This window comes from Salvelinus sp. IW2-2015, linkage group LG26 (genome assembly GCF_002910315.2).
Source record: "Salvelinus sp. IW2-2015 linkage group LG26, ASM291031v2, whole genome shotgun sequence".
Classification (NCBI taxonomy): domain Eukaryota; kingdom Metazoa; phylum Chordata; class Actinopteri; order Salmoniformes; family Salmonidae; genus Salvelinus; species Salvelinus sp. IW2-2015.
This window is the reverse complement of record NC_036866.1, coordinates 41,333,280-41,405,368: the sequence shown is the minus strand read 5'-3', so window position 1 is coordinate 41,405,368 and position 72,089 is coordinate 41,333,280. Positions and strand designations below refer to the sequence as shown.

Genomic DNA, 72,089 nt, shown 5'->3' with positions numbered 1-72,089 from the left:
GGCGATGCTAAACGTTTTTATGTTAATTTACGGTCAATTTAACATGAGACCGGCATTCTTTTGCATTACAATAATCGTCTGACAAAATGTCATGACCACCACAGCCCTAGACATAGTACGCAGTTTTCAGGGACCACTTTTGGCTCGTGAGTGCTACTTTCAGAACTACTGGCTAAAAAGTATACAAAAGTACTGGAGAATCTCTTTAAGGTGGGTAAAAGAAAAACAGTAAATATATGTGTGGTGGGAGCTATAGCATACAGAAGGCATGTACTGTAGATACTGTATGCTCAAAGGAGACCACCTTTCACTTCTACAATTTCCTGAAAGTTCAAAGCCCCTATAATGTGTACTTTGACCTTTAGATTGGAGGTAAAGGGCGATTAACTAGGGGGTCGAGTGAGCAGGGTGAGATCAAGGCACAGTATATGAATTCAGAGGGAATCCAACTCTGTCGTTGGTTGGCTAGCTTGTTTTGTTACTTGTCCAAGACAACCCATAAGCTACTGATGTAAACACTGATGTAAGTCCACTGACAAACAGGGAGACGATCTAAACAGACACAGAATACCCTCTCCTTTCACTGATACACGCTGACATATCAGAGAGTACAAGTTTCAGTTCATTCTGATTGTGGACACGAACCCTCCATGTATGATAACAGTTCTTTCACCAACCCAATGTAACTTCACCCCTCTCCTACTCCTGTCTGTTGGAGGCCTATGGTGGGCAGACTGGTATTGACTTCCTTCTGTATGCCTGTTCGTATGAGTCCTCCAGTCCACACATCCCGTCTCCAAACACATGTGAGGAGGGGATATCGCTATAAGGCGTGACAGCTCTCCTTTACCATATTCAGGACCACTATAGTATGGACTCATTTCAAATGTGTATTAGAATACTACAATATGACTTACCCCCTTCAGAGTAGAACACGTCGACAGTCAAATCGCCAGGCATGGAGAAGGGCAGAGGAATACGGGGAGAATTAGAAAACATCAAGAGACAGAGGCACAACCTCTTTCACACTACCAACACAGGTCATGTGACTTAGTAAATTGTTTGTCAATGCTCAATTCATATTTTGGTATTTTTGGTATTTTATTAAGATCCCCATTAGCTGTTGCAAAAGCAGCAACTAATCTTCCTGGGGTCCACATGAAACATGACATAATACAGAACATTAATAGACAAGAACAGCTCAAGGACAGAACTAAATAGATTTTCTTTTAAAGTTCTGGATTTGGGAACTGTGAAAAGACCACTGGTGGCATGTCTGGTGGGGTAAGTGTGTGTGTCAGAGCTGTGTGTAAGTTGACTACGCAAACAATTTGGGATTTTCAACACATTAATGGTTCATGTTCATGTTGAAGTCGGAAGATTACATACACCTTGGCCAAATACATTTAAACTCAGTTTTGACAATTCCTGTCATTTAATCCTCGTAAAAATTCCCTCTTAGGTCAGTTAGCATCACCACTTTATTTTAAGAATGTGAAATGTCAGAATAATAGTAGAGAATGATTTATTTAAGCTTTTATTTCACTCAATTAGTATTTGGTAGCATTGCCTTCAAATAGTTTAACTTGGGTCAAATATTTCGGGTAGCCTTCCACAAGCTTCCCACAATAAGTTGGGTGAATTTTGGCCCATTCCTTATGATAGAGCTGGTGTAACCGAGTCAGGTTTCTAGGCCTCCTTGCTCACACGCTTTTTCAGTTCTGCCCATACATTTTCTATAGGATTGAGGTCAGGGCTTTGTGATGGCCACTCCAATACCTTGACTTTGTTGTCCTTAAGCCATTTTGCCACACCTTTGAAAGTATGCCATCAACTGTGTGAAGTGCACCAGTCCCTCCTGCAGCAAAGCACCCCCACAACATGATGCTGCCACCCCCGTGCTTCACGGTTGGGATGGTGTTCTTCGGCTTACAAGCCTCCCCCCTTTTCCTCCAAACAAAATGATGGTCATTATGGCCAAACAGTTCTACTGATGTTTCATCAGACCAGAGGACTTTTCTCCAAAAAGTACGATCTTTGTCCTCATGTGCAGTTGCAAACCGTAGTCTGGCTTTTTTTCTGGCGGTTTTGGAGCAGTGGCTTCTTCCTTGCTGAGCGGCCTTTCAGGTTATGTCGATATAGGACTCGTTTTACTGTGGATATAGATACTTTTGTACTTGTTTCCTCCAGCATCTTCACAAGGTCCTTTGCTGTTGTTCTGGGATTGAATCGCAGATGTCCTAACCGACTTGCCAAAACTATATCTGGTTAACAAGAAATTCGTGGAGTGGTTGAAAAACGGGTTTTAATGACTCCAACCTAAGTGTATGTAAACTTCCGACTTCAACTGTAGCAGCCCTAGGGCTATTCATATTTCTAGCATTTGCATATACGTTTTGCGGTACTGGCCACAGTGAGGTAAGGGACTACTTACATGCTTTGTAGAGATGGTGAGGATTGTGTGTCATAGGAAGGGGCAGAAGGTAAGAGGAGAGCAAATTTGTTTTTAATCTTGTACACAATGTCATTTTTCAAATAAATACATGTACAGTACCAGTCAAAGGTTTGGACACACCTACTCATTCGAGAGTTTTTTTTACCATTTTCTACATTGCAGAATAATAGGGAAGACATCAAAACTATGAAATAACACATATGGAATCATTTAGTAACCAAAATAGTCACCTGGAATGCTTTTCCAGCAGTCTTGAAGAAGTTCCCACATATGCTGAGCACTTGTTGGCTGCTTTTACTTCACTCTGCGGTCCAACTCATCCCAAACCATCTCAATTGGGTTGAGGTAGGGTGATTGTGGAGGCCAGGTCATCTGATGCAGCACTCCATCACTCTCCTTGGTCAAATAGCCCATACACATCCTGGAGGTGTGTTTTGGGTCATTGTCCTGTTGAAAAACAAATGATAGTCCTACTAAGCGCAAACCAGATGGGATGGCGTATCACTGCAGAATTCTGTGGTAGCCATGCTGGTTAAGTATGCCTTGAATTCTAAAGAAATCACAGACAGTGTCACCAGCAAAGCACCCCCACACCACCTCCTCCATGCTTCACAGTGGGAACCACACTTGCGGAGATCATCAGTTCACCTACTCTGTGTCTCACAAAGACCCGGAAGTTGGAACTAAAAATCTCAAATTTGGACTCATCAGACCAAAGGACAGATTTCCACCAGTCTATTGTCCATTGCTTGTGTTTCTTGGCCCAAGCAAGTCCCTTCTTATTATTAGTGTCCTTCAGTAGTGGTTTATTTGCAGCTATTCAACCACGAAGGCCTGATTCACGCAGTCTCCTGTGAACAGTTGATGTTGAGATGTGTCTGTTACTTGAACTCTGTGAAGAATTTATTTGGGCTGCAATCTGAGGTGCAGTTAACTATAATGAATTCGTCCTCTGCAGCAGAGGTACAGTAACTCTAGGTCTTCCTTTCCTGTGGCGGTCCGCATGATAGCCAGTTTCATCATAGCACTTGATGGTTTTTGCGACTGCACTTGAAGAAACGTTCAAAATTCTTGAAATGTTTCGGATTGACTGACCTTAATGTCTTAAAGTAATGATGGACTGTTGTTTCTATTTGCTTATTTGAGCTGTTCTTGCCATAATATGGACTTGGTATTTTACCAAATAGGGCTATCTTCTGTATACCACCCCTACCTTGTCACAACACAACTGATTGGCTCAAACGCATTAAGAAGGAAAGAAATTCCACAAATTAACACACCTATTAATTGAAATGCATTCCAGATTAGGGTTAGGTCATGAAGCTGGTTGAGAGAATGCCAAGAGTGTGCAAAGCTGTCATTAAGGCCAAGGGTGGCTACTTTGAAGAATTTCACATTTGATTTGTTAAACACTTTTTTGGTTACTACATGATTCCATATGTGTTATTTCATAGTTTCGATGTCTTCACTATTATTCTACAATGTTTAAAAATAGTAAAAATAAAGAAAAACCCTTGAATAAGTGGGTGTGTGCAAACATTTGACTTGTACTGTATATATATTTATATAATGGACTAAGGTGAACTGGGCAATACCATATCTATGTGATGCATTGCATGTCAACATTGTGTGTCCTCCCTTTCAAGTTCAGCTGACAGTGATGGCTCTTTAATGTCAGATGAAAGCTGACTTGGGGGACGACACACACATAGATACACCCACGTGAAATTCAACGGCAGCCAAATAAAAAGCTACAAAACCCTCTAAACTGCCTCCAGTGAATGGCGTATGTTAAGTGAATCCAACGGTTTCACAGCTCTTAATGCCATTCTATGGATTATAGATTTTTTATTTGCTTTCTGCTTCGGCTGAAAAGCCGTTTTATCAGTGCCATTACCCCTGTAACGATTAGAGACAAAAAGTTAATTATGTAATTATAGAGCCAATAACTGACTTGTCTGGTTTACTTTGCTCTGGTAAGGATTAAACATTATCTCTCCTGTGTGTGTACACATCACATCATAACCAGGCAGCGGGCTGCGAGGACAGGAGATTAACACTTAGAGAAGCAGACTCTAAATTGAATTCTACAGGCCGATGGCTGTCTGAGAAGCCATTAAGTAATCACAACATTGCCCCTTCGAATAAATCCACCACCCACCTGCCTCTGCTGCCTCTCTACATACAAGGCAGCAGGGTTTGTGTGTGTTTGTGTGTGGTATGGTTTTCCATTTTATTGACTGTGAAGGCAAACTTAGCCCCGGGCTGAGAAAATAACAAAACTCTCAAATGTCTATATCAGCCCCAAAATGAATGACAAAAAGAGTATGATGTGATAGATAAAAGAGAAATTAGCATTTTTTAAATAACGAAATGACAGAAAACAAACAAAGAATATTTTCACACTACTTAAGGAGGGATTGAGTGAAAATCCTCATGAGGTAATGCTTAACTGATATTTATTCAGTGCTGCACATCAGACAATGTCAATTGTCTTGGGGACATTGTCTTGGGGTGGAATGGGTTTAAGTGTAGCTAGAGACTGTACACCAGATAATATAACCAAAGCTTTTTGGTGTAAAGCCCCATACAAACCGCTGCCATAGAATTTTCAACTAACCTGTATTTGGCGATACCTTTTTAGTTGTCGATTCGGGCAAATAAGTATATTATAAATGATTGTGTCCAGTTGCAGGTGGTTCATTTGAATTTAGAAAATGCTCTGTTAGTAACCCTTTCCACTCACAGACCCTGTCATCCCGTATACGGATTTTGTCATTGATAAGCGCCTAAATTGGAATGCAGATGCTGTACAGTTACATGCGGTACATGACGTCAGAGCTCCTGTTCTCCGTTTCACAGCGCTGTATTGGTTTTGACTGACAGCCGTTATAAAGTTGAGCACCGTGCGCGACAAGAAGATGCCCGCATCTCTACCGCTAATTGGGCTACTTGTGCACATTTGTTGTTGTCTGAGTGAACCAAGAATCTTTAGTTATATCAAATTATCTGGTGTACAATCTGTAGCTAGTTTATGTGGTGCACTCCTTTATCAAACCAGCAGCCCAGAGTTGAGGAGAAGTTCCTTTGGAAGCCTTTGGACTAAAACACCACAGGGAAACGGAAGTATAACCTCAGCAGGAATCTTAAAGGGTAGTCACACCTGTACATCTCCATGTGTGTGTGTGTGTGTGTGTGTGTGTGTGTGTGTGTGTGTGTGTGTGTGTGTGTGTGTGTGTGTGTGTGTGTGTGCGTCTGCATCTGTGGTGGACAATTGACGGACATAGAAAATGATAACTGCGTGGGGAGCTGCGGTAGCTGTGGTCTGTATGAGGTGCGAGTAAGGAGTCTGACTCTTCACAGCCCGACATCACCTGTCACCGCGGCGTTCGCTCACCGATCTGATGTTGACGTCCACGCCGGTCCGAGCCATCATGTCCACAGCCTCCACGCAGCCTTGCTTGGCTGCCCAGTGAAGCGCCGTCTGAGAACACACACAGACAGAGGGGAGGGGCCAGTCATTCAACACTGAGACTGCTCCTACCATACGCACCCACTGACTGAGTGACTGACTGGGTGGAATCCTGACTAGGAACTAGGCTATGTAACATGTAAATAAAGCACTGATGTCAATGGGAGATTTGTGCAGAGGTTTGAGTTGAAGTTCTTTTGTACATATCTAATAAGAAATTGTATGGTCACAGATACTATTCAAAATCTTTAATGAAAGCATATTTCTTGAGTCAAATTTCAGTTAGGACTTACTACGTTTCAGTGTTACAATAGAAGGTGTAACCGCTCTTCACTCAGGCCAACTGTCAATTAATATAAGAAGAATTGTACATCTACACAGCCTCCACAACAGCAGTGACACAAAAAGAAAAAACATGAATGGCTCATTTAAATAAAATGTCCCTTTGAATTTAATTCATGCCTAATTTGCCTAAACAGATTTGGGTGTGAAGAATGGCCAGGCACTGTGTCTGCTCTGTAATAAGCTGGCTAATTTGGCCCAATGGTGAGTTTATTGATGCCTCACTAAAGAGCTAGATCCAAGGACAGTTATCCCTATTATTTCTATTGTGTAGGAACTGACCGGGTCCTAATCACGTTATTTCATGTATTATAATGAATCGACTGGTAACTAGCTACACAATTAGGGAACACAACAGTCTTATGGGAGAGAGAGAGGAACACGTAGTACACACACCCACACAAACACAAACAGAGTCATTGAAGCCCATCTATAATATTGATGTTTAATTCTATATACTTACAAACTTGATGTCCAATTTACGGGGACGGAAGAAAAACAAGACGAAAGGAAGGAAGGAGTGAAAGTTTAATGTGTGATCACTGTTCTAACCATTATAATCAATCACAGTGTGATACACGGTGGGTATCATAACCTGTGTATCTTTTTGTATTATGTCCAGATTCCATCCCTGTTCTGCCTTTCTCCAGAACAGACATTCTTATTGTCCGCATGGATGTAGAGATGTAGAGCCGGGACGTTAGCCATTCCGCTCCATCCACATTCCCAGTCGAAGCACATCAAAGTAGAGAGAGGTGAGAGGAGAGGCATGCTTTGATGGGTTCACTCTCTGACATGTCCATTCATTGACACCTTTGGTCCTATTCTGTTCAGATTTGGCATGGGTTCAAACTAAACCCTTCAATCAACAAGAGTTCCCCGTAATCTTCCTTTTAAGATTAAGATAGTCCCCATAGAGAATGCAGGGAACTATAGTAACAGTAATCTTCTTGTCCTTCTGAACTGATTCTTTGTATCTTTTAACACAGAGACTGTTAAAACTCTGCACGTTTGTGCTTCCACCCCATCCCTTTCATAAGGACACACAGTGTCAACCCTGGCCTTTCCTACCCCGGCCCGCTCCCTACCAACCTCACACTGTCACTACCATGTTGCGGTACAGTAAATTAGATGAAACAAATAGAACAGTGTTTCCCACTGCTTTCCAAGCGTTTAATTATCTCTCGCCAATGTATTTCATTCAGCCAACAACCGAGAGCGCGGAAATCTAGCAGAAACCAATGGCTGGGAGGAGGGAAAAAAAATGTCTGTCTGCGGGATAGCTAATGGGAGTTATTTTGGGTTCCTGCAGCAGCCCCCTTTAAGTGTGTGTGTGGGGAGCGCATGCATGCGTGCGTGTGTTAATGTAGACTGACCACTGCGCCCGTCGAGGCGGGATGCTGCCAAGCTGCTTTAACCGGCCTGGTTTCATTACAAGGTGCTAACCGAGCTCTGTGATGCCTGTTGGGGTTCTTCCGTCACTCAGCAGACTGTTTGGCCTCCCCAACGCTCCAGACACAAACTGATTAAAAACGCTTCTCCATCCAGGTCTGGAGCTATTGTCACTCGCCATGTTATGATGAGCAACTGTGACCAGTATCTGACTGTCCACTTTACATCAACTATTTAAAAAATTGAAATATGTTTTGCTGTTAAACTTATAGGATTAGTAATGATGCACATAGTTGCTGAATACAATACAATCGAACAGTATCATATTGTGCTTAAACCAGTACCTACTGTTTACAAAATGTCCCATGTTAGTTAGCATTATAGCACACTATAATTGCATTAGATTTACTGTGGCCATAAGGTACAACCTTTCTTTCAACAGGGTGTTTTAAATCCGGCCCATGAATAGAGAGAGAAGCCTTCTGGGAGGTATCTGCCATGCATCATGGGACAGTTTGACAACAGTGACCCTGTTCAAACTGGTAACGGCCATCCGACCGTCTGCTACCATCAGATTGGCATCTGTGGCCCTTTAGTGGGTGGTATTCTGGTACAGGGATGAACAACAAAACCAGTTCCCAATGCCCATCTGAAAGCAGCAGGAAAAAGGACATCAAAAAGGAGTACATTCCACTTCTTCCATTTTGATCAAGTGAAGCATAAAAAGAAATGTAATAATCTCAAGTGGCAAGGGTTTACACCATTGATGTTGTTACTTCTGCATGGTGGGGCCCATGGAGCTGATATCGGGGGCTATACAAACTGACTGAAGGAGGGAGAGTTTTAGGAGAGGCCATATGGACGAGGTCTTTTGCTTTGGAGCCTTTCAATAGACAGCTTAGAGCTTGTTTATGCAGTCTCACTCAACGCTGTGTGAAATTCCTGCTCTGGCTTCAGCAGTTGCCTTTCAAAGCCGGACTGTGGCAATAGGCTACCATATGCGCTGCTGGTTGAAACATTCTCAACAGACATACCTCAACAAAGTTTTCATAGCAAGTGAAATAATGCCTTTGTGTTGTAGCATACTGGTGTAGAGCCAGTTATAGATAAAGTATTGGTTGGGGTTCAACTAAACCAAAGTAATGCTGAATTTCTGTACAATGACAGTGGCAGTGAAATTCTGTGTTTAAACGCACAAAATGTTCAAACAAAAAACCTACATAACCCCCCCCCCCCCCCCCCCCAAAATTTCATGGAATTGTTTCATTCTAAGAAAAAACGATCAGTAGCTCTCATCTGGTGAGGACGGTATAGTGGTATAAATCTGCCTTCAGGCAGTGAAAGCTGTGTGTTTTTTCAACTATTAATTACCATTCAATTACAATATCATTACAGACCATGATCATCTGGGCTCCGGCGTCATGTCTGCATCCCAAATGGCACCCAAGTCTCTAAATAGCTCTATGGGCCCTGATGAAAAGTAGTGCATTATATAGGGAATAAGGTGTCATTTGGGACCTAGCCCATGACTACAGAGTGAGATAAAATCAGTGGATACAGTAATTTGGATTCTCTGGCCCATCACACTGACTGACCGCTAATACTAAACAAAAACTCAGATGCCTGAAGAAAGGCTTAATAGAAAATAACCAGCCCTGTCTTGGCTGACAAAAGACATTGTGTATGTAGGACAGTACAGTATGTTTTTATTCAGCTGTGTGTGTGTGTGTGTGTGTGTGTGTGTGTGTGTGTGTGTGTGTGTGTGTGTGTGTGTGTGTGTGTGTGTGTGTGTGTGTGTGTGTGTGTNGTGTGTGTGTGTGTGTGTGTGTGTGTGTGTGTGTGTGTGTGTGTGTGTGTGTGTGTGTGTGTGTGTGTGTGTGTGTGTGTGTGTGTTTGACTGTAGGGTGATAGGGAGAACCAAGGCATGTCAGAATGTATGGAGGGTGTGTTTGTGTGCCTTGCAAAACAAGTCCAGCTTTTGTTTGTTTTGTAGATAAACATATGCTGTCACGCTCTGATTTGTTTCACCTGTCTTTGTGCTTGTCTCCACCCCCCTCCAGGTGTGGCTCATCTTCCCCATTATCCCCCGTGTATTTATACCTGTGTTCTCTGTTTGTCTGTTGCCAGTTCGTTTGTTTGTAGAACCTACCAGCGTTTTCTTTCCCTGCTCCCGCCTGTTCCTTGCCCCTGTTTTCTAGTTTCCCGGTTCTGACCGTTCTGCCTGCCTTGACCCCTGCCTGCCTTGACCTGTCGTTTGCCTGCCCCTGTTTAAAGAATAAATGTTTGTTTCTTCAACACTGTCTGCATTTGGGTCATACCTTAAAACGTGATAGTACAAACTGGCCATGACTGACTCAGCAGACTTGGACCAGCTCCGCAACGCAATCTCCTCCCATCATTGGTAGGCACGAGGAGTTGCTTCGCGGTCTGATGGAAGGGTTCCAGGCCGTGGCCGAACGTCACGACCTAGCATAGGACACATTGCGGGAGCAATTTTGTGGGCTGTCTACTAGGCAGCCTACCATGACGGCTACCTCCCAGTCCTTCAGTAACCCGGCTGGTAGCAGTGCCATCACCCCGGTTTCCCGGGAACCACGCTTACCTCCTCCAGAGCACTACGATGGAGAGTCGGGCACCTGTCGGGCGTTTCTCGCTAAGTGTTCCCTTGTCATGGAGCTGCAGCCTTCCTCCTTCCCCTCACACCGCTCTAAGATAGCATACCTCATCACGCTGATGGGCTACGGCCATTTGGGAACAACTATGCTTCAGTCTGGAGGGATTCGTGGCAGAGGTGAAGTTACCCCAGCTTCGGCAGGACTCCCTCAGTGTAGCAGATTATGCGGTGGATTTCCGCATACTAGCAGCGGAGGGTGCCTGGAACCCGGAAGCGCTGTTCGACACGTTCCTGCACAGATTATCGGAGGAAGTAAAGGATGAGCTTGCAGCCCGGAAAGTACCGACGGACCTCTACGCACTCATCGGTTTAACATCCAGATCGATGGTCGGCTACGGGAACGTAGGAGGGAGAAGATGTCTGATTGCGGTCCCAATCGCTCACTCAAGGATCCCACCTTGCATCTGATGAACTCCGGAAGTCCCTGGCGTCTACGTCCCCAAGAGGATCCGAGCTTACCACCGAGATCTCTGAAGACTGCTGATTCCCCTCTTCCCGAGCCGATGCAGCTCGGCAGGGCTAGGCTATCACCAGCCGAACGTGTACGCAGAATTGACACCCAGAGTTGTCTGTATTGCAGTACTGCCGGTCATTATGTGTCTTCCTATCCCTTCAAGAGACCCAGCTCATTCGTTGGAGTGAGTTCTCTGGTGGGTCTTAAAGATCATTTTTTTCTCTCCCCCTTACACGCCCCCTTCTCCATGCCATCCTGCTCAGGGGCGACCAGTCCAAGTCTCTCCAGGTGTTCATCAACTCGGGGTCCGATGTGAGTCTTATGGACGTTACCCTGGCGTCCGAGCTAGGCATCCCCGCTCAACCCCTCTCCATTCCCTTGGATGTTAGAGCGCTGGATGGGTGCTCTATAGGCCGGGTCACCCACAATACTACTCCTATCAACCTATGAGTGTCAGGGAACCACAGCGAGACGATCCAATTCCTGCTAGTTGAGTCTCTGCAGGTTCCAGTGGTATTGGGATTCTCTTGGCTCCAGCGACACAATCCCTCTATTGATTGGGCTACTGGTGCCATCGTGGGCTGGAGCCCGTCCTGCCACACTTATTGCCTGAAGTCAGCGCTGCCTGCCCCGAGACATCTTCCTGGGGGCTTGGAAATTGCCCCGGACCTCTCTGCCAGCCCCATAGAGTACCAGGACCTCCAGGAGCGGTTCAGTAAGGCCACTGCCACTTTGCTTCTGCAGCATCGACCGGTATCCAAGAAGGTCAAGCCAGATGCGCTGGCACGCTGCTATAGCCACGCGGCTACACCCCCGGAAGCAGAGATCCCCCCCCTCTCCAAGATCATTAGCCCCTCTGCTGTTCGTCCTTTGTTGCCCCGTACCCTCCGTATACTTCCTACCTTTCCTGTGTATAGAATTAAAACCATGTCTCACAGCCCTTTGTCTCCTGTTTCCAGGCTCAACCCCTCTCCCCCGTCTCATCGACGGCCAACCGGCGTACATGGTGAGACGTCTCCTGAAGGTTCGACCTCGGGCAGGGGATTCTGGTTGACTGGGAGGATTATGGCCCGGGGGAGAGGTGATGGGTCCCCGCTAGGGACATCCTGGACCCAGGCCTCATCTCTAGAGGTACTGTCACGCCCTGATCTGTTTCACCTGTCCTTGTGCTTGTCTCCACCCCCCTCCAGGTGTCGCCCATCTTCCACATTATCCCCTGTGTATTTATACCTGTGTTCTCTGTTTGTCTGTTGCCAGTTCGTTTTGTTCATAGAACCTACCAGCGTTTTCTTTCCCTGCTCCCGCCTGTTCCTTGCTCCTGTTTTCTAGTTTCCCGATTCGGACCTTTCTGCCTGCCTTGACCCCTGCCTGCCTTGACCTGTTGTTTGCCTGCCCCTGTTTAAAGAATAAACTTTAGTTTCTTCAACACTGTCTGCACCTGGGTCATACCTTAAAACTTGATACATGTCAGAAATTGGATGTTGGTGTGAATCCCATTTAGTAGACTTCTGAATAAATGTTCTTCCTGTTTTAAAGAACAGCGAGACACCCAACCTTTGACCAATCTTTGACACTGCCGGAGCACTATGAAAGAGCACTATGAATTATCAATGCTTAGCTAATTGAAATAAAAGTATTGGGGATGTTTTGTTTTAGCTGTAAGCCAACAGCAACATTTTTGATCAGTACAGAAAGGAGGCACATGGACAATGTAAAAATACCACTACTCACCCCCTTGGTTTCCAGCAGCAGGTTAACACAAAACAGTTGTAGAACGGCCATCGGGCAGTACAATTCATAGGAGAAAGAGAATATTGAATATTATGTTATGTTATAGTATAAGATGTCATTCCTATAGGAGTAAGTTACATCCTGGACACTCCCTGAGGTTGTGGTCAGAAATATTAATATTAATAAAATATTAATATTGTTCAGTTTTGTCTGCAGAATTTGTCAATAATGTATTATTTGATCATTTTAATCATTTACAAAATTCATCCTATCATGGTTCAGCTGGTTATTGAGATTTTTTAACACCTTCCACCTTTAATCTTGGATAGAATCAAAAGTTTTGGAAGGGGGATAACCTGTCCTTTTTGTCACATGTTCTTCTCTAATCTGGCTCTCCTGTCCATTTAAGTCATTTAGCAGACGCTCTTATCCAGAGCGACTTACAAATTGGTGCATTCACCTTATGATATCCAGTGGAACAACCACTTTACAAMAGTGSATCTYASMSMMMMAYGGGGGGGGGGGGGGTTAGAAGGATTACTTTATCCTATCCTAGGTATTCCTTAAAGAGGTGGGGTTTCAGGTGTCTCCGGAAGGTGGTGATTGACTCCGCTGACCTGGCGTCGTGAGGGAGTTTGTTCCACCATTGGGGTGCCAGAGCAGCGAACAGTTTTGACTGGGCTGAGCGGGAACTGTACTTCCTCAGAGGTAGGGAGGCGAGCAGGCCAGAGGTGGATGAACGCCTGTCTCTTATACACATCTAGATGTGTATAAGAGACCTGGGCTGAGCGGGAACTGTACTTCCTCAGAGGTAGGGAGGCGAGCAGGCCAGAGGTGGATGAACGCAGTGCCCTTGTTTGGGTGTAGGGCCTGATCAGAGCCTGAAGGTACGGAGGTGCCGTTCCCCTCACAGCTCCGTAGGCAAGCACCATGGTCTTGTAGCAGATGCGAGCTTCAACTGGAAGCCAGTGGAGAGAGCGGAGGAGCGGGGTGACGTGAGAGAACTTGGGAAAGTTGAACACCAGACGGGCTGCGGCGTTCTGGATGAGTTGTAGGGGTTTAATGGCACAGGCAGGGAGCCCAGCCAACAGCGAGTTGCAGTAATCCAGACGGGAGATGACAAGTGCCTGGATTAGGACCTGCGCCGCTTCCTGCGTGAGGCAGGGTCGTACTCTGCGAATGTTGTAGAGCATGAACCTACAGGAACGGGTCACCGCCTTGTCCCTCTGATAAAGGTGGGGAGTCTCTCTCCCTTCATCCCTCTCTCTCCCTCCATCTCTCTCTCCCTACATCTCTCCATCCTTTGTCATTTCGTTATGCTAAGAAGTTTACTAACTGCTTGTTTGTTGTCGCCGGAGCGTCTGATTTCCTTAAGACCGTTGTTTTGTAAGTGCTCAACTCTAACGCCAGAGTTTCAGTGGAAAGGAAGGGATTGGTTTAACCAGCCAGTGGGCCAGTCAGATAGAAATGAATACAGACGTGTTAGCCAATAGGTGGAGGAGAGGGGCTGTCGATGCACACTAGAGAGAGTGCAGTATATTTAGTGGGGGTCTGAAGAATTTAAACCTGTGTCATTTGAGTTCACCGCCTGTTTCCCCATTACTCACTGGGTAAATCAAGGAGGCCATTTGAAGAGTAGAGGATATACACTTACTATGTTGACGTCACACTAAGTTTCCTCTTCATCTGTACAATTTGACATAGTACTGACTATTCAAGAAGGTACTATGTATTTGTTTTGGTAAAACATCAAACTGCAGAAATAAAACAACAAAAACAAAGCTACTGTATCTGGACTACATTTCTGTGTGAATTACCAACATAACAGATAGGTTAGGGCCAGTAAAAGAGGAAGGGAGGATGGTAGGAGAAATACTGGAGGCTACTTACAGTGATGAAGTCCTGGTGAGAGCGTCAAACACATGGGAATAGAGTGCAAATGTTAGGCATCTGAAAAAAAATGGGTCTAATCCATTACCATAATATTTATGGTATTTATCATAACTTTTTCATGTGCTCCGCATCAACTGTATTGTAAGAAAATCCTCCACTATAAGTACCAGGTGGCTTTCAGAGGATCCTTATCTGAAGATCTCATCTTTAAACAAGGTCAATGACATCAACATTGCGATCTGACAGCTTTTGTGGAGGTGAAATGGTCCATGAAAACCTGATGTCTCAAGAGAGGGCGACAAGACAGCTACTATGTGCTGGTTCAATTCTGTGTGACAAAGCTTGATGGGATTGACTGATAAGGGATCAAGCTACCTTCCTGATGTTTGTTTTTTGTCTTTCAATCTCAGTAGCCTCAGTAGCTAGATGCCCATCAAACACATCAACAGAGGCTCTCTTATCTGATCCTAGATGAAGAGAGGCAGCTCCCGGGTGCCATCATGCTGAATCCTATAGGAGGCCAGAGTGTGTGTGTTTACTGTCAATCCTATGGGAGATGGGCTTGAAAATGTGCCAATCAAATGCATGGCTTTGGATAGACCAGATCAAACAGGTTTACCCTAGTCCAGAGACTTATATTTGGTATCTTCTTGGAGGCCGGAACGGGGCTGATGGTGAGATAGAGGGTGAGGGTTAGGGGGAGGTAGTACCTTCTTTGAGGCCAGGCTGGGGTCCTGTGTGAGGAGCTGTCGGAGAGCAGCTGTGTTTCCCAGGGCACAGGATCGTAGCCAGTCCTTCTCCAGAGGATCCAACTGAATCCTGGGGAACACAGACTGAGTAGAGAGAGACAGAGAGAGATAGAGAGAAAGATTATCAGTAGAAATGGAACAATGAAAATATTTTACGCTTGTCTACAGTTGCTGGTAGAGTCTGACTAAAAGTACACCATGCTAATATTCCCGAAAAGCTACACAAACATGATGTTTGTTGGTAATTTCACACCAAGAAGAGAATTTCTGAACAACTCTTGTCATTCTTCTTGAGAAACAAAACAATCTCTTTCACTCAGCCTACAACTATTTCACATCATTTTCACTACAATCCTCAGCTTTCTTCCAAAGCACACATTTTTTCATCCAGTCTGAAGACTCTCCCGGGCAGTGTCCCAAAGTACCCTATTGCCTACATAGTGCACCACTTCGCTGATCAAAAGTAGTGCACTATATAGGGAATAGGGTGCCATTTCTGAATCTTTCATGAGCCTCTTCTTGCAAGGTGATGAGTAGGGAGGACAATCCATTTATCTTCACAGAGTGGAAAGGCTATTATCAGTGGGAAGTGAGGGAATTATTCCCGATAGTAAACAAACAAAGCCAACTAATAAAGTAGATAAGGATCTATATGCAGGCAGGGAATCTGTGGTAGAAACGGCAGGAACTCGCTCCAAGGCTAAAGAGAGGCAACCAACCCAAATCTAGCTTAAGCTGGCAAATCAAGGTCAATGATTAACTTGAGGGGATTTTCAGCATTCGAGGCTGAGGCAAAGATGAATTGTCAACACTGCTACTCTGAATAGTGGAGCATCAATCTAACAAACAGAGCGACATGAGTACCTTTGAGTGCACTCGCTTGTGCAAACCCATCTAAAAATATTGATGTGTTTTTTTAGGTTGTAGAATCATATTGAACTTTTCTGAAATTAGTTTCAGTCCAACTACAGTACACTCAGGCCACAGACTCCCAGCACCACCACCTCCCTGTTATGTTTGACCTTTATCCGTGCCCGTGGGCTGGGTGGGTGGTCTGATACCATTAGTGGTGTTTATTGACCAGCGGGACAGCGTGAATGAGAGAGAAGCAGAGAGCCAGGCTTTAATCAGTGGCCTGCCAGGGAGGGCCTCTTCTTCACAGTTCACCTGTTTATACTGGCCATGCAGGTGTCAGCTCCACGTTAATTATAAAATCCTGCCTCTCTACCTTTCACCCTGGGAAGCTGTCCCTCAGCCTGACAACAGCACCACAGTGGGGGGAATGGTGGGAGCAGAGAGGGTGGGAGCAGAGAGGCAGAGTTAGCTAGAGGATAGAGGGCGGGAGGGACACTGAAAGAAAGTGAGAGGACATACAGTATAACAAGTGAGCATAATGCGGTATTGCAACGCCAGGGTCGTGGGTTCGATTTCAGCGGCGGTTACCCATACAGAGGGGGAATGAGGGAAGAAAAATGTATTCAAATTTAAAATGATGGTTTCAATACTATTTGTGTAACTGGAGAAGTCTCCACGTTTCTCCAAAGCCAATATACAGTAAGAGACTGTAGTAAAGTAGGTCTAATTATGGACACGAACCCCTAGTGTTATGATGAGCATCACTGTAGGGACCCATCTCACTCTCCTACCTTCTTATGGGTAGTGTTCTCTAATTACCCCACTTCCTCTCTCCCGCACCCTCTTTCTCCCTCCCTCCATACTTCCCCTCTCGTTCAGTTATAGGAGATACCCTGCTATTTCCACCGATGGCTCCTCTCAGGCCCCTGCTGCTTCCAGTCAGTGAGAGGTAGGAGGCTGTCACAGCCAATGAGCAAATGAGTCTGTGGCCCACCACGGAGGAAGACAGGAGTGATTATGGGATATCACCATGGGAACGGCGTGGGGGAAAAGAGGCTCCATTTCATCCTGATGGCAGCTCAGAATACTGACGGCCCCCCAATGCCCCACGAACACACTCTGCCTGTTAGAATGCTGACTTATCAACACACACAAACCCATGCACATACAAAATCTCTCTCTCTCTCTCTCTACATGGCACCAGAATGCTGAGCATACCATGACAGAGGACGCAGCCACACTTCTGGTATCTTCTTCCTGGACATATCCCTCGCTCTAAAACAGAAGAAGAATCAGGAGTTAGCATGAGCATCAGAGATTTAGAGATTTTTTTTTGCCACATTTGTGGCAAATAACAGTACCATTTCCATATTGTCAATTATAAAATATTTTGACAAAAACGCCTCTGTGCTTACATTTTTGGGTAAGAACCTCCCTTAGGGAAAAGAGGGAATATATAATGAATCTATTAAAATCCTAAAATGATTCTCTAAATTCTCAAAGGCTTCCCAAAACACAGAGACGAAACTGCTTTCATCTTCAAACTGACATCTTTATTTCCAGTCTACAGTCAGATGAGCAAAGACTAAGGTCAGGTCTCTAGTGATTAATGAGGAAGCTTGATTTTTGGTGTAATTCTTTCATTTTCTAAAATCTTTCATTTTAGTTTCTACTGATCATCGCTCCCTCTCTCTCTCTCATTACTATGCCGTGTGTTTACCTTCAGAAACATAAACAAACTAAAGCACACCTTGCATTGTTGGGGTAAGCTGTCAATGAGGAGTTGAATCATTGCATTTCAAGACGGAGGACTTTAGTAATATACTTCTTGTAGCTTAAGTGAGCACACAGGGAAGGAAGAAAAAAACCTAAGGAGGACGTTGTGGTTTTCTCTGTTGGGTTGTTATTAAAGGGAGACTACACTCAAAAACTATCTTTCATAGGATGCAAAACGCATCATCAAGGCACGTTTTGCTCCGTAATGAAAGTGCTTCTTTGTGAAAGCTGCTGCCATGCATCATTTTTGGGGATTGTATTAATAGTGGACTAATGAACAAACATTTTTGAGTGTATCATTCCTTGAAACATGCCCACTCCTGCTATACCCTACTGGGTGTTACCTTATCCCCCATCCTGTCGATTCTAACCCCTCTTTTCCTAACAATACCTCTATTTTCAGATGTGAAATGTACCAGCTCGATTTGGCATTGATGATTTCGCTTTTTGTGATGACAGTTTTGGTAAACAGTATCTATACATGTAAAAAAATATTTAAAAAAAAAAAACATGGAAGAAAAGACCCAAGAGGGGTGGGGAAGATCAAGAGTTCTTGAGAAGCCCACCAATAACAATCCCTCCCTTATCCATCCCCCAATTCTCTCCACAGCATGACAGCATCATCGCAGAAACCCCTAGTGTTGTGATGGACACTTGCTTGCTGTTTTGAAATGGACGCGATGGTAACGCTTTGTCAGAGAGGGAGGGGGAAATATCCCTGGAGAGAGAGGGAAGGAGGGTGCCTCAACTTTCCTCATTAGCAAACTAAGGACAGATGTTCATTGTGAAAATTACATTTCTTTATGGTGATGGGTTACCAGGACATCATTAGACAGTAAACCACAAATGAAAGGGTAAAATATTCACCAAACCAAGGAATGAGGAAATAGAAAAACTTGAAATTACCTCTACTCCTTTTCTCCATACAACATCACCATCCAGCCTTCCTTCCTTTCACATCCACCGCCTTTAAATATGGGCCAATGAGATAAAAAAATAAAAAACTTTCTCGGTGTTGATAAATGAATGGGGCTCCTCTCCTCTACCTCAGCTGAATAAAGTGGCCAGCTCTTAGCATAACAAAGCCATTTCCCAGCCTGCCCTGCACTTCCACTCCTCTATCTGCTCACACTGTCTACACACAGGCGTTTCACTTTCTCTTCATTTTCTCTTCTTTCTCCTCCCTCGCTTCGAACACAATGAGAGCCCCCTTTGGATTTGGATGCACTGACAGCTCAAGAGGCAGAGGGGGGCATCCGACCTCTCTTCCATTCAGGAGTCGAGGAGTAGCTAGTCTCCCTAATTAGCTGTGTGTTTACGGGGCCACTCGATTCCGTCAAGGAAACTCTACATTCTGCTTGAGCAATTAGAGTTGCATATGAAAAAGGAGGGACTTTGTAGAATACAAAAAAGAAAGAAGAATAGTTAAAGGAAGCAGAGAAAAAGAGAGCGAGATGGCAAGAAAAAGAGAAAGAGTCAGGGTGGTATTATGAACATATTATACAACCGCAATCTGAACAGGAAAAAAGCCTGGTCCCTTCATGTATAAAAGAGGTGTGTTATACTGAGTGTACTAAACATTAGGAATATCTGCTCTTTCCATGACAGACTGACCAAGTGAATCCAGGTGAAAGCTATGATCCCTTATTGATGTCACTTGTTAAACCCACTTCAATCAGCGTAGATGAAGAGGAGGAGACAGGTTAAAGAGACAATTGAGACATGGATTGTGTATGTGTGCCATTCAGAGGGTGAATGGGCAAGACAATTGAGGCTGTTCTGGGGGCAAAAAGGGGGGGGGGGGTGCAACTCAATAATAGGAAGGTGTGCTTAATGTTTTCTACACTCAGTGTATATCAGTGTTGTGTGTCCCCTCACCAATCTATACAGAATAAAACAATATGGACCCAAAGGAGCCTGAGAGATCCACCTCCCTTTTCCATCACCAAAGCCAGTTAACGACTGATGCGACTGTTTTCAGCTTTTCTCATCGTCAAAAACAAGAGAGAAAACATCCAACAATGAATACATTATTTTGCAGTAACAAGAGAGATAAAGGATAGCTATGTAATTTCAGCAACCTGAAGTGCAGGTTTTATCAAGAGCCTCAAAAGACAAGCCTATGATCATCCAATTAAATGAAATGAACTGTCTTGTCCATCATAGTGTTTTCATCTTATTTGATTAAGGTTATTAGGCAGCAACATTAATGCAAAATAATTCAGAAATAAAATAAAATAAGAGTGTTGTAGTCGAGAGAGTTTTGCCTTATAATCTATAAGATTTTATAGCCAATTTCCATTTCTAAGGAATTTACATTGGGAACACCTGAGGCGCTCAGTGATTTACTTTGCCTATGTCCCAAACCATATTCCCAACATAGAGCTCATAGGGCCCTGGTCAAAAGTAACTATTGGACTATGTAAGGAGTACGGTGCTAGTTGGGATGCAGTCAATAACAACAGAAACCCACTACTCTCTGGTTTTTGCACTACTTCCCTTTTAATTACTCTTACCCCTTTTTCTCCCCAATTTCGGAGTTACACTATTGTTCCATCACTGCAACTCCCCTACGGACTCGGGACAGGCGAAGGTCAAAAGCCATGCGTCCTCCGAAATACGACCCTGCCAGACTCTGCTTCTTGACACACTGCTTTCTTAATCCGGAAGCCAGATGCACCAATGTGTCAGAGGAAACACCATCCAGCTGGCGACCGAAGTCAGCTTGCAGGCGCCCGGCCTGCCACAACGAGTCACTAAGCCAAACCCTCCTCTAACCCGGACGATACTGGGCCAAATGTGCGCCGCCTCATGGGTCACGGCCGGCTGTGACACAGCCTGGGATCAAACCCGGGTCTGTAATGACGCCTCAAGCACCGCGTTAGACCGCTGCGCCACTCGGGAGGCCCCTATTATTAAAATCTAAAGTTAGCCCTGCAGTCATGATTTAATAATTCGGTTTGAAAATTAAACGGCCTAAATAGTCTAGTGAGATGGAAAATAACAAGTGGGGGCTTACAGCCTACTCTCTAATCATGCAGTAGTTAGGGAAGTCAATTTTTGCTGATGCATGTCTAAGCTACGTCTATGCTACTAACGAGGATATCAACATTAATTTTCACACATTTCCTCTGGCATGATGTCCAAGGTGGTGGCACTGGCTCATTTGCCACATAATAGTTAAGAAAGTCAATGGAGCACCATTTATAAATAATGAATTTACAGTGTTAGTAAAGGGAAGGAGGTCTACTTAGAAACATTTGAGTTATATCTGAATACTGAGTCCGATTTAACTACGATAATACATCAAGGTAACAAGTCATGAGTTGAAGATGTGTCAACACAAGGACTGTTGCGAATCAAGCATATCAACGGTAGTTATTCCTTCCTGGTTGAGGATTTCAATGTATGATTTGTAATTGAAAAACCCCTCCAGCACCAACAGGCAATATAAACAAAGCAATGCCCCCCTAAAAAAAACATTCCTGAAAAAAATGACGCCAATAACTCTTCTGGTAACTAATGAAAAATCTCAGACACATTAACATATTAATTGAGATTTTGACAACAGGGCTGCAGCAGTGATGAGCATATTCAAATTGGGCTTTCAGGAACGCTCAAGGAGCTAAATTAAATGAGAGGGAAAAAGAAGATAACAGTACCGTCAGCACGTACACTAGGGTCAGACCACACGCGTCTGGAGTTTAGAAAAAAGCACTTATCTCAAACCAGAGAACCCACAGCTTATGTCATCTGCCCTTCCATTCAGAGGATCTAGCGTATGATTGTTTGAGGAATGAAAAAGCCATTTTGGCGTCGGCGGGCGTGAAAGAGAGTGCCTGTTCTGTAGCATGGCCCCGCGTTGTCAAAGCCTCCGAGGGTCACCAAGGTCAGGGGAATTATGATTTGACGAGCGCTCTGCCCGATGTCTGAAACAACGATACAGCCTCGCTGCTCATTGGAGAGGTGCCATGGTTCCATATTCCCGGCTGACCTCTGGATAAAGCGGTCCTTTTTTCTGCGATAATGAAACTGGATAGCTCTGAGGTGAGACATGAATGTTTTGTTAACAAAGGAATATCTGTGTCGTTTGGTTAGAGAGGTACATCTTGGGAAGATGAGGGTCTTGGTGTATGAGAGCCTCACCTAGGCCAATCTCTTACAGCTTGTCGTGGCTTTATCAGACTGGGCCCAGGTGCCATAAATGCAATAGGCTATCAACAAAATGGATGCTGTCAGGAAGAAGGGAATCGATGGCAGAGAAAGCATCTGAATGCTATTCTGATATGTGCTTGGAGCTTGCTTTACATAACACTGTAATGGCAATGACATATCACCTGTCAAGACAAAGTCACCATAGAGTAGCTGGAGGGGTGCTCTCATTTGATCCATCAGGGCTCTAACTCCTCTAGCTCCATAATGAGACAGGGTGCAGGCCAGGCAGCAGCTCTTAGCCAGCCTGCCAGCTTTAAGTCGGCCCCTAGCACAGTCAGTGTAGTCAGCTCAGTTTTTCCCATTGAGACTATGTCTGAGCCTCGATCTAGGTCGGACAAAACTAAACATGGCGGTGTTCGCCTTAGCAATCTCCCTGGAATAAAGACTTCCATTCCTGTCATTATCCCCCTACAGTTGATTGACGCACTGGTGCGTCAATCTAAGTTACATAACCAAAAAATCCACATCAAAATCAGTTTAAGCTAGAGATATGTTTTTTTGTATTGGATGTGTCTTAATCCACCACATCCGCCAGTGTCGCCCTTCCGCATCTGTGGTGAAAGGTGGCAGAGCTAGAGCGGTTTGACCAACAAACTATTATGACCACTCTATGGAAGGAGGAGACTTTCACTATGGTGTCCGGAGTCTCGCCTGAAGTCGATACCATCGATGTCAAATCAAATGTTACTTGTCACATACACATATATAGCAGATGTTATTGCGGGTGTAGTGAAATGCTATTGTTCCCAGCTCTACCAGTGCAGTAATATCTAACAATTCACAACAATACACTAATCTCAGAGTAAAAGAATGGAATTAAGAAATATATTAATATTTGGATGAGCAATTGGCATTGACATTGACAAGAATACAGTAGAAGACAATATATACAGTTGGAGTCGGATGTTTACATACACCTTAGCCAAATACATTTCAACTCAGTTTTTCACAATTCCTGACATTTAATCCTAGTAAAAATTCCCTGTCTTAGGTCAGTTAGGATCACCACTTCATTTTAAGAATGTGAAATGTCAGAATAATAGTAGAGAGAATGATTTATTTTAGCCTTTATTTCTTTCATCACATTCCCAGTGGGTCAGAAGTTTACATGCACTTAATTAGTATTTGGTACCATTGCCTTTAAATTGTTTAACTTGGGTCAAGCGTTTTGGGTAGCCTTCCACAAGCTTCCCACAATAAGTTGGGTGAATTTTGGCCCATTCCTCCTGATAGAGCTCGTGCACCTGAGTCAGGTTTGTAGGCCTCCTTGCTCGCACACACTTTTTCAGTTCTGCCCACAAATGTTCTACAGGATTGAGGTCAGGGCTTTGTGATGGCCACTCCAATACCTTGACTTTGTTGTCCTTAAGCCATTTTGCCACAACTTTGGAAGTATGCTTGGGGTCATTGTCCATTTGAAAGACCAATTTGCGACCAAGCTTTAACTTCCTGACTGATGTCTTGATATGTTGCTTCAATATATCCACATAATTTTCCTACCTCATCATGCCATCTATTTTGTGAAGTGCACCAGTCCCTCCTGCAGCAAAGCAGGGATGGTGTTCTTCGGGATGGTGTTCTTCGGATTGCAAGCCTCCCCCTTTTTCCTCCAAACATAACGAGGGACATCATGGCCAAACAGTTCTATTTTTGTGTCATCAGACCAGAGGACATTTCTCCAAAAAGTACGATATTTGTCCCCATGTGCAGTTGTAAACCGTAGTCTGGCTTTTTTATGGTGGTTTTGGAGCAGTGGCTTCTTCCTAGCTGAGCGGCCTTTCAGGTTATGTCGATATAGAACTCGTTTTACTGTGGATATAGATACTTTCGTACCTGTTTCTTACAGCATCTTCACAAGGTCCTTTGCTGTTGTTCTGGGAATGATTTGCACTTTTCACACCAAAGAACGTTCATCTCTAGGAGACAGAACGCGTCTCCTTCCTGAGTGGTATGACGGCTGCATGGTCCCATGGTGTTTATACTTGCGTACTATTGTTTGTACAGATGAACGTGGTACCTTCAGGCGTTTGGAAATTGCTCCCTTCGGATGAACCAGGCTTGTGGAGGTCTACAATTATTTATCTGAGGTCTTGGCTGATTTCTTTTGATTTTCCCATGGTGTCAAGCAAAGTGGCACTGAGTTTTAAGGTAGGCCTTGAAGTACATCCACAGGTACACCTACAATTGACTCAAATTATGTCAATTAGCCTATCAGAAGTGTCTAAAGCCATGACATAATTTTCTGGAATTTTCCAAGCTGTTTAACTTCTTATGGCTAGGGGGCAGCATTTTCACGTTTGGATGAAAAGCATGCCCAGAGTAAACTGCCTGCTACTCAGTCCCAGTTGCTAATATATGCATATTATTAGTAGATTTGGATAGAAAACACTCTGAAGATTCTAAAACTGTTTTCGAATGATGTCTGTGAGTATAACAGAACTCATATGGCAGGCGAAAACCTTTGTAGTTTTTCAACTCTTGGCCTATCGAATACACAGTGTCTATGGGGTAATTTTGCACTTCCTACGGCTTCCACTAGATGTCAACAGTCTTTAGAACCTTGTTTGATGCTTCTACTGTGAAGTGGGGGCGAATGAGAGGGGATTGAGTAAGGTCTCTCCCAGAGAGCCACGAGCTGACCATGCGCGCTCACGTGAGAGCTTTCCATTGCATTTCTGAAGACAAAGGAATTCTCCGGTTGGATCATTATTGATGATTTATGTTAAAAACATCCTAAAGATTGATTCTATACTTCGTTTGACATGTTTCTACGAACTGTAATATGACTTTTAGTCTGAACTTTTGCCTGGACCTGCCAGCGCGTCGTGAGTTTAGATTGTGTACCGAACGCGCGAATCAAAAGGAGTTATTTGGACATAAATTATGGACTTTATGGAACAAATCAAACATTTATTGTGGAACTGGGATTCCTGGGAGTGCATTCTGATGAAGATCATCAAAGGTAAGTGAATATTTATAATGCTATTTCTGACTTCTGTTGACTCCAACATGGCGGATATTTTTGTGGGTTGTGTTGGTCTCTGAGCGCCGTACTCAGATTATTGCATGGTTTGCTTTTTCCGTAAAGTTTTTTTGAAATCTGACACAGCGGTTGCATTAAGGAGAAGTATATCTTTAAATCTGTGAATAACACGTGTATCTTTTATCAATGTTTATTATTAGTATTTCTGTAAATTGTTGTGGCTCTGTGCAAATTCATGGGATGTTTTGGAGGCAAAGCCAAATGTAAACTGAGTTTTTTTAATATAAATATGAACTTGATCGAACAAAACATACATGTATTGTGTAACACGTTGTCCCGGGAGTGTCATCTGATGAAGAATATCAAAAGTGACTCCTCTCTTTGGTTGGAAAATCGCTGTATGCTTTCTGTGACTAGTTGCTGACCTAACATAATGATATGTTCTGCTTTCGCCGAAAAGCTTTTTGAAATCAGACACTGTTGTTGGATAAACGAGAATTCTATCTTTAAAATGGTGTCTAATACTTGTATGTTTGAGAAATTTGAATTATGAGATTTCTGTTGATTGAATTTGGCGCCCTGCAATTTCATTGGCTGTTGGCGAGCGGAACCCCGTTCCTAGACAGATTACAGGCACAGTCAACTTAGTGTATGTAAACTTCTGACCCACTGGAATTGTGATACATTGAATTATAAGTGAAATAGTCTGTCTGTAAACAACTGTTTGAAAAATGACTTCTGTCATGCACAAAGTAGATGTCCTAACCGACTTGCCAAAACTTTAGTTTGTTAACAAGAAATTTGTGGAGTAGTTGAAAAACGAGTTTTAATGACTCCAACCTAACAGCCTGACCACACCGCTCGCGTCGCGTGCGCATCGCGTTGCAAAATAAATTTAGAAATCGATATTATTCAATTATTGCACCCACAGTGCTCGCGCTCGCGCTCGCCAACGAGCGTCTGCGTTGCCAACGGCGAAAATAGAAGTTCTATTTGTGACGCAGATCACGCTGAAAGTCCTGCCTCTCCCATCTCCTCATTGGTTTATAGAAGCAGGTACCCACGTACCATCTCCTCATTGGTTACACCCATGTGGGTGACTGAAAGACGAACGAGGTCAGTGGCGGTAATGCACCTAATTTATGAAAGTTACCAATCATTATCAAGAGAAGAAAAAGCCTAGAAGGAGGAGAGATGACTAGAAACGATTCGGTTGACTGTTTTATGTGTGGATTAATTGTCGGAGTAGAGGACCTTGAGGACCAAGCTAAATATGACAAATTAGTTAGCAAGTGCAAGCTGAACCATCCCCAAATTAATGTAATTGGTTCAGAGTTTGTTTAGATATTTTAACCTACGTGTCGTGATCGCGTTTGGTGTGGGTGGACAAAATACATTTATGCACGATGGCAGATGCGCGCAGCCGGTCTAGGTTCCATGTATGTAAACTTCCGACTTCAACTGTACATATGAAATGAGTAAAACAGTATGCAAACATTATTAAAGTGACCAGCTTTCCATTATTAAAGTGACCAGTGATTCCATTTCTATGTACATAGGGCAGCAGCCTCTAATGTGCAGGGTTGAGTAACCGGGTGGTAGCCGGCTAGTGACAGTGACTAAGTTCAGGGCATGGTACTGGCTATTGATTGCTATTTAACAATCTGATGGACTTGAGATAGAAGCTGTTTTTCAGTCTCTCGGTCCCAGCTTTGATGCACCTGTACTGACCTCTCCTTCTGGATGAGTGGGGTGAACAGGCCGTGGCTCGGGTGGTTGATGTCCTTGATGATCTTTTTGGCCTTCCTGTGACCACGGGTGCTGTAGGTGTACTGGAGGGCAGGAAGTGTGCCCCTGGATTATGCGTTGGGCAAACCGCACCACCCTCTGGAGAACCCTGCGGTTGCAGTCGGTGCAGTTGCCGTACCAGGCAGTGATAAAGCCCGACAGGAGTCTCTCAATGGTGCATCTCTAAGTTTGTGAGGGTCTTAGGGGCCAAGCCAAATTTGTTCAGCCTCCTGGGGTTGAAGAGGCACTACAGTGCCTTCTTCACCACACTGTCTGTGTGGGTGGACTATTTCAGATTGTCAGTGATGTTTACGCCGAGGAACTTGAAGCTTTTCACCATCTCCACTGCGGTCCCGCTGATGTGGATGGCGGCGTGCTACCCCTTATGTTTCCTGAAGTCCACAATCAGCTCCTTCGTTTTGTTGATGTTGAGGGAGAGGTTATTTTCCTGGCACCACTCCGCCAAGGCCCTGACCCCCTCCCTGTAGGCTGTCTCGTCATTGTTGGTAATCAGGCCTACTACTGTTGTGTCATCTGCAAACTTGATGATTGAGATGGAGGCGTGCGTGGCCACGCAGTCATGGGTGAACAGGGAGTACAGGAGGGGGTTGAGCACGCACCCTTGTGTGGCCCCTGTGTTGAGGATCAGCGTAGTGGAGGTGTTGTTGCCTACCTTCACCACCTAGGGGTAGCCCATCAGGGAGCCAAGACGCAGTTGCACAAGGCGGGGTTCAGACCCAGGGCCTCAAGCTTAATGATGAGCTTGATGATCAGCATTCTTACATAGGTATTCCTCTTGTCCAGATGGGTTAGGGCAGCGTGCAGTGCGATGGCGATTGCATCGTCTCTGGATCTATTGCGGCGGTATAGAAATTGAAGTGGGTCTAGAGTGTCAGGTAAGGTGGAGGTGATAAGATCCTTAACTAGCCTCTCAAAGCACTTCAGTTGCGCCAGCTGATAGTGGTGTTGGCGAAGTAGGTCTTCCTGTTCGACCGACCATCTGGGAGATGTCTCGGTTGGCTGCTGATTCCATTCTGTGAGGCAATATTCTGTAACGTAGACGCAAGGAGTCAGGAAGCAATGTTTAATGACGAAGAACACGGAGCGATACAAAACTAGAGAAGCGTCTAACACGGAAACATAAACAATATTGCCTGGTGGATGATAACAACGGAGTGCTAGATAAAGGGGAAGTAATCAGGGAGGTGATGAAGTCCAGGTGTGCATAATGAAGGTTGCCAGGTGTGCGTAAATATGGGTTGCCAGGACCGGTGGTTAGTAGACCGGCGACGTCGAGAGCTGGAGAGGGGAAGTGGGAGTAGACGTGACAGTTACTGAGATAACCGCCCAAAAGTAACTCCCTTTTCCCGTGATAAATTACTGAGAGAAAGTGGTCAATTATTTCTATGAACAACATCGCGTGAAACGGAACTGTTAAATTATATGGCTTCTCTACGGCCTCTGCGTAATGAATCATCAACGCTCATGGTGGGAACAGAAAGCCCATCTCAATATGGAACGCAGTTCAGAATGCATGTAGACCAACGTATCATCTCATCATGGTAACTTTTTTTCTTGTGACAAGGAGGCCTACATTTGCTGCAACATCGTCAATGCTACAGACTGAATGCGCGTCTAATTTACCCATCTAAATCTGGCTTTCGGGGGTCCCTTTTTTTTTATTGTAAAAATTTTTACATTTTTTATTGCAGCTGCAGAGTTTTAAAACAGCCTATCACTCGAATATTGTTTCTTTAAATCAGTTCACATGATTAAATCGTTTTTTCCCCTCATCAATCTACAAACAAAACCCATAAAGCAAAAACTGTTTTAAATACATTTTTCCAAATGTATCACAAATACATAACTGAAATATAACAGTTACAAAAGTATTCAGCCCCTTTACCTTTGACAGCGATTACAGCCTCTTGGGTATGACGCTATAAGCTTGGCACACCTGTATTTGGGGAGTTCCTCCCATTCTTCTCTGCATATCCTCTCAAGCTCTGTCAGGTTGGATGTGGAGCATCACATCTTGTTTCTCATGGTCTGAGAGTCCTTTTGGTGCCTTTTGGCAAACTCAAAGTGGGCTGTCACGTGTCTTTTACTGACGATTGCCTTCAGTCTGGCCTCTCTACCATAAAGGCCTGATTGGTGGAGTGCTGCAGAGATGGTTGTCCTTCTGGAAGGTTCTCCCATCTCCACAGAGGAACTCTGGAGCTCTGACAGAGTGACCATCGAGTTCTCGGTCACCTCCCTGACCAAGGCCCTTCTCCCCCGATTGCTCAGTTTGGCTGGGCGGCCAGCTCTAGGAAGAGTCTTGGTGGTTCCAAACTTCCTCCATTTAAGAATGATGGAGGCCACTGTGTTCTTGGGGACCTTCAATGCTGCACACATGTTTTGTTACCCTTCCCCAGATCTGTGCCTCAGCACAATCCTGTCTTGGAGTTCTACGGACAATTCCTTCATCCTCATGGCTTGGTCTTTGCTCTGACATGCACTGTCAACTGTGGGACCTTATATAGTCAGGTGTGTGCCTTTCCAAATCATGTCCAATCAATTGAATTTACCACAGGCGGACTCCAGTCAAGTTGTATCAACATCTCAAGGATGATCAATGGAAACAGGTTGCACCGGAGCTCAATTTCGAGTCTCATAGCAAAGGGTCTGAATACTTATGTATTTCTGTGTTTTATTTTTTTAAATAAATGAGATAAAATGTGTAAAAACATGTTGTTTTCACTTTGTCATTATGGGGTAATTAATCAATTTTAGAATAAGGCTGTAACTTAACAAAATGTCGAAAAAGTGAAGGGGTCTGAATACTTCTCCGAATGCACTGCATGCTACCTCTGTGATGTAATTCAGACACACAATGTCAAACTTTCAATGCTATTGCAGACGACACAGCTGTACATTGCAAATAAACGTGGTGAAGCCCCAAAACGGCCTGGCACGGCGGCAAATGTTTTACTTTTAGACTCGGAATAAACAGAGATGCTAGTTCTAGTTTTCTTGAAACAACGACATCTGCTGTTGGATCTGACAATGAATCTTCATGGATTGTACATTTATCTCAAATAAAACTGTGAAGGTCCTCGGCCTTACTCTGGTTGGGTTCGACATTTTGAACATTGAGATATTAAATAAATGATAGAGAAAGAGGCATAGAATCAAAGGAGAAAGTTAGGGGTTCTCTGTAGAAAGACAGATAGCTGTGGAATGTGTTGGGGGACGGGAGCAGCGCACCGTGTTGATATAGGGAAGACAGATGGATATCTATGGATTAGGTGAAGGAGGGGTTGAGGTCAGGAGGTGAGGGGTGAGGTCAGTTCCCCTTAAGGGAGTAATCAGGGTTAGTATCTGGTTACCTTCTTTCTATTGGGCATAAACTAAGGACTGGAGAGAGGGAGTGTCTTAAGTAGGATGTATATAACCAATGGAGAGAAATGTTTTGCTGTCTGATTACAGCTGTACAGAACCTTTGGGAAGAATTAAACTTGGTTAAAGCTTCTCTAGTGTCCGTGGGTTATTTACTCTGAAAAATAAGAACCTAACACTCTGTATCCTGATCTCTCTTTTGACGAACATATCAAAAATATTTCAAGAGCAGCTTTTTTCCATCTTCGTAGCATTAGAAGAATCAGAAACCTTTTGTCCAAAAACGATGCAGAAAAGCTCATCCACGCTTTTGTCACGTCAAGATTATACTTCTGTAATGCTCTACTGCCGGCTACCCAGATAAAGCACTAAATAAACTTCAGCTAGTGCCAAAAACGGCTGCTAGAACCTTGACTAGAACCAAAATATTTGATCATATTACTCCTGTGCTAGCCTGGCTTCCTGTTGAGGCTAGGGCTGATTTCAAGGTTTTACTGTTAACCTACAAAGCATTTCTACTACTTGTCTCTCCGATTTGGTCCTGCCATACATACTTACACGTACGATATGGTCACAAGACGCATGCCTCCTTATTGTTCCTCGAATTTCAAAGCAAACAAGATGGAGGCAGGGCTTTCTCCAATAGAGCAACATTTTTATTGAATGGTCTTCCGTTCCATGTGAGAGACGAACACTCGGTCACAACCTTTAAGTCTTTACTGAAGACTCATCTCTTTAGTAGATCCTATAATTGATTGTAGTCTGGCCCAGGGGTGTGAAGGTGAACGACAAGGCACTGGAGTGACGAACCACCCTTGCTGTAACTGCCTAGCCGGCTCCCCTCTCTCCACTGTGATTGTCTGCCTCTGACCCTATTACGGGCCTGAGTTACTGGCCTGCTCTCGCTCTCCCATGTCGTCCCTAAGAGGGTGCATCATGTCATGACAGGCTTTTTTTGCTATCCTCGACTTGAATGGGTTGAGTCACTGACGTGATCTTCCTGTCCGGTTTTGTGCCCCATCGGGCTTGTGCAGTGGGGGAGATCTTCGTGGGCTATACTCTGCCTTGTCTCTGGGTAGTAAGTTAGTGGTCTGTTGATATTCCTCTTGTGCTTTGGCAAAGTGGGTGAAGTTATATCCTACCTGGTTGGCCCTGTCCAGGGGTAGATTTGGACGGGGCCACAGTGTCCCCCGACCCCCCCTGTCTCAGTACCCAGGGCTAGAGGGCAGTCTGTCCTATCTGGTGTAATTCTCCTATCTTGTCTGGTGTCGTGTGTGATCTTAGGTATGCTCTGTCTAATTTAATTATCCTCTTTCTCTCTCTCTTTGCCTAACCTCCTGGAGGACCTGAGCCCTAGGACCATGCCTCAGGACTACCTGGCCTGACAACTCCTGGCTGTCTATCTAATGTTCTCTCTCTATTTCTCTTTCTCACCTTCTGTTTCAACCTCTGAATACTCAGCTATGAAAAGCCAACTGACATTTACTCCTGAGGTGCTGACCTGTTGCACCCGCTACAACCACAGTGACTATTATTTGACCCTGCTGGTCACATATAAACGTTTGAACATCTTGAAAAATGATCTGGCCTAAATGACCATGTACTCTTATAATCTCGACCCAGCCACCCCTCGGAGACTGGTTTCTCTCTCTAGGGTTCTTCCTAGGGAGTTTCTCCTAGCCACTGTGCTTCTAGATCTGCATCGTTTGCTCCTTGGGGTTTTAGGCTGGGTATCTGTCTAAGCAATTTGATGTAAAAAGTGCTTTCTAAAATATATTTGATTGATTTATTGATGAGCTTAACATTCAGGATATGTGTTGCCCTCTTATTGAACTGAACCAGGGGAAACGTTTACATTTTTACATACCTAGAGCGACTTACAGTTAGTTCGTGCATTCATTTTAAGATAGCTATGTGAGACAACCACACATCACAGTCATCGTAAGTAAATGTTTTCCTCAATAAAGAAGAAGTTATCAGCAAAGTCAGTGCTAGTAGGAAAAGTGCACGTTTAAAAAAAAAAACGAGTATCTAGACTTGGACCCGCGCCGCTTCTTCTGTGAGAAAATGTTGTACTCTACGGATGTTGCAGAGCATGAACCTGCAGGAGCGATTCACTGTTTTGATGTTTGCAGAGAACGACAGGGTGTTGTCCAGGGTCACGCCAAGGATCTTTGCACTTTGGGAGGGGGACACAGTGGAGTTGTCAACCGTGATGAAGAGGTCTTGGAGTGGGCAGGCTTTCCCCAGGAGGAAGAGCAGCTCCGTCTTGTCGAGGTTGAGCCTGAGGTAGTGGGCCGACATCCAAGCTGAGATATCTGCCAGGCACACAGAGATGCATGTCGCCACCTGGGTGTCTGAAGTGGGAATGAGAAAAGTAGTTGAGTATCATCTGCATAGCAATAATTGGAGAGACCATGTGAGGATATGATGGAGTCGAGTGACTTGGTGTATAGAGAAAAGAGGAGAGGTGCTTAGAACCGAGCCCTGGGGGACACCAGTAGTGAGAGCACGATGTGCAGACACAGATCCTCTCCATGCCAGCTGGTAGGAGCGACCTGTCAGGTAGGATGCAATCCAGAAGTGTGCAGAACCTGAGATGCCAAGCCCTGAGAGGGTGGAGAGGAGGATTTGATGGTTCATGGAGTTGAAGGCAACAGATAGATTTAGGAGGATGAGAAAAGAGGAGAGTCAGCTTTGGCAGAGCAGAGAGCCTCCGTGACACAGAGGAGAGCAGTCTCCGTTGAGTGACTCATCTTGAAGCCTGACTGGTTAAGGTTAAGAAGATTGTTCTGAGTGAGATAACGAGAGAGCTGGTCAGAGATAGCCCGCTCAGGTTTTTTGGAAAGAAAAGAAAGAAGAGATACTGGTCTGTAGTGATTTGATCAGAGGGGTCGAGTGTGGGTTTCTTGAGGAGGGGAGCGACTCTGACCATCATGACATCAGAGGAGATGCAGCCATTGGCGAGGGATGAGTTGATGAGGGAAGTGAGGAATGGGAGAAGGACTCCAGAGATGGAGTCTGGAGAAGGGGATGGGGTTGAGTGGGCAGGTTGTCAGGTGGCTGGACATCACTAGTTGCAGGATTTAACCTGGAGAGAGAGGGACGAAAGAGGTCAAGGAGTAGGGTAGTTCTGTGTGAGTGGGACCAGTGGACTCAGTAGGCTGAGTGAATGAGGAGCGGATTTGGTCAACCTTTTTTTCAAAGTGGTTGACAAAGTCGTTCACAGAGAGGGAGGAGGGATGGGGAGAAGGTGAAGGATTAAGGAGGGAGGAGAAGGTGGAAAATTGTTTCCCAGGGTTGGAGAAGAAGAGCATGTAGAGAGGAGGGAGTGGAAGGATGATAGGTCCTTTGGAAGTTTAGTTTTTCCTCCATTTTCGCTCAGCTGCCCACAGCCCTGTTCTGTGAACACTCAGTGCAGGAAGAAGGGTCGAGCCAGCCGGGAGGAAAGGGGAGAGTGGGAGTTAAATGAGGTGGAAAGGAGAGTAGTGTCGAAGAGGCAGTCAGGAGACAGGAGGGAGAAGGATTTAGCAGAAGGGAGGGATGATAGAAGAGGAGAGAGTACTGGGAAAAAGACAGTGAAGATTGTGACGGCGCATGACCATCTGGGTAGGGGCTGAGTGGGTAGGGTTGGAGGAGAGTGGGAAGGAGAAAAAATAAACAAAATATTAATCAGAGACCTGGAGGGGATTGGAGTGAGATTGGTAGGCTAGCAGCCTCTAGTAAAGATGAGGTCAAGCTTATTGCCTGCCTTGTGAGTGGGAGGGGACTGGGAAAGGGTGAGGTCAAAAGAGGCAAGGAGAGGAAAGAAAGAGTTTGAAAGAAACTAATTGAAGTCAGGCTTCGGGAAGTTGAAGTCGCCCAGTATGATGAGCGGTGAACCATCGTCGGGAAATGAGCTTATCAAGGTGTCAAGCTCATTGAGGAACTCTCCAAGGGCAGCTGGTGGACGATAGATGACAACAATGTTAAGCTTGAGTGGCAGTGACAGTGTGACCATGACAGCATGGAATTCAAATGAGGAGATGGGCAGGTGAGAGGGGGAAAATTGAAAATCTCAGTTTAGGAGAAATGAGTAGTAGTGTTCTCATGGGTAATCTATGTCTCAGCCTTGTTGACCACCGATTGGCAGTTCCAAACACTGCCGGAGACTAGGAATTGCACATGGGTTGTGCGGGTAGGATACACTAGATTAGAAGGGTTGCAGCCAAGGAGTGGGGATTTTCTGTAAAACCTACAGGCAGAGGAGTGAACAAGAAATCACACATACTTGACAAAACTATACAATAGAAAAATCTGATAATCTGAAATATCTTGTTTCGGCGACAGTCTTCATTTTGGGCGACAACGCGGTGAAAAACTAAGGGAGATTGAAGTACTTACACTAATTGCTGATTGCCTAGCAGAGGTGAAGAAAAATACCCCCTTCGACAGACATACCCACCAATTATCAGAAAGCTCTCACAAATTCCCTTGAAGCCAGTTGAAGTCAATGGTCCAACACTTCAAAGTCACAAGTACTGAGCATTCAGCAGCTCAAAATGCAATGATTAGGCTACTAGCTAGAAAGAGGCAGCATTTAACTAGAAAGGTCCTAGCCAGACTATACCAACAACAACACTTATTGAAAGACAAAAATAAACTTTGGCTACTCTTGCAGAGATGAGTTGTCTTCCCAGGCTATAGATGAGCACTGATCGGGTGACAGCCCTGTAATGAGCATACATGTATGGGAGAAGCTACTCACCCGCCCTGTAATGTGTGTGTTCGGGAGAAGGCACTCACCCTCCCTGTAATGTGTGTGTTCGGGAGAAGTCACTCACCCTCCCTGTAATGTGTGTGTTCGGGAGAAGTCACTCACCCTCCCTGTAATGTGTGTGTATGGGAGAAATCACTTACCCTGGCCAGGGACACAGTGTCACTCTTCAGGGACAGCAGATCACAGCAGGCCAGTAGGTCTCCCCCTTCGATGAGGCTGGGACTGAGGTCTGCACTGAGAGGGCTGGGGCTGAGGTCTAAATTGGTCACTGGAATCATGGCTGCGATTGCTAGTTTTTGTGGTCTCTCTGGTCCTGTTGGTATATCTGGCCTCTCTGCTGGTGTCTGTGGCCACAGGGGTCCAGCCTCCACTCTCTCAGTTACCTCTGGCGCTGTCTCTCCACCTTGATTCACCACTGGCCCCCGGCTCTGATAACACACAGGAGAAAATACATTAGTCAATGGGGAAACACACATGCACACACACACTTGGATGCAATATTCCAAACGTGTTGTTTTTAAGTACCGCCCTATCTATGGAGTAGTGGCAGTCAGTGCCATTTAAGATGACGGAGGATGATAAAAAAAATGTTTGAGCATAGACTGCGACGAATACAACCGGTGGAGACCTTACAGTGAAATACTTACTTGAAATACCTGTTGTATTTTGTGCATGTGACAAATAAAGGCCATGCTCAAAAAAAATGTAAAGAATCATCCTCCGTCATCTCATCTTAAACGGCACTGACAACCACTGCTCCAAAGATGGGACAGTACTTAGAAACTAAAAGTTTAGAATATTGCATCCAAGTGTGATTCTATGTTTTTCTATTACAGCTTATTGGATGACAGTCAGTCATATTCCATTCACCCAGCTCAATGTAACATTGATAGGTTTAGACTACTACATGATACTAACATTTTCCATATACCCATGATGAGGTTACTACAACCTAGAATGAAAGTTTACAACGTAGGGGCACATGTCGAGAGAATTTTGAGTAATCAAGGTGACAGACAGTGACACATTCAATACCGCCTTGCACACTCTTCCCTGCATCTAGCTGATATAGGGTGTAATCATTAGTCCAACAGTTGCAAATTTGAGTTTCTATTGTACAAATTCAGTTATGTTTATCCCTGTTTCGTTCTGTTTGCTTCCGTTTCAGAAATGTTTTTCATCACAATCGGTGGAATGAATACACTCTGATCATACGCAAACACAGTTCACTTTCATAGCAGCCACATAAAAACAGCATGATCACTTTGCTCGTTGTATATACAGTGCATTCAGAAAGTTTTCAAACCCCTTGACTTTTGCCACATTTTGTTACGTTACAGCCTTATTCTAAAATGTATTAAATTAATTGTTTTCCTCATCAAATCTACACACAACACCCCATAATGACAAAGTGAAAACAGGTTTTTAGAAATTTCTGCAAATGTATTAAAAAAACTAAAACAGAATTACCTTATATTCACCTAAGTATTCAGACCCGAAATTGAGACTCGAAATTGAGCTCAGGTGCATCCTGTTTCCATTGATCAACTTGATTGGAGTCCACCTGTGGTGAATTCAATTGATTGGACATGATTTGGAAAGGCACACACCTGTCTATATAAGGTCCTACAGTTGACAATGCATGTCAGAGCAAAAACCAAGCCATGAGGTTGAAGGAATTCTCCGTAGAGCTCTGAGATAGGATTGTGTCGAGGCACAGATCTGGGGAAGGGTACCAAAACATGTCTGCAGCATTGAAGGTCCCCAAGAACATAGCGGCCTCCATCATTCTTAAATGGAAGAAGTTTGGATTCTTCCTAAAGCTGACCAGGCCAAACTGAGCAATCGGGGGAGAAGGGCCTTGGTCAGGGAGTTGACCAAGAACACGATGGTCACCCTGACATAGCTCCAGAGCCTCTGTGGAGATGGGGAAACCTTCCAGAAGGACAACCATCTCTGCAGCACTCCACCAATCAGGCCTTTATGGTAGAGTGGCCATCGGATGCCACTCCTCAGTAAAAGGCACATGACAGCCCACTTGGAGTTTGCCAAAAGGCACCTAAAGGACTCCAAGATTAGATTCCAAGACTCCAACTGTTTGGCCTGAATGCCAAGTGTCAAGCCTGGAGGAAACCTGGCACCATCCCTACGGTGAAGCATGGTGGTGGCAGCATCATGCTGTGGGGATGTTTTCAGTGGCAGGGACTGGGAGACTAGTCAGGATTGAGGGAAAGATGAACGGAGCAAAGTACAGAGAGATCCTTGATGAACACCTGCTCCAGGGCGCTCAGGACCTCAGACTGGGGCGAAGGTTCACCTTCCAACAGGACAATGACCCTAAGCACACAGCCAAGACAATGCAGGAGTGGCTTCGGAACAAGCTTCTGAATGTCCTTGAGTGGCCCAGCCAGAGCCTGGTCTTGAACCCGATCGAACATCTCTAGAGAGACCTGGAAATAGCTGTGCAGCGACGCTCCCCATCCAACCTGATAGAGCTTGAGCCGATCTGCAGAGAAGAATGGGAGAAACTCCCCAAATACAGGTGTGCCAAGCTTGTAGCATCATACCCAAGAAGACTTGAGGCTGTAATCGCTGCCAAAGGTGCTTCAACAAAGTACTGAGTAAAAGGTCTGAATACTTATGTAAATATGATATATCCGGGGGGATTTTGTTGATAAATTAGCAAAAAAGTCTAAACCTGTTTTTGCTGTCATTATGGGGTATTGTGTGTAAATTGATGAGGGGAAAAAACGATTTATTCCATTTTAGAATAAGGTTGTAACGTAAAAAAAATGTGGATAAAGTTAAAGGGTACTGAATAGTTTCCGAATGCACTGTATGATTTCTTCTCGCAACTAGACACTCTTCTCCTCTCACCTTTTTCCTTCACTTTTGGAATACAGTGCACAACACATCAGCTGTCTGTGACCAGGTGAAAAAAACTTTCCAAGCCAAACCTTCATATCATGACTGCTAACCGCTACACAGAGCCTACATCGTTGTCATGTCATAGTCATCATAGCTACTAGAACTAACATGTTAGTAAACCCGCTACAGTCATGCAGTACAGTCAGAAAGCAGTTTAGCAGTTTCACCGGCAGGCCCGGTGGCAATAAATGAATCAAACCAAAAACTTACCTTGACTTGGAAGAGTTCCAGTGTTGGATAGCCATAGCCAGCTAACTAAAATAGCATCCCTCTCTGTTTGAGCCAGGTGTTTGAGTAGGCTAAACTAGTTAGCTGCATTTGCTAGCTAAGTAAGTGAATGTGAAAGTTTAACAAAAATATTACAAAATATAACAAAATCTCTCTCACTCTTGCTTCTCCTTAATTTGAGGAAATTAATTTGTTCAAAACTGTTAAACTATTGCCTTTCTCTGTCTTTGAGTCAACTACTCACCACATTTTATGCACTGTAGTCCTAGCTAGCTGTAGCTTATGCTTTCAGTACTAGATTAATTCTCTGATCCTTTGATTGGGTGAACAAGTCACAGTTCATGCAGCAAGAGCTCTGATAGGTTGGAGGACGTCTTCCGGAAGTTGTCATAATTACTGTGTAAGTCTATGGAAGGGGGTGAGAACCATGAGCCTTCTGGGTTTTGAAGCTATCTGTCCTCCGGCTACACCATGGTGCTACCCTACAGAGTGAGGCTACTGAGGCTTCTGTAGACCTCCATTGTGACGTGAATACATTTAGTATAGTTTTATCCTAAAAGGATAACATTTCTAATGTTTCACTCTTCTTATTTTCATTAAATTCACTGAGGAGGATGGTCCTCCCCTTCCTCCTATGAGGAGCCTCCACTGCTATGGAGAGCTATTGTTATTTTGTGAACTTCAAGGGCTGTTTTGCAGACATAATATGTAGGCCAATATCTTCTATTCTAATCCTGCTCAAATATCTTGAAGTCATTGTAATATTAACTTAAATTCCAGATGCTAGGCTATGCAAATCTGAATTAATAATCTCTTGCTCCACACAATTGTGTTTGTCCTGAATGAATGCAAAACTAATTCACCAAAAACAAACAATGCAGAGAGAGAAACCCACTGTCGGCACTCTACACGATACGATCTACCCCCATCAATTCCAATAAGAGACCTGTCTTTCAAATGTGCTTTCGTGTGCCACTGAATTATCATATGAGAGAGTGTTTACAACTCAACAAAATATCAGTCCGTCTGCTTGTGTGAAAGTCACTCATTCCTATGAAGCTACAAAGTGAAGCACCTGCCTGGCCTGTAGAAAACAATTAGGTCGCAGTAAAAGACAAAGGCAGCAGGCAGCAGTTTAACATCCCATAGTGCTATGATTGTCCTTTAACTGTTCCGACTGTCATCCCTCGAGAGCTAATTATCCAGACGAGTCTGTAGCATACACACACACATTGACACTTTACACAGATTCATTGTTCAATCACAGCGTAAAATGCACTAAAATTGGCATTATAGAGGATACTGCTCCAATCAGTTTGATTTCAGTTAATTACAGTATGTCTAAGTGCTCGAGTGTTACTGCGTTCCATAATTATGACACCATTTGAAAAGAGACACCATTTAAAAGATTGGCGTCTGTCTGCATTGTAATTCAGATCTAATAGTCAAATTAAAAGTCAGGAAAAACAAGTATTTGCCAGGCGGCTGGTAGGGAGCATACACCAAAGTCGAGTTTAAAAGCTTGGCCCTTCTGAGTTTCAACTAGGGATATATAGGGATATACTGTAGCTAGTACAATACAGTTATACAGTGATATAAAATCCACATTTGGTGAAAGAGCGAGAGAGTTATAGTACTCACCATTTGCTCATTTAGTTTTCATGGTAGGTAATGACCAGGCACACAAGCACAATGTTATCCTCCTACTGTTAAAGAGTAACGTGGGTGAACTTTTGTGAAGATATGGTGAAGATATGAGTTGTAGTCATGTACATCAATTCTTTTTAATTCACAACTGAGAGCATGTAAATGATCAAGTGGGTTTGAATTGGGAAGACAAACGCCAACAGAAAACAAGATGGGAGACATTTCTACATATATGACACGGGGGGAGGACTCTAATTGGTACAGTGACTGACAAACAATATACATCAATGTTTCTCTATTACACAAATAGCGCAACATAGACCATGAACAAGGACACGCAAATGAAGTGTGAAGGCAGTAAGAAACCATAGATGTGAAGGGCAGTATGGAGATGAAGAGGCAAAAGGAGGGGAAGGAGATGACATACACGATGTTGCCCAATCAAAGGCAATAGAAGGAGAGCAGTGATTTGCTATGCCTTGACAGCCAGCAGCACAAAAAGGGAAGAGAACTCCGACAACAAAATGTCAATTGCAGGGCTATTGCTAATCCCCTCTGTTGTTGAAATTTATGTTGACACTGTTTTGTATGGCTTCCACTTTTAGTTATATTGTGGGACCATAATTGAATTACATTTATTGTGATATCAGATGCTAGATGCTCTGGGTATAAAGATCAGGGGTACTGGGAGATCTCTTCAGATTAGGGTTTGGTGCCATAGCTGTTGCTAGCTCTCTGTTCATATGATTTCTCCTTCTATTTTATTTGTCCCCAGAAGTTGAGTAATTAAACGTTGAGTCATATCTGAAGTCATAGTGTCCAGGGATAATCATTCTTTACTCCGGCCGTACACTATTTATTTACTCAATTGCTCAGATGTGGTTGCTCTGTTTATCTCCTTCATGAGTCTTAAAAAGTTAAATGGAGACTTTTTCCCAATGGTTGCCGTAAAAACAAATCACACACTTCATCAAGCATATGTCTAACGTTATGGCATTCCAAACACAATTTTTCACTTTAACCAAACCTTAAATAAGGAAGTCGATGAGCTGAAAATGGAGATGATTATTTTTAAAGAGCCACCGAACACGCCGATTGGCAAGTGTGTATTTAATACGAGAATTCAGTCTTGGAAGTGTGTTTCCTGACCGATTCTGCGTTTGGTTAATGATGTTTGTCCCCCACGAGACACTGTAGATGTGGAAACCGATTTCACTTCCTCAAAATTCCCAGGAAGAATCTAAGATAACTTTGATGTTCATTTTGATGTTTTTGCTGAGGATGTTTTAGTTGCGCAGTTTTACATCTAACTAACGGTGTTTGGTGTAGTATTTCTGAAGCAAAAAAAATGTGCGACGTATTGTCTTATGTAAACAAAGTCGGAGCTGCTGGGCAGGTCTGTCTCACAGTCTATGCTACTGCATGCTAGTGGGCAAATGGACAACGTCAAATCAAAACCCAATCTTAATTTACCCACTGTGACGCACGGATGTTCCAAACTCTATTTTAGACAAAACTGACTTCATGACCAAAATTATCCTATTTACACTAAATGTTGACACTGCCACAGAGGCCATTTTCAAAAGGATTCGTTTTAGTTTCTTTTTGAAGGAAGTCGCTCTTTAACATTGAAAGCAGGAGGAGGCAGCTGTAAGACAAAATTACTTAATTCGGACAACAACAACAAAATTCACTAAAGACAGAATGGCTAAATAGCATGGGAAATGGTAGAATACCTACGGTAAAAAAGGACATCCGAAAGAAATGACAACTGTAGATACACAACATGACCAAAAGTATGTGGACACCTGCTCGTTGAACATCTCATTCCAAAATCATGGGCATTAATATGGAGTTGGGCCCTCCTTTGCTGCTATAACATCCTCCACTCTTCTGGGAAGGCTTTCCATTAGATGTTTGAACATTTCTGCGGGGACTTACTTCCATTCAGCCATTAGAGTATTAGTGAGGTCGGGCACTGATGTTGGGCGATTAGGCCTGGCTCACAGTCGGCGTTCCATTTCATCCCAAAGGATTCGATGAAGTTGAGGTCAGGGCTCTGGGCAGGCCAGTCATGTTCTTCCACACTGATCTCAACAAACCATTTATGTATGAACCTCGCTTTGTGCACAGGGCATTGTCATGCTGAAACAGGAAAGGGCCTTCCCAAACAGTTGCTACAAAGTTGGAAGCACAGAATCGTCTAGAATGGAATTGTATGTTGTAGCGTTAAGATTTCCCTTCACTAGAACTAATGGAGATTGTCTATGGAGAATGCATGGCTGTGTGCTTGATTTTATAGACCTGTCAGCAACGTCAGCTGAAATAGCCGAATCCACTCATTTGAAGGGGTGTCCACATACTTTTGTATAGCTAGTGTATTTCATGCTTAGATTATATTTCATGCTATATAGTTCATCATGCTAAAATGTAACAGGGTGGTCTGATCTAGTTCTAATGATTCCAGAAGCTCAAGGGGTTAATAGAGATAAGGATAGTTAAAGAAAGGGGATGCTGGAACAGACCCTCTCTCTCCAGATTGCCATCTTCCCCATTTCCTCCTGTGTGTGGGGGGGGGGGGGGGGGGGGGGGGGGGGGAGTGGTGTGTGTGTGCCAGGAGAGTGTGTATTCCCCAGTGAACACTGAGGCCTGTAAATTGTTTATCAGACACTAATGCAGGAGGCTAACCCTATTTGCATTCATATTAGTTCCCCCGTACCGCCATCTGAGGGAATTACTTATTCCAATTCTTCAGAGGAGTAAATAACTTTATGCATGATATCGGTATCTTCATAATTCAGATCGGTATAGTCAATTTGGTTTAAGTGCTCCTCGGCTCCGCCTGCCGTGTGTGAGGGAGAGGCTGTGAGGGAAACTTATTTGGAGGCGGTTTGGATCACTGAACATGAGAGCGGGAAATGGATTCTGTCGTAGGAGCGCTGGCTGTAAGAGAGTTCAATTCTCACATGTTTACCCCCTCGGAATCCTTCAGGCTCTGATTAAAGCATCTTACAGTCTACAGTCTAGAACTACAGTGTGTGCGGGCTTGGTTTAAACATTCTGCTCCACCGTGCTGAATAGATACTTAAGAAAAGTACCTGGACTCATTTGTAGGCCAACGTTAATATTGTTTTATTTTTGAAAGTGGAGTTATCACCGGAAGGGCAGGTGAGAGTAGTATAAAGACAATAGTGCAAACTAAATCAAGATGGAAAAACGGAGGGTCGGATAGAAAATGGACGACAGAGAGATGCCCTTACCTAAACACACACAACCTATTCACCGAGGAGGGCTTTGTGATTTAAGAAAGCATTTGCTTGAATAAGAAAATCAGCTGCAGTAGGGGGGAAACAATCGATATTATTAAGGAAGTTCAGACCATCTCTAATCAACATTGTGATGTGTGGAACCAGGACATGAATGCTTTATTACCACCCTAAACCTATAAAAAAACATGTACAATATGAACATAGAGAAACAGATTTGAGTGGAAGAAATAAAATATGGTTTGATGAAACAGGATAAAGAGAGGCGGGGTGAGAGAGAAAAAGCTGTCAGAAAAGATGGGCTTTGAACATGATCAGAGACATCGTTTAAAACAAAGAACAAAGAACAAATACGGAGAAGAAAGGCCTACCTGCGAGTTGTGAAAACAAAGGGGTTGAGGAAGAGAAGACATTTGGCAGTGTGAGCCGTGTGGCAGAGCTCTAGTCTAGAGTGGTGTGGAACAGTACAGTTGAAACCCATGAATATCAATGAGTGCATATTATTATTTTCCATCAGGTATTGTATCTGTACTCACCCCTTCTGTCTGGGTGATCACCACCGCTGGGATACAGCCGCCTTCTTCCCCTGCCACATCTTCCCCACAAGCCTCATCTGTGGTGTGGTCCTGGTTTGGTTTAAGTCGTCTATCTGGGTCCACTAGGGCCTGCTCCTGGTCTGATCCAAGCAGTTTCTGTTGGTCATGTTTTGGGGTTGGATTTGGATCTGTGCAGTGTGGTAGATCCATTACACCAGCTAGATCATGGTTTAAGTCCTGTGTTTGGTTCTGGTTCCCAGCTGATACCAGAATGGGGATGTCATGAGGGCTGCTGTGGTCTTGTGCGGGACCAAGATATACTGGATCCTGGTTCACACCACTCAGCCTGTTTTCACACTGGTCTGCGCTATGAGCTGTGCATTGCTCCAGGTCTAAATTACATTGATAGTCCTGGTTCCCTGGTGGATCCTCATCCTGGACTGAGACCTTTATGGAAGAATCCTGTTCTTCCGTTGTGCATTTATTGGAGCCTAGTGAACGATCCTGATCCTGGACTTGATGGAAGTAATTCCGACTCGCCTGGTCTTGTGCTGGTCCCTGGTTAAAAACATGCAGTGTTTCCTCATCCTGCACTAAACCCGGGTCAAGACCCGGCAGTGTTCCCTTGTCTTGTGCTGGACCCTGGTCAAGACCCGGCAGTGTTCCCTTGTCTTGTGCTAGACCCTGGTCAAGACCTGGCAGTGTTCCCTTGTCTTGTGCTGGACCCTGGTCAAGACCTGGCAGTGTTCCCTTGTCTTGTGCTGAACCCTGGTCAAGACCTGGCAGGTTCAGTCTATCCTGGTCTGGTGCTGAACTCTTGCCTAGACTACTCCGCCAGTCTTGGAACTGGCTCGGTGTCATGGGCTGTTGGTGATGTTCTGAATGCCTTGACTCCCCGTCCATGTCCTGCTGGGACTCCTGGAACGGAGGTAACACTGAATAACCCTCTGTCATAGGGCACAGAGTCACCTGCCAGTGGAGAACAACATGATTCAACAGTTAAAACATACACGTATACAAACGTGTGCAGCTGGGCGCACTGACACAAACACACACACACACATTTGAATTCTAGGCTAAAAGCCTTGTTCTTAAATACTGTGGTTAATGGGATATCTAGTCTATACCAACAGAGGCGTCATGCCCATAATGGGCATGTGCCCCCTCAGATGTGTCCTGTTTTAAAAAAATACAATAATAATAATAATAAGATTGTGGTTACAATTTTGTTGTTGTTTCTCTGTAATATTACTAGCCACCTGGTCATTTTATGAAATTGGCTTTAGCTAGCCCAGATGGGTTCCCAATCTCCCAACCTCATAGCTACATACCAAGAAGCAATTTCAGGCTTTAAATCAAGTTAGAATAGCTAGCTTGTCTAACTATCTTAGCTGGCAAGATTGGTAGACTTTAGAAAAGCAAACAATTACTCCATTCACTGAATAAGTCTCAAATTACTTTCAATCTTTTACCCAGATTTTAGCAGAGCATATTTGCATATAAGCATATTTAGTTTCTTAAAAAATATAACCACCAGTCAGGAGGACTTACAGAGATGTATCCTCCTGACTAGGCTACCTAGGGCTACCTACACCTGGGGCGGCAGGTAGCCTGGTGGTTGGAGCCTGGCAGAATCCTTTTTTACCTTTAACTTCTTTGGGACTGGGGGCAGTATTGCGTAGCTTGGATAGTAAGGTGCCCAGAGTAAACTGCCTGCTACTCAGGCCCAAAAGCTAGAATATGCATATAATAGATTTGGATAGAAAACACTCTGAAGTTTCTAAAACTGTTTGAATGATGTCTGTGAGTATAACAGAACTCATATGGCAGGCAAAAACCCGAGAAGAAATCCAACCAGGAAGTGGGAAATCTGAGGTTTGTAATTTTTCAAGTCATTGTCTATCGAATATACCGTGGCTATGGGGTCATATTGCACTTCCTAAGGCTTCCACTAGATGTCAACAGTCTTTAGAACCTTGTTTGAGGCTTCTACTGTGAAGGAGGAGAGAATGAGAGCTGTTTCAACCAGAGGTCTGGCCATGAGCTGATCACGCATGCGCCCGTGAGAGGTAGCTGCGTTCCATTGCATTTCTAAAGACAAAGGAATTCTCCGGTTGAAACATTATTGAAGATTTATGWTAAAAACATCCTAAAGATTGATTCTATACATCGTTTGACATGTTTCTACGAACTGTAATATAACTTTTCATCTTAACTTTCACCTGGACTTGCCCGCGCCTCGTGAGTTTGGATTTGTGAACTAAACGCGCGAACAAAAAGGAGGTATTTGGACATAAATGATGGACTTTATCGAACAAAACAAACATTTATTGTGGAACTGGGATTCCTGGGAGTGCATTCTGATGAAGATCATCAAAGGTAAGTGAATATTTATAATGCTATTTCTGACTTTTCTGATACCTCTCCTTCTTTGGAAAATGGCTGTAGGTTTTTCTGTGACTAGCGCTGACCTAACATAATTGCAAGGTGTGGTTTCGCAGTAAAGCCTTTTTCAAATCTGACACAGCGGTTGCATTAAGGAGAAGTTTATCTATATTTCCATGCATAACACTTGTATCTTTTATTATGAGGATTTCTGTAATTTGATGTGGCTCTCTGAACTTTCACCGGATGTTTGTTTGAGACAATGCATTTCTGAACATAAAACACCAATTTCAAATGAGTTTTTTGGACATAAAGATTAACTTTATCGAACAAAACACACATTTATTGTGTAACATGGAGTCCTGGGAGTGCCATCTGATGAAGATCATCAAAGGTTAGTGATTAATTGAATCGCTATTTCTGACTTTTGTGAGGGCTCTCCTTGGCTGGAAAATGGCTTTATGGTTTTCTGTGACTAGGAGCCTATTTGAAATCGGACACTGTGGCTGGATTTACAAGAAGTTTATCTTTAAAATGGTGTAAAATACTTGTATGTTTGAGGAATTTTAATTATGGGATTTCTGTTGTTTTGAATTTGGCGCCCTGCAATTTCACTGGCTGTTGGCGAGGTGGGACGGTATCCCAGAGAGGATAACGAGTCTGACGAGCCCGACGCGAATGATATACTGCTTTCTTGGGAGCAGGCCCAGATCCCCGTGATTTGCATGAAGAGGAGGAGGAGAAAAAGGGGCCAGAGGGCAGGCTGCCTTCTGAGAATTCCTAGGCGATCGAATAAACCCCCACTTCCTTCCATTCTGCTAGCAAACGTGCAATCTTTGGAGAATAAAATCAATGACCTACGCGCAAGATTAAACTACCAACGCGATATTCAAAACTGTAATATCTTATGCTTTACGGAGTCGTGGCTGAACGATGACACTATCAACATACAGCTGGCTGGTTATACGCTGTGCCGGCAGGATAGAACAGTGGCGTCTGGTAAGACAAGGGGCGGCGGACTATGTATTTTTGTAAATAACAGCTGGTGCACGATATCTAAGGAAGTCTCAAGCTATTGCTCACCAGAGGTAGAGTATATCATGATAAGCTGTAGACCACACTATCTACCTAGAGATGTTTCATCTGTATTTTTCGTAGCTGTTTACATACCACCACAGTCAAGAGAATGGCACTAAGACAGCATTGAATGAGCTGTATTCCTCCATAAGCGAACAAGAAAACGCTCACCCAGTGGCGGTGCTCCTAGTAGCCGGGACTTTAACGCAGGCAAACTTAAATCCGTTTTACCAAATTTCTTTCAGCATGTTAAATGTGCAACCAGAGGAAAAGAACTCCGGACGACCTTTTCTCCACACACAGAAACGCATACAAAACTCTCCTTTGCCCTCCATTTGGGAAATCTGACCATAATTCTATCCTGATTCCTGTTTACAAGCAAAAATTTAACAGGAAGCACCAGTGACAAGATCAATAAAAAAGTGGTCAGATGAAGCAGATGCTAAGCTACAGGACTATTTTGCTAGCACAGACTGGAATGTGTTCCGGGATTCCTCAGATGGCATTGAGGAGTACATCACGTCAATATGTGCATCAATGACGTCGTCCCCACAGTGACCGTACGTACATATCCCAACCAGAAGCCATGTATTACAGGCAACATCTGCACTGAGCTAAAAGCTAGAGCTTCCGCTTTCAAGGAGCAGGACTCTAACCCGGAAGCTTATAAGAAATCCTGCTATGCCCTCAACAGTTAACAGGCACACCTGTTAATTGAAATGTATTCCAGGTGACTACATCATGAAGCTGGTTGAGAGAATGCCAAGAGTGTGCAAAGCTGTCATCAATGCAAAGGGTGGCTATTTGAAGAATCTTACATATATTTAGATTTGTTTAACAATGTTTTTCGTTACTAATTACATGATTCCATATGTGTTACTTCATAGTTTTGATGTCTTCACTATTATTCTACAATGTAGAAAATAGTTTTTTTTTTTTTATAATAATTGAATGAGTAGGTGATCTAAAACTTTTGACCCGGTAGTGTATATACAGTGCATTCAGGAAAATATTCAGACCCCTTGACTTATTTCACATTGTGTTGTATTACAGACTCATTCTAAAATGGATAAAATGTTATGCTGGTGAATGAGGACCCAAAAGCGACGTAATAGAAACAGAGTCTTTATTCCAGTCTAAAACAAACAATAATTCTCCTGGATATTATTAAAGGTAAATCCAAAACAGGAAACTGAAATCCTCTCGTCAGTAGAGAGGAACGACTGGAGACGCGACCACAGACTGCAGGTCGCTTCAGGAAGGCACAGGCCGTAGCTGACAMAGGACCACTCTGCTCACACGCAGCATCTGAAGAAGGCAAAAACACGACAGGGCGGAACAAGGACACAGAACAGCAAACATCAAACAAGAATCCGACAAGGACAGAAGCGGAAAACAGAGGGAGAAATAGGGACTCTAATCAGAGGCAAAATAGGGGACAGGTGTGAAAGAGTAAATGAGGTCGTTAGGAGAATGAGAAACAGCTGGGAGCAGGAACGAACGATAGAGAGAGAGAGCGGGAGAGGGAGAGAGGGAGGAGGAGAGAGAGGGATAGAAAGAGGAAAGAACCTAATAAGACCAGCAGAGGGAAGCACAGGGACAAGACATGATGATCAAAGACAAAACATGACAGTACCCCCCACTCACCGAGCGCCTCCTGGCGCACTCGGAGGAACCCTGGCGGCAACGAAGGAAATCATCAATCAACGAACGGTCCAGCACGTCCCGAGATGGAACCCAACTCCTCTCCTCAGGACCGTAACCCTCCCAATCCACTAAGTACTGGTGACCACGTCCCCGAGAACGCATGTCCATGATCTTCCGTACCTTGTAAATAGGTGCGCCCTCGACAAGGACGGGGGGGGGGGAAGACGAACGGGGCGCCGAAGAAAAGGCTTGACACAAGAGACATGGAAGACAGGGTGGACGCGACGAAGATGTCGCGGAAGAAGCAGTCGCACAGCGACAGGATTGACGACCTGAGAGACACGGAACGGACCATGAACCGCGGAGTCAACTTGCGAGAAGCTGTCGTAAGGGGAAGGTTACGAGTGGAAAGCCACACTCTCTGACCGCGACAATACCTAGGACTCTTAATCCTACGTTTATTGGCGGCTCTCACAGTCTGCCGCCTGTAACGGCAAAGTGCAGACCTGACCCTCCTCCAGGTGCGCTCACAACGTTGGACAAAAGCCTGAGCGGAGGGAACGCTGGACTCGGCGAGCTGGGACGAGAACAGAGGGAGCTGGTACCCAAGACTACTCTGAAATGGAGATAGCCCGTAGCAGACGAAGGAAGCGATTTGTGAGCGTACTCAGCCCAGGGGAGCTGTTCTGCCCAAGACGCAGGGTTTCGAAACGAAAGGCTGCGTAATATGCGACCAATCGACTGATTGGCCCTTTCTGCTTGACCGTTAGACTGGGGATGAAACCCGGAAGAGAGACTGACGGAAGCACCAATCAAACGACAGAACTCCCTCCAAAACTGTGACGTGAATTGCGGGCCTCTGTCTGAAACGGCGTCTAACGGGAGACCATGAATTCTGAACACATTCTCAATGATGATTTGTGCCGTCTCCTTAGCGGAAGGAAGCTTAGCGAGGGGAATGAAATGTGCCGCCTTAGAGAACCTATCGATAACCGTAAGAATCACAGTCTTCCCCGCAGACGAAGGCAGACGCGTAATAAAGTCTAAGGCGATGTGAGACCAAGGTCGAGAAGGAATGGGAAGCGGTCTGAGACGACCGGCAGGAGGAGAGTTACCTGATTAGTCTGCGCGCAGTCCGAACAAGCAGCCACGAAACGGGCGCGTGTCCCGCTCCTGAGTAGGCCACCAAAACCGCTGGCGAATAGAAGCAAGCGTACCCCGAACGCCGGGGTGGCCAGCTAACTTGGCAGAATGAGCCCACTGAAGAACAGCCAGACGAGTAGAGACAGGAACGAACAGAAGGTTACTAGGACAAGCGCGCGGCGACGCAGTGTGAGTGAGTGCTTGCTTTACCTGTCTCTCAATTCCCCAGACAGTCAACCCGACAACACGCCCTTCAGGGAGAATCCCCTCGGGGTCGGTAGAAGCCACAGAAGAATAAAGAGACGGGATAAGGCATCAGGCTTGGTGTTCTTATTTCCCGGGCGATAGGAAATCACGAACTCGAAACGAGCGAAAAAACAACGCCCAACGAGCTTGACGTGCATTAAGTCGTTTGGCAGAACGGATGTACTCAAGGTTCTTATGGTCAGTCCAAACGACAAAAGGGACGGTCGCCCCCTCCAACCACTGTCGCCATTCGCCTATGGCTAAGCGGATGGCGAGCAGTTCGCGGTTACCCACATCATAGTTGCGTTCCGATGGCGACAGGCGATGAGAAAAGTAAGCGCAAGGATGACCTTATCGTCAGACTGGAAGCGCTGGGACAGAATGGCTCCCACGCCCACCTCTGAAGAGTCAACCTCGACAATGAATTGTTTAGTGACGTCAGGAGTAACAAGGATAGGGGCGGATGTAAACGCTTCTTGAGGAGATCAAAAGCTCCCTGGCGGAACCGGACCACTTAAAGCAAGTCTTGACAGAAGTCAGAGCTGTGAGAGGGGCAGCCACTTGACCGAAATTACGAATGAAACGCCGATAGAAATTAGCGAAACCGAGAAAGCGCTGCAACTCGACACGTGACTTAGGAACGGCAATCGCTGACAGCCTGGACCTTAGCGGGATCCATCTGAATGCCTTCAGCGGAAATAACAGAACCGAGAAATGTGACAGAGGAGACATGAAAGGCGCACTTCTCAGCCTTCACGTAGAGACAATTCTCTAAAAGGCGCTGGAGTACACGTCGAACGTGCTGAACATGAATCTCGAGTGACGGTGAAAAAAAATCAGGATATCGTCAAGGTAAACGAAAACAAAGATGTTCAGCATGTCTCTCAGTACATCATTAACTAATGCCTGAAAGACAGCTGGAGCATTAGCGAGACCGAACGGCAGAACCCGGTATTCAAAATGCCCTAACGGAGTGTTAAACGCCGTTTTCCACTCGTCCCCCTCTCTGATGCGTACGAGATGGTAAGCGTTACGAAGGTCCAACTTAGTAAAAAAAACTGTCTCCCTGCAGAATCTCGAAGGCTGACGACATAAGGGGAAGCGGATAACGATTCTTAACCGTTATGTCATTCAGCCCTCGATAATCCACGCAGGGGCGCAGAGTACCGTCCTTCTTCTTAACAAAGAAAAACCCCGCTCCGGCGGGAGAGGAAGAAGGCACCACGGTACCGGCGTCGAGAGAAACAGACAGATAATCCTCGAGAGCCTTACGTTCGGGAGCCGACAGAGAGTATAGTCTACCCCGAGGGGGAGTGGTCCCCGGAAGGAGATCAATACAACAATCATACACCGGTGAGGAGGAAGAGAGTTGGCTCTGGACCGACTGAAGACCGTGCGTAGATCATGATATTCCTCCGGCACTCCTGTCAAATCACCAGGTTCCTCCTGAGTAGAGGGACAGAAGAAACAGGAGGGATAGCAGACATTAAACACTTCACATGACAAGAAACGTTCCAGGATAGGATAGAATTACTAGACCAATTAATAGAAGGATTATGACATACTAGCCAGGGATGACCCAAAACAACAGGTGTAAAAGGTGAACGAAAAATCAAAAAGGAAATGGTCTCACTGTGGTTACCAGATACTGTGAGGGTTAAAGGTAGTGTCTCACATCTGATACTGGGGAGAGGACTACCATCTAAGGCGAACATGGGCATGGGCTTCCCTAACTGTCTGAGAGGAATGTCATGTTTCCGAGCCCATGCTTCGTCCATAAAACAACCCTCAGCCCCAGAGTCTATCAAGGCACTGCAGGAAGCAGCCGAACCGGTCCAGCGTAGATGGACCGACAGGTAGTACAGGATCTTGATGGAGAGACCTGAGTAGTAGCGCTCACCAGTAGCCCTCCGCTTACTGATGAGCTCTGGCTTTTACTGGACATGACATGACAAAATGTCCAGCAGAACCGCAATAGAGGCAAAGGCGGTTGGTGATTCTCCGTTCCCTCTCCTTAGTCGAGATGCGAATACCTCCCAGCTGCATGGGCTCAGTCTCTGAGCCGATGGGAGGAGATGGTTGAGATGCGGAGAGGGGAAACACCGTTAACGCGAGCTCTCTTCCACGAGCTCGGTGACGAAGATCTACCCGTCGTTCTATGCGGATGGCGAGTGCAATCAAAGAGTCCACGCTGGAAGGAACCTCCCGGGAGAGAATCTCATCCTTAACCTCAGCGTGGAGTCCCTCCAGAAAACGACGCGAGCAACGCCGGCTCGTTCCAGTCACTGGATGCAGCAAGAGTGCGAAACTCTATAGAGTAATCCGTTATGGATCGATCACCTTGACATAGGGAAGCCAGGGCCCTGGAAGCCTCCTTCCCAAAACTGAACGATCAAAAACCCGTATCATCTCCTCCTTAAAGTTCTGATAAACGTTAGAACACTCAGCCCTTGCCTCCCAGATAGCTGTGCCCCACTCCCGAGCCCGACCAGTAAGGAGTGATATGACGTAACGATCCGAGCTCTCTCTCTTGAGTATGTGTTGGGCTGGAGAGAGAACACAATATCACACTGGGTGAGAAAGGAGCGACATTCAGTGGGCTGCCCAGAGTAACATGGGGGTTATTAACCCTAGGTTCCGGAGACTCGGAAGACCAGGAAGTAGCTGGTGGCACGAGACGAAGACTCTGAAACTGTCCAGAGAGATCGGAGACGTGAGCGGCCAGGGTCTCAACGGCATGACGAGCAGCAGACAATTCCTGCTCGTGTCTGCCGAGCATTGCTCCCTGGATCTCGACGGCAGTGTTGCGAGAACCCGTAGTCGCTGGGTCCATTCTTGGTCGGATTCTTCTGTTATGCTGGTGAATGAGGACCCAAAAGCGACGTAATAGAAAACAGAGTCTTTATTCCAGTCTAAAACAAACAATAATTCTCCTGGATATTATTAAAGGTAAATCCAAAACAGGAAACTGAAATCCTCTCGTCAGTAGAAGAGGAACGACTGGAGACGCGACCACAGACTGCAGGTCGCTTCAGGAAGGCACAGGCCGTAGCTGACAGAGACACCTGCTCACACGCAGCATCTGAGAAGGCAAAAACACGACAGGGCGGAACAAGGACACAGAACAGCAAACATCAAACAAGAATCGACAAGGACAGAAGCGGAAAACAGAGGGAGAAATAGGGACTCTAATCAGAGGGCAAATTAGGGGGACAGGTGTGAAAGAGTAAATGAGGTCGTTAGGAGAATGAGAAACAGCTGGGAGCAGGAACGGAACGATAGAGAGAGAGAGCGGGAGAGGGAGAGAGGGAGGAGGAGAGAGAGGGATAGAAAGAGGGAAAGAACCTAATAAGACCAGCAGAGGGAAGCACAGGGACAAGACATGATGATCAAAGACAAAACATGACATAAAACAAAAAAAATCCCTTATCAATCTACATACAATACCCCATAATGTCAAAACAAAAACAGATTTTTAGAATTAAAAAAATAAAGTAATTAAAATGTAATTAACAATCTAAAACTGAAATATTACATTTCCATAAGTATTCAGAGCCTTGTATTTGGGCAGTTTCTCCCATTCTTCTCTGCAGATCCTCTCAAACTCTGTTAGGTTGGATGGGTAGCATCCCTGCAAAGCTGTTTTCAGATATCTCCAGAGATGTTCGATCGAGTTCAAGTCCAGGCTCTGGCTGGACCACTCAAGGACATTCAGACACTTGTCCCGAAGCCACTCCTGCGTTGTCTTGGCCGTGTGCTTAGGGTCGTTGTTCTGTTGAAGGTGAACCTTCGCCCCCAGTCTGAGGTCCTGAACGCTCTGGAGCAGGTTTTCATCAATGATCTCGCTGTACTTTGCTCTGTTCATCTTTCCCTCAATCCTGACTAGTCTCCCAGTCCCTGCCACTGAAAAACATCCCAACAGCATGATGCTGCCCCCACCATGCTTCACCTTAGGGATGGTGCCAAGTTTCCTCCAGATGTAACATTTCACATTCAGGCCAAAGAGTTTAATTTTGGTTTCATTAGACCAGTGAATCTTGTTTCTCGTGGTCTGAAAGTCCTTTAGGTGCCTTTTGGCAAACTCCAAGCGGGCTGTCATGGCTTCCGTCTGGCCACACTATCATAAAGGCCTGATTGGTGGTGTGCTGCAGAGACGGCTGTTCTTCTGGAAGGTTCTCCCATCTCCACAGAAGAATTGGAGCTCTGTCAGAGTGACCATCGGGTTCTTGGTCACCTCCCTGACCAAGGCCGTTGTCACGCGATTGCTCAGTTTGGCCGGGCGGCCAGCTATAGGAAGAGTCTTGGTGGTTCCAAACTTCTACCATTTAAGAATGATGGAGGCCACTGTGTTTTTGGGGACCTTCAATGCTGCACACATTTTTAGGTACCCTTCCCCAGATCTGTGCCTCAACACAATCCTGTCTCAGAGCTCTACAGAAAATTCCTTCAACGAACAATGATGGGCGCTGCACACTGGGATACAATTGGTCAGCCCCTGTGGATTTCTTGTTGTCTATTGTTAGCAAAGCATCCAGGACTTATTTTTCTGTAAATAGCCTAAAACAAAAGCTTTGAATGTCATTTCTCTGCTCATTCAGCAAGGTTCCCCTATCAGCATCCAGCCCAACATCATTGTGAAGAGGCTTAGAAGTTATTTCAGATGGTGATTAAATGCATCAATGAAGGCATTTTCTTCCCATAATGAGTGTCTGAATTAATTTTGTTGTGGCAGAGAGGAGGAAGTAGAACTCTTCAGGGATTTGACAGTTTTACAGAATTTCGCCAGGTTACAATCGGAAAGAGCGGTTACATAATAATCAGATTTAGCCTTTCTTATTTGTCTTACACAATGATTCCTCAGTGGCTTAAAAGCTTGCCAGTTCGTGCCTAAGCCTGTGTTCCTGGCCTTGACCCAAGCATCTATCTATTTTATGAATGACTTCTGATGATTCCGAAGTGTACCAGGCATTCAATCTACCTTGAACCGTTCATTTTTTGAAGGGAGTATGATTATCCACAATAGTATTGAAGACATCTGCAAAAATGCTCTAAGCTAAATTAGGTTCAGGGATATCTTAAATACAATCAAGGTCACTAAAATAAAGATCATGTAAAAAAGTATGTTCACTGACGTTTTTAAAGTTCCTCTTTGTGATGACACGAGCCTTAGATTTTTGTATTGTCACATCTCTAACACAAACAACTGGGCAATGGTCACTAATGTCTTGGGCAAAGACACCAGTAGAAACATATTTCTCTGGTGTATTCGTTAAAATAATATCAGTAAGAGTTGACTTTGAAGGATCTTTAGGGTTGGGCTGTGTGGTCTTCAACAGATGGGTTAGTTTTAGATCTTTACACGTCTTTCAGAGTTTCTGAAGCCTGCGTTTCCCAATCATAATTTAGGTCACCCAAGATAATAATTTCTGATTTAATAAAAGAAGACAAACTTGTTAACTTCTCGAGTGCACAAATGTTAGCTGAGAGAGGACGGTAAGACCCCTATAACAGTTATGGATACATCTTCCCCAGACAAAGTCTTAAAGATAGTAGCTACAATTTTGGGGCAAGGGAAATGGATTTCTGTAAAGAGACAGAGAAATGATGTTTAATTACACTGGCCACTCCAACACCACTACACTGTCTGCCAGCTCTGAACACATTCTAACCCTCAATATTAATGAAGGTGCTATGTTAAGTATGACTGTATTTACAAATCTAAAGTGAATAGTGTCTTCGTCGCGCAGTAGAATAATTAGTATATACTAGAGCAGCAGTGTTGAATGTGTGTGTGTGTTTGTGTGTGTGTGCTTTTGTGTAAGGGTTGGATGAATGGAGAGTAAGTGCAAATAGTCTAAAGTGCAGAAAGTCTCTAGGGAGCAAATAGTCACTAAGGTGCAGGTCTGTGCAGGGAGACGGATACTGCAGGGTTAGTTGCTCAGCAGTCTGATGGCCTGGTGGTAGAAGCTATCTCGGAGTCTGTTGGTACGAGACCTGATGCTCCGATACCACTTGCCAGATGGTAAAAGAGTGAACAGTCTGCCGCTCGGGAGACTGGAGTCCTTGACGACCTTCCGGGCATTACTTAAACACCCCCTGGTGTAGATGTCTTGTCATATCATAGAGCTGCTGATTAGAAATAGATCAGCAGCATACCACATGCATTCATAGCCTCTAATACGATTATCATGCACTCCACACCTACCAACAGTGGTTATAAGATGCAAGCCTACATTATGCTGCAACCTCCCCAACTGTAATCAGTACAGTGCATTAGTGAGGGATGCTTAAAAGCATGAAAATGCCATCTCTAATCTACCCAACCTATCTGTAGTCTATAAACTGAGAAACTGCATATGATCCACAAATGATCATGTGCAACAACCGCACAATTTCCCGCTGCACACAAGCACACACACACACACACACACACACCCACACACAACGACACCACACACACACACACACACACACACACACACACACACACACACACACACACACACAGAGACCATAAATTGCACCAATAAGGAGTGCGGTCATGCTTATGATGTGATGAGAGACTCCTTAAGGAGAAGTGTTTTCACATTGCTCAGGCTTTCAGGTTATTGACTTATTTTCTTTGTAAAAAGGTACTCTTTCTTCAGGCTCGCTCTGGTCATTTTTTGTGTAATTGAAAAGGGAATATTATCCCAATCTCTTTCCCAGGTGTATTAAAAGTCTACTGTAAATCATGTTGCTGTTGTCTTTTAAATACTGTTTATGAAATGTTGTGAAGTCAACTTATTACTGCTATCTGTCACAGATAAATGGATGGGAGAACAGATTCATTCAGAATATCAACACGGCGTTCGTATCTTAAAGGCCCAGTGTAGTCAAAAACGTGATTTTAATGGCGTAAGAGCTGATTGAAAAGGCAGCCTGAAAATGTGTGGAATTGACTTTTCGCCAGGCTGTAAATGAGTTAATAGACCAATAAGAAAGGGACTTCCAAACCTGGTAGGTTGGTGTGGCAGTCATCTAAAGAAAACCAGGAACACTGAGCATATCAAAATGTACTGTTGTTGCTTTTTCTCTCATAAGACAATGACAGAGGCTGACCACACACCACGGGCCAGTGTGAAAGTGAAGTCTTAAGCTGCCCACTCTAATTATAGTAACAACAAATAAGATTAACTCTATCCATGCACACAGGTCTAAGGCCAGACTAAGCAGAGCTGTTCAGGGTTGTGTTTACAATAGAAGCTTACAGTAAGCATGGGCCATATCAATCAAAACGTGTTTAGGCTATGCTTTAGGCTAGGCAAATATAATGTAAACAAATATTAAATTGCATGTTACTTGTATGGCTACCTGAGGTGTAAAACGTATTTTTTCCCCCCATTGGTAAACCTTTCCTCAGAACTCAATAGCCAAAACGTGAATTAGGATAGGACTAGGCTACTCACCTACTGTATCTACTCTTGTTTGAGAGAAAAAAAATCCAGGTGTAGGCTATGGTCCGGAGAAATACTGTCCCTTTCTTTTTCTTCTGATAAAGGGTGGTCAAACTATTTATCGGACTCCATTGATGTCGATGTGTAGCCTATTCATGGCCCTATTGGCGACAGCGAGAAGCATAGATGTTCAACTGATAACAGAAACGATCTGTAGAGTATGAGGATGATCTAATGTCTGTTTTCTAGCCAGCTTTCAGCACGTCACGCAACTCACAGATCGTAGATTGGCCTAATCGTCTACTGAGACGTTCCTGAGCTTGAACATGTGACGTCACTACCTACAGTGCCAACATTCAGCACTTGGACAGTTCCCCACAAGTTATCTGTCTGTCCATGCGACTATTTCTTCTGTGCCTGATTGGCTATATTGTTGGCAACTGTATTCAGAGGCAAGAAGTGTTATTCACAAACATCTACTGACAATGCAAATAACTAATTATTTGAAACCACAAACAATTAAATTAAACCAAATGGTAAGACTGTACAATTATTCCTTTGTTTTTATTAGGCTATCTGCTTTTACTTGACTGTATTTAAATGTTTTTCTCTGGTAATTAACATATTTAGATATATGCAATTGTGATATAGCCTATATATCTGCAATTGTTACAACTGAAGATCAGGTTAGGGATCCTGTCAGCAGTGTATACAGCGATCCCTCTCGGGTAAACGAGGAGTGCAGTTGATAATAACATAATCTATAATTGTGTCTAAATTATATAGATTGATATCATTTTATGTGTTAGGGTACAGATAGCCTTCACAATACTAGCTTAATGATTTGATAATAGTCTAATTCGATCTCAATTATAGCATAACGTGTGTGTGTGTGTGTGTGTGTGTGTGTGTGTGTGTGTGTGTGTGTGTGTGTGTGTGTGTGTGTGTGTNTGTGTGTGTGTGTGTGTGTGTGTGTGTGTGTGTGTGTGTGTGTGTGTGTGTGTGTGTGTGTGTGTGTGCACGGGGGTGGAGCTGACAATCATAGAATGAGGTTGCCTCTTCCTCCGCTGACTCTCCCATATCCAGAGCCTGGCAGGTTGGGCATCGACAAAGCGTTCCGCTGGAAGGCTACATGCAGACAACTTTCCCTGACAAATTGCTGCAGCAAACAACAACAAACCAACCAACGCAACAGTTCTCAATATTATTGAATGGATTAGTTGTTTTTCAAATGCGAACATTGAGGGAAGGGAACTGTTTTCAGATGTGAGTTTTCATGCGCTTTTCTTGTGTGTGTGCATCTAGGGTCGAAAGCGCACAAGTGGACATAAGTGACTGACTTTAGGAAGTCACTCACCATGGCCTATCCTCAAGGCTTTCTCTTCCAACCGTCGGTGTCTCTAGCTCTCCATTCCTGTCCCCCGTTCAGTTCCAGTGTGATTTTAGGAGGACCAAGGACTGAGGAACTGGGCCGGTCGTCTTCAGGCTCAGCCTTCGCCCCGTACGCGGGTTCACCGGCGTTCAATGGTTCATCCCCTGGCTTCAATTCTCACCTCCAGTATAGCGGAGAGCAGACGGCGGCACTGAACTCATTTGTGGTAAGTGAATACTGTACAGTTTAACAATTACGCACTGTTCGATTTCGGAATAATTATTGAAAAAAAATGCCTTTCGTTTCTTTGAAAAAGCCTATTTGTATCCAGATTTTGTAACGAGTAAGCTGAAGTATAGCTTTCTGATACAATGAGTGCACAATTAATAGAGGTTAAATAAAACATGTATAAAAGTTAATTTATAATAAGAGCTTATGCAATGATTAGTCACAATTATTTGCAAAACTTTGCAAAAAAAAAAAAGTTTGTTCAAATTGTGTTCAATATTGCTGTCATACGTTGTATAGCTTATGTATAGGCCTTTAATATAAATACATTTTGAACTCTAAATATGATCAATAAAATTGGAAATTGAAGGTCTAGAAATGATCAATGTTTACCTTTAAGCTTTCCAGTCTTGTGAGGTCAAACTATTGAGAGAAATTCGTATCTATTGACTTTCTATTGACTTTCTAGGGCTCCGCGTACGATCCCTCAGCGGGTATCGCTGGCTCTTTAGAGTATCACCCGTTCGGTGTAGCATTGGGCTATCCATATGGAGACCCTGCATACAGGAAAAATGCTACAAGAGATGCGACTGCCACTCTCAAAGCGTGGCTCAATGAACACCGTAAAAACCCCTACCCAACCAAGGGTGAGAAGATCATGCTGGCCATCATTACTAAGATGACCCTTACCCAAGTGTCCACCTGGTTCGCCAACGCCAGAAGGCGGTTGAAGAAAGAGAATAAAATGACGTGGACCCCGAGGAATAGAAGTGAGGATGAGGAAGAAGATGACAACATTGACCTGGAGAAGAATGACGACGACGAAGAGCCACTTAAGCCCACGGCAGAAATTGGGTCGAAAAATGAAGCAGGTAAGTTTAAGTCACTTTATTTAAAATATAGGTTTCCATGCTGCAGTAGGTCTAAAAAAAAAATATTCTCCAGGCGTTTCATTAGTTTCAAAAGTATTGGGCAATTTTTATGTAATTCACTGCATAGACTTAAACATGTTGTTGCTTTCGTTAGACCTTGACAGGGCGATTAGGCCTAATCCTTGGAACGCTTTGGTCTAATTTATTATATCTTCTTGCAGTTGGGCAGCATCCAAATCCAGTGGGAATCCCCTGTGAGAAATACAAAGAAGACAATAGCGGCAATGACATGGAACCTGTCTTAATTGATCCGAATGTAAAGGACCACGGGGACAGGAGAGTTCCCGAGATGCCACGGCCCACCACCGCAGCATCTCCCCAAAACGCGGGCCTTGGAGTGGAAAGGGATTCAGACTCGGCAGCCTCGGAAAGTCCACCTCCACTGAGGCGTAATGACTCAGGCAACTCCAGCAATGCCACATCAGTGATTCACTCGGCCCTTCCGGCCCCGAAACCCAAACTGTGGTCGCTCGCGGAGATCGCAACTTCTTCGGATAAATGTAAAGGATGTAGTGATGCCTCTCAGACCGTGCCCAGACAATTACGTACAGAGATTCCGGGCGGTATGCCTATGTCATCTCCATTGCGAGACGCTCCTCAGAATCTTTTCCCTCACAGTGCAGCCCTGTCCAGACATGTCTATTATACGTCTCCCTTTTTCCAGGGTTACTCGAACTATCATGGCACTTTTGGACACCTGCAGAGCCCCGGATCCAACGTGGGGTCAGCGACACATTTAAATGGATTACATCAAACTATGTTACACAGAGCCGAGGCTCTGGCAAGAGACAGCCAAGCCAGGAGCCAAACACAGATAGATATTTGTAAAGACTTGAGATATGAAATTAAGAAAGGTATGACACATGTCTAGTAGCCTGTGTGACATTTGGTAAGCTATAGGCTCTATATAGACATTTATTTATTGTCCAACTGGGAAAATAAACGATATTTTCAGTGGGGGAAAAAACGTATTGGGATGCAAATGGAACAATGACAATGACTATTCCTGGGAGTCCCTAAAAAGGCAACAAACAATTATTTAGGAATGTGAATATTCAAACCACGTGGTGAATAATTATTAATTAAAGAAGACTAGTTTTATTGTAGTCTTTTTTAGAAGAAAAGTGTTACTTTGTCATTTCTATTGACTTTGGTCGTTCATTTCGCCAAAAAAAGTCCTCTTTTTACCAGGTTAATTTCGTGTTGCATGGCTGCAATAGTTGACATGTGTGTTTTGTCAAATAATCACAGCCATGTGAAGCACACAACTCCACACAGAAAGTTGCCAATGCCGGCAAAAGTATTGGATTATTGGATTTTAAAAAACGATTCATCTTTGCATTGACCGCATTATCAAAGCACCATTCCAATACGCAATATGTCCTGTATTACAATAAGTAGACCATACATTATTCTCGAAATTCCCTCTGCATGTAGTCTAGATTTTAGTAGCCATTACTTGAAGCAACTGTGGAAAATGTAATCCTTATATCAGAAATGCTCTAGTCTGTTTTTTATCTATTTTTAACTTGAGCAGAGAGGAAATTACATTTGATCAAACCACAAAATATTCCACATTAACCAGGCACATATCTGGGTTTTTAAAATATCAACACTTAAGAAGCTTACATTTTCCGAGGCCATCTTCAAGGAATTTAAGTGTGTAAATTCGAATTTATGTTCTCCTGAAGGAGGGGATTTCTCTTAATCATGGAACTGCAAGAGCCAAACAGTAACAGAACATGCAGAGAAAGGTGAGGAAAAACGCACCACTGTCTACTAAACTCCGTGTAGGCCTACTAAATTCACAAGGACTTAAAAAGGCTATGTAATCTCTAAAGTATGTAAAGCAATAACATGTTTTCTATGTTGGTGATTTTTCGTTGCTTTCTGCAAAGGCTATATTTTACTCAAAAGCCACTTGACATACAAGTCCTTTTTTGAAGCTGATAACTAACAGAGAACGTGTGAATAAATACAAACACGTTGTCTATGGATGTTTAAAGATTTATCGAGATGTTCTAGGCCTATAGTCAACTCAAAGACACACCATGATCTTACGCAAACCTTTAATAGATTATTAAAAAAATATATATATTTGGACAATTTACATTTTCAGTAAGCTACTTAATTTTTGTATTTGTATACAAATCTCTGGTCTTGGTTTCAGTAAAAACTCAGGCTACACAAAGGCCATAAGAAGAATACATGGTATCATTTTAGACTTTAAACTCAAATTGATAGTATATGGATCATTTTATCACGATGGCAAAATATGACAATTTCGTTTTTGAATAGTGCAGGATATCTACCCATTTAGTTTTATAGAATTACTTCTAGGTCCCAGATACACAAATGGCAACCCATGGGCCAAGTCCAGTCTACCACAATGTCTAAAAAAGGAGTTAAAATATGATAAGTAACAGCAAAACACAAAGGCTTATGAATCCTCAAATAATCAAGCCGTAATTGATTGATGAGTATTATTATGCCTGGCTAGTGGCTATGATATGTTAATATTGCTAAATTGATCCATATAACGCATTCAAACGATTGGCCCATGACCACTTCCTAAAAGAAAATGATCTGCTTCATAAAATCTAAAGAGTCTATCTATGTAGAAACTCGATCATACCAAAGATATACCCTCAGAACTGTATAAATTGGCCAAAGTTGCATTCAATAGATAAACTAAAACGTTAACATTTGCAGTTAAGCAATTGTTTGATTGACTTTAGGGCCCATATGTCTCTCTTTCCCAACTGTGTTGTGCATCGAAGCTCAACACCACCCGACATCCGACACCGTTGGGACATGTCTCTCAACCAGTGTGAGGTCCACTCTGCATGGGATAACCCCTAAGACTGACAGATGTTAGGATCTGATATCACCTAACCCCCTGCCATGCAGTACACCTTCACCATCTTCTCTCCCTTATGCCTCCTCTCCATCTCCTCACCTTCTCCCGCTCCACTTCTCTCCCTCGCTCCAGGACCTCTATAGAAACATCTGTTCTCAGTGTTGGTCTTTCAGAGGTAGAACACCAGGGTGAGCGGCCCAGTCTCTGGTCTCTGAGGGCAGTCTCTGAGGGCTGAGGTAACGTTCTGCCTCAAAACAAGCTGTCTCTCCCCACATCATCACATGCAGTACCTTTCATATGAAATTAATATAAACAAGCCATTTGTAAGTCTTGCATTTCAATAGCACTTTTCCCAAAGTTTTAAAGTGCTTTACATATAATGACCTCATGTGTCATCCTCATTTCACATATAACTTCATGTGGTGTTCAGAGCAGGGGGCTACCCTCCTGCAAAACAAATTCCATCCCTTTTACCTCAGGACCTCGATTAGCGGAATCAGGTGTGTTAGAGTAAGGTTGGAACAAAAGCCTGCAAGCCCACTAGCTTTCTAGGAGGGTAGACACAACAGACTGAGGCAGACGTGTAGAATAGATTAATGTAACCATAACTTTGCCTGGAGTGCCCTCTTGTGTGAGTAAAAATACACAGCAGCCACAGAGACACCCAATCAAAAACCACTGCCTACATTCCCCACTGAATGTGGGCCAGGCGAAGTAACTGCAGACGAGAAGCATTTTGTAGCATGCAATATCGCTGCCCCAAAATGTTTTTCCTTTGTTTATGTTCTCCTAAAAAATGTCAAACAAATGTCAACGCTTTACGTTTTTCATCAAAGGCTTGGCTGATGTAGCATGAGACCAGGTAGAAAATCCTAGATAAGCTTTCACAATATTATATAGACTTTCCTCCAGTGTTGCCATACTGAGCTCGTGATAGTGTGTGTCGTTTCCAGGTGGTGCTGTTTGCTTAGAGTCATACCGCCGGTGACCCTCACTGTTGAATATCACACAGCAGGACATGCCTTCCATGGGTTTGGCTGGTGGCATTCTGTCAGGTACATCCGTTTCACTGTAACTCTGTTTTTCCACCATCACTTGTTTGGGAATTACATTAAAGCAGAGATAGAAAAGGCAAAGCAATAAACTAGTCAAACTATAATATCTTTGCCACAGCTCTGAGTTTGTGTTGATCAAGCCCTTCCTGTCACACGGTTTGGTATAAAGCTAAAAGATGGGTCTGGTAAATTGTAACCACACTTAAACCACACTCATAGACAGAGAATACAAGGACCGACATTGACTGACCATGAGTCTGTGGAAGACACCTTGCACCCATAACTCTCCCCTGCTACGAGCAGGGGAAGTTCGTAATGGCACCTGCCCTGAAGTACTGAACCTCCTGCCTCCCCTACATCCCCTAAGCAGACGGCCATGGAGTACGCTTCACCTGTTTCAGTCAGGACCGTGCAAAGAGAACGCCCAGGGTCTGCCTGGATGCCATGAACACCATGGCACTCCACACTCGCGCCAAGTTGACAGTGTCATACATGAACAATATGGACTCCCTGGTGCCACAGCAGAAAGCAACATTCTTAGACTGAGGCTCAGCTGTTGTCTCTGCTTGCTACTAACTCTTCTGGTAGCACCTAGGGCCCCGCTATTGCACCCTTGCTGCACCCTCGACAACTACTGTGATTATTATTATTTGACCATGCTGGTCATTTATGAACATTTGAACATCTTGGCCATGTTCTGTTATAATCTCCACCCGGCACAGCCAGAAGAGGACTGGCCACCCCTCATAGCCTGGTTCCTCTCTCGGTTTCTTCCTAGGTTTTGGCCTTTCTAGGGAGTTTTCCCTAGCCACCGTGCTTCTACACCTGCATTGCTTACTGTTTGGGGTTTTAGGCTGGGTTTCTGTACAGCACTTTGAGATATCAGCTGATGTAAGAAGGGCTATATAAATACATTTGATTTGATTTATTGGATCGCCTGTGGCGGAAGGCGACACGAATTGTAGGGTAAACACCGCCATCTAGTGGTGGATACCATTACATTAAAATGAGTAGAACGAGCGTACTTAAAAGTACCACAACAGCGGAAATTCACCTTTGTTCAACTGAAAGACAATGTCCTGAGCTTATCCACGATGTTGGAAATTGATTTAAGTCAAAGTCATAGTTTTAGTCAAAGTATGATCTATTTGGGCTATAAATGGGAAATCCGAAGTGGGACATTCATGGTAATCTGTGTCAACCCTGTTTCCCTTTTATAGATGACGTGCAAATACTTTTCAGACTACGTTTCATTTCAGGGCTGGGTCTTATTTTAATGTTTACCACCCACCTGCTGCAAATTTCTTCCTCTTCGTGACTGAGCTGAGATAGAGAGTAAAAGGCGAAGCAAGACGGGTAACTCGGCCTCACCAAGTGAGGATTTTTTGTATGGAGGTCAATGAGAGTGTCGAATTTGGTCAACAAACAATTGAATGGCTTATTTACTATTTGATCGAATATAAGTTTTGTGATGTTTCGGTTGTTACAAAAGTGCCAATATTAGTACACACGAGGCATACCGAAAACTTTGAGAAAAACTATTTTATATAGGAGTTGTGCCTGTTGTGCACACGATATCTGCCTTCTCATTGGCTAGAATGGTCCCACGTGATCTTGCTTCATCTCTCCTGCCTCTTCCTCTCTGAGGACAGCGAATCCCATTGTTAGACATGATATATGACCAATGATGATATAAACCCTGGTTTGCTGATGCTTTGTATTGGCCATTGTGAGGCTTTGAATCCTCCTGGAATGAATGGAATTCTACAGTATTTCAAGGACAAAATTACATGTATTTAAGTATTTTTGTTGTTGTAGTGGGGATAGTAGCATTATAAAAAATGTATATACTTTTTGATTTGTATGTTTAGCTCACGTAATACAATGAAAAAGTATTCATTAAGGTGTCTGTACTAGAATAACATGGCAAACACGTATGTAGACATTAATAACTGCATTTCTATAGCTTCCCCCCAAAAAGTATTCTAGAGTATATATCATTGGACATGACCATCTCATCATCATCATATACCTACAGTTCCTTCAGAAAGTATTCAGGCCCCTAGACTTTTTCCACATTTTGTTACGTTGCAGCCTTATTCTAAAATTGATTAAATGAAACATTTTCCTCAATCTACACACAATACACCATAATAACAAAGCAAAAGAAGGTTTTTAGAAACTGAAATACCTTATTTCCATAAGCATTCAGACCCTTTGCTATGTAACTTGAAATTGAGCTCAGATGCATCCTTTTTCCAATGATAATCTTTGATCTACGACTTGATTGGAGTCCACCTGTGGTAAATTCAATTGATTGGACATGATTTGGAAAGGCACACAACTGTCTATATAAGGTCTCACAGCTGACAGTGCATGTCAGAATAAAAACCAAGCCATGAGGTCAAAGGAATTGTCCGTAGAGCTCCGAGACATGATTGTTAAAATACTAAAGTCTAAGTAAATTTGCAGTATTGTCTCTCTGTTTCTCTCGCTCTCCATCTCTCTCTGTCTTTCACTCTCTTCTCACCTCTCTCTCTCTCCCTCTGTCACTTACTTTCTTCCTCTCTCTCTCTTTCTGTATGGGTCTCTCTCTGTCTAGCAAAGACACCTAGTTAAGGGCAGTTGGATTTACCATAATTGCTTACAACTATCCATTTGATTGATCAGGGTTAACTTATCGCTAGATACCTAAATGTAACAGACATATACAGTACCGGTCAAAAGTTCAGACACACCTACTCATTCAAGGGTTTTTCTTTATTTTTACTATTTTCTACATTGTAAAATAATAGTGAAGACATCAAAACTATGAAACAACACATGGAATCATGTAGTAACCAAAAAAGTGTTAAACAAATGAAAATATATTTTATATTTCAGATTCTTCAAAATAGCCACCATTTGCCTTGACAGCTTTGCACACTCTTGGCATTCTCTCAACCAACTTCACCTGGAATGCTTTTCCAACAGTCTTGAAGGAATTCCCACATATGCTGAGCACTTGTTGGCTGCTTTTCACTCTGCTGTCCAACTCATTCCAAACCCTCAATTGGGTTGAAGTTGGGTGATTGTGGAGGCCAGGTTATCTGATGCATCCCTCCATCACTCTCCTTCTTGGTCAAATAGACCTTACACAGCCTGGAGGTGTGTTGGGTCATTGTCCTGTTGAAAAACAAATGATAGTCCCTCTAAGCGCAAACCAGATGGCATGGTGTATTGCTGCAGAAAGCTGGGGTTGCCATGCTGGTTAAGTGTGCCTTAAATTCTAAATAAATCACTGACAGTATCACCAGCAAAACACCATCACACCTCATCCTCCATGCTTCACGGTGGGAACCACACATGCGGAGATCATCCGTTCACCTACTCTGCGTCTCACAAAGACCCGGCAGTTGGAACCAAAAATCTCAAATTTTAACTCATCAGACCATAGGACAGATTTCCACCAGTCTAATGTCCATTGCTCGTGTTTCTTGGCCCAATGAAGTCTCTTCTTCTTATTGGTGTGCTTCAGTAGTGGTTTCTTTGCAGCAATTCGACCATGAAGGCCTGATTCACGCAGTCTCCTCTGAACAGTTGATGTTGAGATGTGTCTGTTACTTGAACTCTTATCTTCTGCAGCAGAGGTAACTCTGGGTCTTCCTTTCCTGTGGCGGTCCTCATGAGAACCAGTTCATGCGCTTGATAGTTTTTGCGACTGCACTTGAAGAAACTTTCAGTTCTTAAAATTTTCCGGATTGACTGACCTTCATGTATTAAAGTAATGATGGACTGTCATTTCGCTTTGCTTATTTGAGCTGTTCTTGCCATAATATGGACAAGGTCTTTTACCAGATAGGGCTATCTTCTGTATACCACCCCTACCTTGTCACAACAAAACTGATTGGCTCAAACGCATCAAGGAAAGAAATTCCACAAATTAACTTTTAACAAGGCACACCTGTTAATTGAAATGCATTCCAGGTGACTACCTCATGAAGCTGTTTGAGAGAATGCCAAGAGTGTGCAAAGCTGTCATCAAGGCAAAGGGTGGCTACTTTGAAGAATCTCAAATCCATATGTGTTATTTCATAGTTTTGATCTCTTCACTATTATTCTACAATGTAGAAAATAGTAAAAATAAATTTTAAAAACCTTGGAATGAGTAGGTGTCCAAACGTTTGACTGGTACTGTATATATTTGATTATTTTGTAAATATTTTATTAGGGGGTAGATCAGCTTTAATATTGCACATAGATTGTAGCTTCCATCAATGTAGTTGTCTGCATCATTTCCAATCCCCCATGCATTGTTATTATTAGTGGCTTGTCTTTTTTAATATCGAGGAATATTTCACTTTCTCTGGTCATATGAGTAACAATATGAATTGGTGCATGAGGCAGAAATAATGCAGTGCATCCCAAAGCCACTCCTGCATTGTCTTGGCTGTGTGTTTAGGGTCATTGTCCTGTTGGAAGGTGAACCGTCGCCCCAGTATGAAGTCATGAGCGCTCTGGATCAGGTTTTTATCAAGGACCTCTCTGTACTTTGCTCCGTTAATCTTTCCCTCGATCCTGACTAGTCTCCTAGTCCCTGCCGCTGAAAATCATCCCCACAGCATGGTGCTACTACCACCATGCTTCACCGTAGATATGGTGCCAGGTTTCCTCCAGACGTGACGCTTGGCATTCAGGCCAAAGAGTTCAATCTTGGTTTCATCAGACCAGAGAATCTTGTTACTCATGGTCAGAGTCCTTTAGGTACCTTTTGGCAAACTCCAAGTGGGCTGTCATGTGCCTTTTACTAAGGAGTGGTTTCTGTCTGGCCACTCTACCATAAAGGCCTGATTGGTGGAGTGCTGCAGAGATGGTTGTCCTTCTGGAAGGTTCTCCCATTTCCACAGAGGAACTCTGGAGCTGTGTCAGTGACCTTCATGTTCTTGGTCACCTCCTGGACAAGAGCCCCTCCCCCCCCCCCCGATAGCTCAGTTTGGCTGGGCGGCCTGCTCTAGAAAGAGACTGGTGGTTCCAAACTTCTTCCATTTAAGAATATGGAGGCCACCGTTTCTTGGGACCTTCGATGATGCAGAAATGTTTTGGTACCCTTCCCCAGACTTGTGCCTCGACACAATCATGTCTCGGAGCTCTACGGCAATTCCTTCGACCTCATGGCTTGGTTTTTGCTCTGAATGTCAGCTGCCTTTCCAAATCATGTCAATAAATTGAATTTACCACAGGTGGACTCCAATCAAGTTGTAGAAACATCAAGGATGATCAATGGAAACAGGATGCACCTGAGCTCAATTTCGAGTCTCATAGCAAAGGGTCTGAATACTTATGTAAATAAGGTATGTTTTTTATTTTTTTAAAATGTGCAAACATTTCTAAATATCTTAGTCATTATGGGGTATTGTCTGTAGATTGATTATGAAGAAAATTAATTTAATCAATTTTAGAATAAGGCTGTAACGTAACAAAAGTCAAGGGGTCTGAATACTTTTCGAATGCACTGTATATGGCACAGCTGTCCATTTTTTGGTCCTTAGATTAAACTGGTATAGTTTTTTATTCATCACAATTTTCTTTAACCAATTTTGGTCTTTAATGCAGGGCCGACAGACAAGTTCCTTACTTTTTACCCTTCCACTTGCCTTGGTTGTAAATTTTGAGTAGAGCAGACATTTCCATATACAGTGGGGAGAGAACAGTATGATATACTACTACATGCCGATTTTGCAGGTTTTCCTACTTACAAAGCATGTAGAGGTCTGTCATTTTTATCATAGGTACACTTCAACTGTGAGAGACGGAATCTAAAACAAAAATCCAGAAAATCACATTGTATGATTTTTAAGTAATTAATTAGCATTTTATTGCACCCTTTTTGAGTTTCTTTGCCCATGGGAAAGTATGTTTCAATTCTATTTATCATAATACAGGATATGTTTGTAAATGTACCATTAAAAAGTACCATAATGATTGAGTTTCCTTATAGCTGTACCTTGATATTTGCATTGCTACTAAACCTCAAAATGTTCTCCACTATTGGGTTGTTGTACCAGTGACTGGCAGACCACCCCTGTCCCCCTGGATCCTAGGGCCTTTGAGATATTGGGATCCATCCTTTGAAAAGAGCACACAGTGCCACACACAGAACAGAAGCAGATAACCGCCAAAAGCATTTCCAACACCCTCACCTTGATGGTATTATATACAGCTATTAAATAATAATAATAAATATATTATTTTAATGAGGGATTATTTAAATATTTCAGCACACATGCGTGCTTATGACTTGACAAAACAGATGAAAAGGAACTGGCTTTTCTAGCTAGCTTGTAAACCAATTCAAGTTACACTAGCAATATTATTTTCCAATGCATGTAACATTGGGTTAACCACAATCATGTATTCTGAATCAAAGACACGTTTCCCAATTATGCTAAACTAGCACGCTAACCCCTAGCTAGCACGCTAACCGCTAGCTAGCACGCTAACCATTAGCAAGCAGTAAATAAGTATAAGGTAAAAACATGCAAAGTAACAATTGCACAATAATGAATTGTTTGAATAAGCCTACCAATTTCAATCTCATGACGCAGTATATCTGACACAATGCGGCTTTCGGACATTGTCAATGCATGTTGGATTCTGCCGAAAGACATACATGAGCTAACAGAAATTACAAATAAAGACAATGGGAACTTGCATATCGTAATTTCTTTCCACAATTAATTAATAATATGCATAATAATGTAGGCAGTTCATGCTAAGGATTGTTATAACCATGATTGCCATTACAAAAATTACATTTTGACAAGCAATTTTTTGCTTGTCATCCTATATTGTCCGTAACATCATTACTCCACAGCAACAACCGTGGGATACATACAGTTGAGTCGGAAGTTTACATACACTTAGGTTGGAGTCATTAAAACTAGTTTTTCAACCACTCCACAAATTTCTTATTAACAAACTACAGTTTTGGTAAGTCGGTTAGGACATCTACTTCGTGCATGACACAAGTAATTTTTCCAACAATTGTTTACAGACGGATTATTTCACTGTATCACAATTCCAGTGGGTCAGAAGTTTACATACACTAAATTGGCTGTGCCTTTAAACAGCTTGGAAAATTCCAGAAAATAATGTCATGGCTTTAGAAGCTTCTGATAGGCTAATTGACATCATTTTAGTCAATTGGAGGTGTACCTGTGGATGTATTTCAAGGCCTACCTTCAAACTCAGTGCCTCTTTGCTTGACATCATGGGAAAATCAAAAGAAATCAGCCAAGACCTCAGAAAAAAAAATTGTAGACCGCCACAAGTCTGGCTCACCATTGGGAGCGTTCTTTGGTGCGAAAAGTGCAATCAATCAAAGAACAACAGCAAAGGACCTTGTGAGGATGATGGAGGAAACAGGTACAAAAGTATCTACATCCACAGTAAAACGAGTCCTATATCAACATAACCTGAAAGGCCGCTCAGCAAGGAAGAAGCCACTGCTCTAAAACCGCTATAAAAAAGCCAGACTAAGGTTTGCAAATGCACATGGGGATAAAGATCGTATTTTTTGGAGAAATGTAATCTGGTCAGATGAAACAAAAATAGAACTGTTTGGCCATAATGACCATCGTTATGTTTGGAGGAAAAAGGGGGATGCTTCCAAGCCGAAGAACACCATCCCAACCATGAAGCACGGGGTTGGCAGCATCATGTTGTGGGGTTCTTTGCTGCAGGAGGGACTGGTGCACTTCACAAAATAGATGGCATCATGAGGGAGGACAATTATGTGGATATATTGAAGCAACATCTCAAGACATGTCAGGAAGTTAAAGCTTGGTCGCAAATGAGTCTTCCAAATGGACAATGACCCCAAGCATACTTTCAAAGTTGTGGCAAAATGGCTTAAGGACAACAAAGTCAAGGTATTGGAGTGGCCATCACAAAGCCCTGACCTCAATCCTATGGAACATTTGTGGGCAGAACTGAAAAAGTGTGTGCGAGCAAGGAGGCCTATAAACCTGACTCAGTTACACCAGCTCTGTCAGGAGGAATGGGACAAAATCCACCCAACTTATTGTGGGAAGCTTGTGGAAGGCTACCCGAAACGTTTGACCCAAGTTAAACAATTTCAAGGCAATGCTACAAAATACTAATTGAGTGTATGTAAACTTCTGACCCACTGAGAATGTGATGATA

At 43.7% G+C, this 72,089-nt stretch overlaps 2 protein-coding genes across 2 annotated transcripts; one reads left to right on the top strand and one right to left on the bottom strand.

Moving 5' to 3' along the window:
* Positions 1-15,033: 15,033 nt before the first annotated feature.
* LOC111952229 (uncharacterized) lies at positions 15,034-44,666 on the bottom strand. Its single transcript, XM_070435031.1, has 5 exons — positions 44,652-44,666; positions 43,525-44,493; positions 35,060-35,347; positions 17,236-17,292; positions 15,034-15,246 (listed from the first exon to the last, which is right to left on the bottom strand). Exons 1-5 carry the CDS (start codon positions 44,664-44,666, stop codon positions 15,034-15,036), a joined length of 1,542 nt encoding a protein of 513 aa, XP_070291132.1.
* A 13,880-nt stretch (positions 44,667-58,546) lies between these two features.
* Positions 58,547-61,139, top strand: LOC111952128 (Iroquois homeobox protein 5a-like). The gene is made up of 3 exons (XM_023970639.2): positions 58,547-59,056; positions 59,528-59,930; positions 60,152-61,139. The coding sequence occupies exons 1-3, from the start codon at positions 58,817-58,819 to the stop codon at positions 60,859-60,861; spliced, it is 1,353 nt and encodes a 450-aa protein (XP_023826407.1). The 5' UTR covers positions 58,547-58,816; the 3' UTR covers positions 60,862-61,139.
* The last annotated feature ends 10,950 nt before the right edge of the window (positions 61,140-72,089 follow it).

Excerpts from the sequence above, each read along its gene's own strand:
- LOC111952229 (XM_070435031.1), bottom strand. Across the intron at positions 17,293-35,059 it reads ACACTGTGTCCCTGGCCAGG|AGCGAGGGATATGTCCAGGA; the intron begins GTAAGTGATTTC and ends CTTCTGTTTTAG. Across the intron at positions 15,247-17,235 it reads TGGCTGCGTCCTCTGTCATG|TCTGTGTTCCCCAGGATTCA; the intron begins GTATGCTCAGCA and ends CTCTCTACTCAG.
- LOC111952128 (XM_023970639.2), top strand. The coding sequence starts at position 58,817 with ATGGCCTATCCTCAAGGCTTTCTCTTCCAACCGTCGGTGTCTCTAGCT. Across the intron at positions 59,057-59,527 it reads CGGCACTGAACTCATTTGTG|GGCTCCGCGTACGATCCCTC; the intron begins GTAAGTGAATAC and ends TTGACTTTCTAG. Across the intron at positions 59,931-60,151 it reads TGGGTCGAAAAATGAAGCAG|TTGGGCAGCATCCAAATCCA; the intron begins GTAAGTTTAAGT and ends ATCTTCTTGCAG.